The sequence below is a fragment of the Nylanderia fulva genome, unplaced genomic scaffold (assembly GCF_048542155.1).
Source record: "Nylanderia fulva isolate GAGA-0341 unplaced genomic scaffold, ASM4854215v1 Scaffold596, whole genome shotgun sequence".
Classification (NCBI taxonomy): domain Eukaryota; kingdom Metazoa; phylum Arthropoda; class Insecta; order Hymenoptera; family Formicidae; genus Nylanderia; species Nylanderia fulva.
In genome coordinates this window covers 1-62,090 of record NW_028190694.1, presented here as the reverse complement: position 1 = coordinate 62,090, position 62,090 = coordinate 1, and the positions used below count along the sequence as shown (strand labels likewise).

At 32.4% G+C, this 62,090-nt stretch overlaps 4 protein-coding genes, 1 long non-coding RNA gene and 1 pseudogene across 5 annotated transcripts; 2 read left to right on the top strand and 4 right to left on the bottom strand.

Annotated features, from left to right (window-relative positions):
- Positions 1-3,444: 3,444 nt before the first annotated feature.
- On the bottom strand, positions 3,445-4,812 carry LOC146720872 (uncharacterized; the record flags this gene model as incomplete). Its single annotated transcript, XM_085487678.1, has 3 exons — positions 4,215-4,812; positions 3,881-4,104; positions 3,445-3,603 (listed from the first exon to the last, which is right to left on the bottom strand). Coding segments are annotated over exons 1-3 (981 nt in total), but the record flags the coding sequence as incomplete, so codon positions are not given.
- Positions 4,701-7,253, bottom strand: LOC114930052 (uncharacterized). The gene is made up of 3 exons (XM_085487680.1): positions 5,984-7,253; positions 5,107-5,305; positions 4,701-4,829 (listed from the first exon to the last, which is right to left on the bottom strand). The coding sequence occupies exons 1-2, from the start codon at positions 7,233-7,235 to the stop codon at positions 5,283-5,285; spliced, it is 1,275 nt and encodes a 424-aa protein (XP_085343806.1). The 5' UTR covers positions 7,236-7,253; the 3' UTR covers positions 4,701-4,829; positions 5,107-5,282.
- Positions 7,254-7,258: 5 nt separating this feature from the next.
- On the bottom strand, positions 7,259-8,999 carry LOC114943607 (uncharacterized). The gene is made up of 3 exons (XR_014925886.1): positions 8,724-8,999; positions 8,117-8,249; positions 7,259-8,011 (listed from the first exon to the last, which is right to left on the bottom strand). It is a non-coding gene; the product is annotated as an uncharacterized LOC114943607 (long non-coding RNA).
- A 28,895-nt stretch (positions 9,000-37,894) lies between these two features.
- LOC146720871 (uncharacterized) lies at positions 37,895-38,850 on the top strand (annotated as a pseudogene).
- Positions 38,851-46,114: 7,264 nt separating this feature from the next.
- Positions 46,115-47,227, bottom strand: LOC146720870 (uncharacterized). The gene has a single exon (XM_085487679.1). The coding sequence runs from the start codon at positions 47,225-47,227 to the stop codon at positions 46,115-46,117; it is 1,113 nt and encodes a 370-aa protein (XP_085343805.1).
- Positions 47,228-48,421: 1,194 nt separating this feature from the next.
- LOC114930923 (uncharacterized) lies at positions 48,422-50,232 on the top strand. The gene is given in 3 exon segments (XM_029302779.2): positions 48,422-48,554; positions 48,854-49,774; positions 49,777-50,232. Coding segments are annotated over 2 exon segments (1,359 nt in total). The 5' UTR covers positions 48,422-48,554; positions 48,854-48,856; the 3' UTR covers positions 50,218-50,232.
- The last annotated feature ends 11,858 nt before the right edge of the window (positions 50,233-62,090 follow it).

Below are 62,090 nucleotides of genomic sequence, written 5' to 3'. Positions count from 1 at the left end.
AATTTAAATTCATTCTGTTGCAATTGAAATAAATGTTCAATGTATCGTTAAAAGTTATTACAATTATACAAACATTTACATATATGATTAAATAAAATATATATGTATACTATAATATAATTATATATTTTATATATATGTACATATATACCATATATTTCAATTATTTTGAACTGTATTGCATAAATTGTTACTTATACAAAGTTATGTGATAAGAATCGAAAATACATATATTTGTGATATTTGAATTACTACAAAGCTGCTCTATATATCTGTACTTTAAAAAGTAAGTGATATCCTAAAAAAATCATAAAAATGAAAAGGTCAGGCCATGTTCAAAAGAAGGTACTCAAAAATTTAAACGATCTAATAATAAATTATCACGAAAAGTAACTGATATGTTATTCAAGGTGCCAGTTCAAAGTGAACATACGTAAAGTGTATATTATCTAAATTTAGTAATAATATATTACCATGAAAAGTAACTGTGATATTTTATTCAAGGTGCAAGTTCACATTGAATATACATACATATAAGTAAAACTGATTACAATTTGATTCTAGAAAATAAGTGCGATATGTTATTCTTAGTGCACAAAATATAATAGTCGTTTATAGAGATTTGATTTGAAATTCATACTAGCCCGTACAATGAAAAATAATTGCTCGTAATTCCAGAGTACCAATTTGTTAATGACTCAGAAAAATAGCATGGCGGCCTGCTCTCAAAAAACTTTCGATGGGTAGAATAAATAATTGAAATAAGAATTGTGAAAATTGTATAAATTAAAAACCTCCAATCTTTCTTTAGTAAAATTTCGAATTTTTGTATCAACTTCCGATTTGTGTTATACCGTATTTTCAGGGAGTAAGTTATTGATCAGAAAACTTTGCCTTGTTGCTCGAAACGGGTGTATATTAAGTAAAATTTATAAATGTACAGTTCTCAGGTCAACTACAATAAAGCTATACGCTTAAAAAGTTTACTGATTATTTGTCGTAATATACAATAAAAAATTACATATTAATTATTCAAGATACCAGTGAGAAATAAATATCATTAAAATATACAAAAAAAATTTATCAATTTGACTCTGAAAAGTAAGTGACATGGTTCTCAAAGTGCAAGGTTTCATTTGATTTACAATTTTCTTCAGAAACACAGAAGAAAAAGGTATTTGTATATAGTTTTGTATATTCACTTCTTTGTGTGTGTAGAGCTTTTAAAAATACGTTGAATCCTTATTCTAATCTAATCTTCTTCTAATGTAATACTTTTCGTATTTCAAATGTTGTAGTAATTATTCTGTAAGAGCTTTGACATTATTTCTAAATGGACATCGAGAAACATCATAGTTTTTTGAGAGCAGGCCGCCATGTTATTTTTCTGAGTCATTAACAAATTGGTACTCTGGAATTACGAGCAATTATTTTTCATTGTACGGGCTAGTATGAATTTCAAATCAAATCTCTATAAACGACTATTATATTTTGTGCACTAAGAATAACATATCGCACTTATTTTCTAGAATCAAATTGTAATCAGTTTTACTTATATGTATGTATATTCAATGTGAACTTGCACCTTGAATAAAATATCACAGTTACTTTTCATGGTAATATATTATTACTAAATTTAGATAATATACACTTTACGTATGTTCACTTTGAACTGGCACCTTGAATAACATATCAGTTACTTTTCGTGATAATTTATTATTAGATCGTTTAAATTTTTGAGTACCTTCTTTTGAACATGGCCTGACCTTTTCATTTTTATGATTTTTTTAGGATATATATATATAATCCTGATGACGTCAGCGGACGCGGACAGAGAAGAAGAAGAAGAAGAAGACGACGTTTCTTAATTTTTCATGAAAAACGTCACTTTTTGACCGCTTGTATCTCCAGAACGGCTTGACCGATTTTATTTTTTCTTGGCTCAAATTACTCGTGGCGATGCCGCCTTTCAGGTTATATTACGTGCAATTCAAAATTTTTTATATTTTAGTAGTTCTACACCCCCAAAAAATGGACTTTGATGGTGCAGGATAAGGAGACTTGTAGTGTCTTTTAAGGTCTTTTAGGGTTTGAACATGGCCGGAGACACTACCGCGTCTCCTGATATATGTTACACATATATATGTAACATATATATATATATATATATATATATATTTCTATAGCAACTCGCTAGGGAAGTGGGATGAATTAATGTATATGTATATGTATATGTACATATATTGATTGATTGAAGAAGAAAAGTTAATGCATTAGGATAATTATATAATTTAATATTGACTAAAAAAAAGAAAGTTGTCTAGCTTATATTATTTATCAAAAATAAATGTAGTCTTACTAAAATTTAAATAACTTATATAGATAGTAAAAAATAATCATGTATATGTTATATGTATAAGAAGTTTATTGTTCATAAACTTTTCAACTTTATCATTTTCAAAACTTGTTTTATTTTTTATACTTGTTCCATTTCTTATAAATATATTTTTACATAAAATAATATATAATACTAGACTTATAATATGTAATATTTATAAGAATAAATGCTAATATTTTATATTAAAATAAAAATAAAATTGCATATACCATAATTGCACATGAGTATAAAATGAACGAATAAAGTTTTAATAAGACAAAATTAATAATCAAATATTTCTTACTTTTACTTTTACTCTTTTATCGAATAACATACAATATATATTATATATGTATATTCGATATATATTTTCTTTAAAAATAACTTTATATTATTATATATATATATAATAGCATAAAAATAAAATTGCATATGAATAAATTTAAACAAAATAAATTTCTTTTATACTTAATGTACTCTGGTAATTTTTAGTAATTTTTGGTAATTATGAAAGAAAAAACCTAATTTGTTGATTTCGAAAATCTTTCTTTTCTTCCTCCTTCTCTGTCTCCACTTTCTGCAAGGAATTTTGATATTTTTTGCAAAATTTCATTTCTGGATACATTTGATATTTTTTTCGACACAACCTCTAGAAACAAAAAAATTTATAAACGAGCTTATTATTTTAAATTAGTAATAAACAATATGTATAATTTTATTAGTCCAAGATTAGTTTTTAAATCGTTATTAAATTTATTATAATTTATGAAATTATACTAAAGTTATGCTTTAATACTAAATATTAAAAATAAAAGAAATATTCTAAAATTTAATTTTACAATATCAATGCAAGTAATATATTTAAAACAAATATTTAAAATATTTAAAACAGTTTGATATATGTATAATTATATATTTAAACAAAAATTAAAGAAGTGTGTATAATATATATATATATATATATATATATTGTATTGCCTTTTTTATAACATTTGACAAACTTCTTAAATGTTATTAGTTATTTTAGATATTTTTAAAAATATTTTTACTAACAAAATATAACTTACCAAATACTGCAGCAGCAACCTTAGTTGCAGAAAAATCACTTTTTTTTGTTTTCCGGAACCACTGAAATGCATGGAAACAGTCTTCTTCAAAAGTAATTTCATTACTGATGGCACTAATGCCTTTACAGTTTCTCCTGAACCAAGGTTGAGATATTTTATCTAAAAGTTAAAACAGTTGCTTATATATAACAAACATATTTATTCAATTCGCTAAATTATTTCAATTATAAATTCTCCCAGGTAAATTGTATTATATAGCTCAATTTTTTGTTTTTAAATATTACATTTTTAAAATAACAAGTTTTTTTGTGCTTATTTCTTTCTTTAACGCTAAATGTAATGTAATATAAAAATCTTGTATAATGTAAAACATGCTATTTTCCAAAAACATTGTGAAATTAATGAAAAAGATATTTTTTATTTTTTATATTCTTACCAAAGATATAAAGTTTTCTTCAGAATTTTTCAAACCTTGATCAATTTCATCAAAGGACTCCATGGAACAAATCGGAAGAAGGTGACTAAATGTGTTTATGACACTATTATCATTGTGTGTCAATAGAGTATCTAATTTTACTTTTATTTCTTGTTGTCCCTTTTTCAATGCAACTGTTTTAAATCTAACTTCTTCCATTAATTTAAAAATTTTTGTTAAAATGCCTGAAAATCGATTAAAAATTATATAAAAGTTATATTTGTATTAATAAAATTAACTAAATTATAAGTACCATTTTTTCTTAAATTAAAATATGGCAGTAATAGAATTTTACCTTCTTTAATTTGTTGAATGTTTTTTGATTTTTCTACTTCGCTTCTTTGGATGGTTGTATTACTTGTATTGGATAATACAGGATCAGCTTGAGAATCTCTTTGTAAATTTAACTCATTATCAGGAAAAGATGGAACATTAGGACGTTTATCTGAATTTACTGTACACTGATTTCCTGAAGCTAGATCATCTTCTTCATTGGAAGAACTATTTAGATTTTGATATGAAATCTTCTTTGACTTTTCTGCTTTATCTCTTTGGATGCTTTTATTTTTATTGGATTTAGGACCTTTCTCTGAATTTATTTTATACTGATTTTTTGAAGCTAAAGCATCATCTTCATCAGAAGAATTGCTCTGATGTGAAACGGTTTTTGACTTTTCTGCTTCTTCACCTCTTTTGATTCTTGTCTTTTTATTGGTTGTAGGACTTTCCTCTGAATTTACTTTGTACTGCTTTTCTGAAGAATCATTTTTTTTATCAGACAAATTGTGATGTTTATGTTGGGATTTCTTCTGTCGTGTATTTGTTGTATCAGAAGTAGAGTCATCACTACTACTTAACTGAGACGTATCTTGTGCTCTTTCCGCTTTTTTCATGGCTTCAGTTAAATTATCTATAAAGAGGAATGTATATAGACAAAAAAAGTAGACAAAAAATTTGAAAAATCTAATTAATATTTTTTTATCATAATTTTCTATGAAAATTTGCATATTTTTATATATCAACACATTCTTATAATAAAATATTTTATTTTTAAATTATTTCATTTCAATATTATATTAGTTTGATAACTTTTATTCATTTATCTTGTATTATAACATATAAGTATGTATAATAAAACAGCTTAATAGAAAATTGACTATGACAATGAAAATATAAAAAATCAATACCTGCATGTCCTAAAACTCTTATATGTACAGAAGTCCAATCATCATTGGGCTGAGTATTATTTTTCAAATATTTCTTTAGAATGGCAGGAGATATAGTATTGGGCCATAATGTAGTTTTTTTATCAAATGATATCCAAGAAGAAGGAATAATTTCAACGGTATTTTCATCATTAAATTCAACTATGGAATATTTTTGCATCTGCATACAGAGATGTTTACATATATATTTTGATAATTATTTTCTTGCTTTGTTTTTCAGACCAATTGTCTTATTATTATATTCAAGATTCATCAAATGTATCAAATTCTAACAGAAATAATTCTATAAACGTTTTAAAATGTTTGTATATATGTATATATTGTATGTATATATACACACACACACACACACACATATATATATATATATATATATATATATATATATATAATGTGTGTGTGTGTGTATATATATATATATATATATATATATATATATACATTAATATAAAAATTTTATATGAAAAGAGACATAAATATTATCTTAATTAAATTTATACAGTAATTGTGTGTAAAAGAGGATATCCAATATGTGAAATGTTATCTTTAAATACAATGCATTTAGCTTCTATTTCTGATAATTTAATTACTTTAAATGTGTTTTCCAATTTATACATTCTATATATTTTTAACTTTTGAGATTCACAAGGATAACTAAAGTAATTGCAATATTTTGTAAATTGCTTACAAATTAAATCGACACTGTGTATTTCTTGTGCATTTTTAAGAATAATATTATAAATTTGCACAACTTTTCCATTTTTTAACAACGCATAACGATCAGCTTTACGATAAGTGACAAAGTAATATTTATGAATAATTATCTCTTTATACTGACTTATAGAGTTTTCTGTGTCAGCAATAAGTGGTCCACATTCATGTTTATGTTTCAACTCCCAATTAGAAGTATATTTTACAGAAATGGAAGCACTTTCAGAAAGTCGTCGTGATAACTGTGATAAAGGCTTTTTTCCACCCCGAAGACATCTTTTTATTTTCCCAAGTAAATTTTCAAAGTCAAATGCACTTATATCATCTAAAGGCTTCTTAAAATTTCTAACATCATCTGTAAGATGAATCAAATTATGGATATTGTAAATTTTAGAATTTGGCCCGTAAAATTCATCAAAAGTTCTAACAAATTCTATTAGTAAAGCTTGTGAATAATCACATAATTGAATTGCTAAATTTGGGTGTGAAAGGATAAATGCGGCTGTATGAAGAATCTTAAAATGTTCTATATGCTTATTTGAAATAATTCCGTTTAAAACAAAAAATCCAGTGTACAAAAGAAACTGACGTAATTCAGTCGCCTTCCATTTTTTAACTTTACTTATACTTTGTGGTTTTCTTGCAAAATCTGTTGGAATGTATTTGTGTAATAATGTTAATCTTTCGGATAAGAGACTGACTTTTCTTGCATCTAATTTGCAAAAATAATTATTTCCCTGTATCATTTGAAAAAGCATTCTTCTCATAACTCCTAAATAGAGTAGATGCATTGGATCCAGTATAAATTTAGTAACCATAGAAAAATTAATTTCCGCTAAAGGAGAAATACCATTATGGTGTTCTATCTGTGTTTGTAGCAAGAAATTCTGATCTGTTCTTTTTTCAGCATCAATTTTATTAAATAATGTTGCACCAAATGGATGTGATCCTTTTTGAATACACCTTTCGCAACCATAGAAACCATTATGTCCTTTAATTACTTTAAGATACGCTCTAGCAGGTGCATCACAAATAAAGCCTGAAATTGTAACTGAATATTGTTTTTCATCGATAATTATACCAACATCACAAAGATTTTCATATTCTTGTATAAAATCTTTTAAATATTCGTGTACATCTGGAGGTTTAGATTGCCCACAATATACACCAACGATAAAAGGATCAAGTTTATTATACACTGATTGATCTATCTTGCAAAGTATTGGCCAAAATTGAATTGATGAAGAATTAGCTAATGGCAATCCATCAATATTCACAAATAAATTTATTTCTTTTAGTGATTTTAATAAGGGTTCTTTTAAAAACAAATTTTTTAAATTATTGGCAATGCCAAAATAACAATATTTTCCATCAAACATATCAAAAACGGAACTACTTCTTGGTGTTTTTAATAAAGTTCTAGCATCTGAAAATGCAATAAGATTATGTTTTTGTAATGTACGTAAAAGGGAATTTAAAGCTGAGTGAGAGATTTTGTATTCAAGAGCCCACTGGGCAAGATTACTTGTTAGATCAGATTTAATACTTTCTATAGAATTTATTAACACATTAAAATTATTGTGAATAGAAAATTCTGTAATATTATTGTCATTAGAATTTTCTTCATCAAAATCTTCAAATAAATGATATTCGATAGAAGAACATACGCTGTCAGTTTCATTATTAATATTACAATTAGAATTTATATTTTTATCTTCATTTGTTAACGAATCATAAGAAAATTCATAATTATTAAATTGCTGACAATACTCAGATAAGTCAGAATTAACAGATTCTTTAGAATATTCTGAATTGCTCAATACTTCAATACTATTTGTTTCAATATCCTCTTTTTCAATTGTCGTAAGATGCTTTTTAACTCGTTCATTTATTGTTTTCCATTTAGTACGTCTCTTTGAAGACATTGCAATTAAATTCTATGTATGCGTGGTTAAAAAATATATTTATATTTTATATATGTATATGATTTCATTAAATCTATATGTCTAAAAATATGAATTTATTTTTATATATACTTTTTATATATCTATATATAATCTCTGTATGTATGCAATGGAATGGATATAAAAATAAATACAAAAATATTTTTAGAGGATAGGATTGAAATAGATATCAAGGAAAACAGCACATTAATCTGCAAAATATGATTTGAAAAATGAGCTATTGAGTGTATAGTGCAAGAGGGAGAAAATAATAAATCCTATAACAAGGAGTAAAAAAGATTAAAAAAGATTTTTACCTTGGCTGTAAGATAACTTCTTTTCTACTTTTTCGTACGCAAATGTGAAAATTTGATGTTAAAACTCAAAGTAGCCTTTTTCGTAATTATCTTTTGCTTCGTCGTATACGAACGAACAACTGCTGAGATTTTGCTGGAAAATAAAGACCTTGTAAAATAATAGTTATAAACAATTTTACAATCTAAAGAAATTCTTTAAAAATAGTTACATGTAGCTATTTTAATAAAAAAACTAACCTTTCGTTCTTCGTGCACGTGTTCCTTTTCTTTTTTTTATTCTTATAAAAAATATTCAAGACTGCATGTTCATATACTAATTGAACAAATAAATGCTTTGCTAGCATACAAATTTTAATTCGAACGAAAAATGTAACGATAATAACGTGTACAAATACGTCTACTTCTGTTTAAGACAGCAGTGAACATACCACGCACTGGTATCAGGTTAAGTAACTTATGGCGGCATGAAGCACATGGCACAAAGCAACAATTTTATAATCTAAAGAAGTTGTACATACATTTATATTTATATTAAGATATGAATAAAGTACAAAAGAAATTCTTTAAAAATAGTTAGATGTAGCTATTTTAATAAAAAAATACTAACCTTTGTCGTTCTTCATGCACGTGTTCTTTTTCTTCTTTTTATTCTTGTAAAGAATATTCAAGAATGTTCATACACTAGTTGAACAAATAAATGCTTTGCCAGCATACAAATTTTAATCCAAACAAAAAATGTAACGATAATAATGTGCACAATACGTCTACTTTTGTTTAAGAACAGCGATGAATACACCACGTTGCACTGGTATCAGGTTAAGCAACTTATGGCGGCACGAAGCACGAGGTGTTTTCAACTTTGGGCCGCGCCGGCACTCAAGAATACGTGTGATCGCGTACATGTGCTGCGCAGAACGTTTTGCGCAGCACATGTACGCGATCACACGTATGTGTGAGTGCCGGCAGCGGCCCAAAGTTGGAAACACAGCCGGCACGAGGCACGAATCTCTCTCTTTCTCTTTCTCTCTCTCTCTCTCTCTCTCTCTCTCTCTCTCTCTTTCTTTCTAGCGCCCTCACTCGCTCTGCAAAACCGTCTAGTATTACTCGAACATGGTCTCTTACTTTTATGTCCGATTCATATTAACAAGCCGAATCTCGAATTGAATAGCGAATCTTTTGATGTTTTGCCGAAATTCGAAACATTTCGATGTCTAACAAATCAAATCGAGCGTTGACAATGACTTGGCCATTGACTGCTGACGGGCCATGTATAATGTACAACTTGTTTAAGCGTGTAATTTGTAATTTGCATACGTAGATAAAAAACCTTTAAATTTACTGCCAATATCATTACACATCAGATCGATTTACTGATTTTATAAAAATGTAACGGCGTGGCCGTTACTAACGCCTCGCGGGCCGATCACCCGCCCGCCACTTGAGGCTATGGCGCCTAAGGCGCCCCTAAACGCAAAAACATAAGCGATACACGGGTCACCCTACCCCAGGGGCGCCCCACTACAACCTCCAGAGGCGCCCCACTACGACGCCGGCGTTACCCCCACCACAGCCTCGATGTAGAGTGGGGGAACCGCCGGCAGGGTATATAAGCCGGCTCGACGGATGAGCCGGCACCAGTCCTGTTCCGGACCTCCTAGCCAGGCAACGGGCTTCTCGTTGTTACGCCGGGTTTCTCGGTTTCTGGCCTCCTACCTTTAGTATCGGGCAACGGGTTTCTCGTTGTTACGCCGGGTTTCCCGGTTTCCGGTCTCTTCCTGCTACACGCCAAGGCGACGGGTTTCTCGTTGTTACGCCGGGTTTCCCGGTTTCCGGTCTCCTCCTGTTACACGCCGGGCGACGGGCTTCTCGTCGTTACGCCGGGTTTCCCGGTTTCCGGTCTCTTCCTGCTACACGCCGGGCAACGGGTTTCTAGTTGTTACGCCGGGTTTCCCGGTTTCCGGTCTCTTCCTGCTACACGCCAAGCAACGGGTTTCTCGTTGTTACGCCGGGTTTCCCCGTTTCCGGTCTCCTCCTGTTACACGCCGGGCGACGGGCTTCTCGGTTTCCGGACACCGATATAGGCTATATGCCTCAGTACGTTCGATCTCCAGATTTCGCATACCGGGTGACCTGTAAGTCCTTTCCGGACACCGCTACAGGCTATACGCCTCCGTACACCGTATCTCTAAGTTATACCGGGTAATTTGTAAGTCTTTTCCGGACACCGCTACAGGCTATACGCCTCCGTATTTTGTTTATACCGGGTAGTCAATAAGTTTCTCTATTCAGGCTTTATGCCATCGAACATTTTGTTTGCTTGTTTCTTTTTGAATAAACCAAAGCATTGTTAATAAGGAATAAGCGAGTCTGAATCTCCCCCTTCCTCCCGAATCCTGGAACCGGCAAGCCGATCCGCGGCGTCGGGAAAGGTAAACCGTTACAAAAAGCATAGATTTTCCAAAAATTATATGATCCATTTAAAAGAAAAAATATCACACAGTATATTATATAAAAAATTATAAGATAAAAAAAATTTAAATATAATAAACATATAATATTAAAATTTACTAATGAATTTAACATGTTTCATAAACATTTACTTATAATAATCTAATAATATTAATACCTCGCAAGATATATATATATATATATATATATTGTACATATCACATGAGCACTGCAATATTGATAGCATATTTGGACTTACGCATTAAACAATATTATAGTATTATCATATAAATACTGCAATGTTAGCAGCATATTTAGATTAACTTATCAAACAATATTGATATTATCATAAATTTGTAGTATTGGCAGCATATTTGGATTTACTTATCAACCAATATTGATACCATTATAAATTTGTAACATTGGCAGCATATTTGGATTTACTTATCAACCAATATGGATATTATCATGAATTTATAATATTGGCAGTATATTTGGATTTACTTATCAACCAATATTGGTACCATCATGGGCACTGCAATATTGGCAGCATATTTAAATTTATTTATCAATCAATATTGGTACCATCACGGGCACTACAATATTGGCAGCATATTTGAATTTATTTATCAACCAATATTAGAATCATCATAGATATTGTAGTATTGGCAGCATATTGGATTTAATTATTAACCAATATTGGTGTCATCATGGGCATTGCAATATTGGCAGTGCGATTACATTTATTTTATAACCAATATTAGTTGTGCATTGGGAAATATTGGCCAAGTTATTCCAATATTGGCCAATATGACTAATGTTTTTAAAAAAAAAAAAAAAAAAAAAAAAAAAAAAAAAAAAAAAAAAAAAAAAAAAAAAAAAAAAAAAAAAAAAAAAAAAAAAAAAAAAAAAAAAAAAAAAAAAAAAAAAAAAAAAAAAAAAAAAAAAAAAAAAAAAAAAAAAAAAAAAAAAAAAAAAAAAAAAAAAAAAAAAAAAAAAAAAAAAAAAAAAAAAAAAAAAAAAAAAAAAAAAAAAAAAAAAAAAAAAAAAAAAAAAAAAAAAAAAAAAAAAAAAAAAAAAAAAAAAAAAAAAAAAAAAAAAAAAAAAAAAAAAAAAAATTTTTTCAGTAGTTTTTAAAATTTTTTAAAAATTTTTGAGTCGTGAACCGTTTCCCCCGACAAAGTATTGCGGGGGGGTTAACTAGGTTAATAAAAGGATTTTTTTTCATATTGGATGTTTGAAAAAAATTTGGTATTTTTCCTGAGAATTTTGGGGTTTTTCTTCCAAAATTAGTATAAGATTTTATCCCCCTTACATCAGTTTTTTTAAAAAAAAATTTGGGACCTCTACATCTTTTTTGGGTTATATCGATTTAGTATGTTCGTTAGAAGGTGATGACATAAACATAACTCGATATAATTTGATTATTTTGAAATTAAGTTAAATCTCTCCGAATCATAATTTATTCTCACATCTAAAAGACGAAATGCTGTAACTCCGAGTAAGTCTTTAAATTGTAATTCATGTCTTTGTTCAATTAGCGTGGCTGATGTAACAATATCGGTTTTTTTTAGGATATCACAATTGTATTTTTGATAAGGACCACAACCGTATGGTCGAAACGTTAAAATAAACATATATTAACAACTCTAAATTAAAGCCAGTGTTGTCAGTTCAAATTTATAACCATAGTTTTTCATTCCTGGCGAACGAAATTAATTTTCATCGTTATTAATTATATATTTATTAGTTATGAACTCTAAGAATTTTTAGAGAATTAATAGAGATGTGTGCTATTTTATATGTATAGTAGGTCCCAAATAAAAGTAAGATTTATATTATCTTAATAAGTACAACTTAGGTCTCCTTTCCCGATTCAGCGATTTTCGGATCTATATTTTTTTCTTGCATTATTTTTATTTAACACGCTTTTTACTAGTTAGACTCAGTAAATAATAATTATTAGTAACAAATGGGCAAAAAGTACGTACACGATCTTGGTGTAAAGTTGTAATAATGTAATAACAGCAATCAATTGTCAAACGTTTTGGTTATTATTTAACCATCTTCAGTAACAAACTAAAATACAATAACTGATATTAACAAATAATCGGATAAATAAGAATAAATTAATATATCTTTAGAATAGCAGTGATATCAATCAAAAAACAACGATCTATGTCAACATATTAAACGCAATTAAAGTCACTCGGTGAAAACAATTATATTTCGAGGCACCGACAAAACTAGAAGAGAGAGGAGTCAACAGGGAGAGGGAAACAAAAAAAGAAAAGGGAGGAGAAAAGCGGGCAAACTTAAAGGGTGGATAAGGAATTGATAATTGTGGAGTAGGCGTCAGAGAAAAGTTTAGTGTCACTTTTTTTATTTAGGCTATTCTTTTGTCTTTTAATGTGCAGGATCTCAGAAATCAGTCTTTTTTTGTAGTGATGTTTAATATCCAAAATTTGTATACCGTCCTAATCAAATTCATGACTTTTCATGCGGTATGCAGATATTACAAGATATGCTGCATTTCTAAGAATATCAGACCGATGTTTTTTGACACTAGTTTTAAGTTTCCTCTTCGTTTGGCCTACATAAGTAGCATTACAATTCCCGCAGGAGATTTTATAAACGACATTACGCGCATTAGTATGTTTCAACCTGTCTGTGTGTTTTTATGATGTTATTGAGATAGGCCTTCGAAAATGTAGTTTTGTATCCGAAACTTTTTGTTATTAAATTAAATTTATTTTCCACTGAGTAAGCATAAAGAAACACGAAATAAGGTTTTTGTGAATCTTTGTTATTACCAGATAACTCCTCATTATTATTATTGTCAGATAAATAGAATAAATAAAAAAGTCTGTCCTTAATTGTCTAAAAAATAAAATCCAAAGAAAAGCAGTTATTCAATAAAATGTGTATAATTTTTTTCAAATATTTTTGATAAAAACGAGGATGGGATAGTTTGATAACTTTATCTACTAAACTAATTATGGTACCTTTTTTGTGTTAAAGGATTCTGAAAGTAGAAATTCAAATATCTCCCAAAATAGAAAGATTGGAACCAAACTATAAATTGGTTTCACTTGATGCGGTCTCTTTGTTCACTAATAAACCAATAGATTTGGCTATTTCTAGTTTAACAAAAAGATGGGAGTACATAAAAGACAACACCCGCATCACTCAAGATGAGTTTATGAGAGGTATACAGTATATGTTATCTTCCCTATTCTGGGAGATATTTGAATTTCTATCCACTTTTCTCCTCTTTTTTTTCTTTTTTCTTTTCCCTCTCTCTGTTGAGTCCCCTTTCTTCTACTTTTGTCGGTGCCTCAAAATATAATTGTTTTCACCGAGTTTAATTCCGTTTAATATGTCGACATAGATCGTTGTTTTTTAACTGATATCACTGCTGTTCTAAAGGTAAATTAATTTAATCTTATTTATCCGATTATTTATTAATATCAATTATTGTATTGTAGTTTGTCACTGAAGATGATTAAATAATAACCAAAACATTTGACAATTGATTGCTGTTATTACTTTAAACAAAAAATTACTCATTGCAAACCCATGTAGAATCCTATAAAAAATTAATCATTGCAAACCTATGTAGAATTCTATGAAAAATTAATCATTGCAAACCCATGTAGAATTGTATGAAAAATTATCCATTGTAAATCCATGTAGAATCTTACTAAAAATGTAATGATATAAAAAAAATTGCGCCAAGTTAAAGTAGAAACTTCTACCAGTGAAAAATTGCAAACATATATAGAGTCGTATAATAAACCACTAAATTAATATAATAGTAAATTAATATAAAATTTAAAAAAAATAACATTTTAGTTAAAAAAACTTAGCGCGTTGTTATAAATAATATTCTAATAATATTAAAATTAAATTATTTGCTACTTTAAAATTTATTGCAGTTAAAGTATATTTTGTAATTAAATTAAGTTGTAATTTAACTAAGTATGTAACTTTAAGGTGCATTGTAATTTTGAAACTCAGCAGCGCGCCCAGTTTTTTTAACTAAAATTTTATTTTTTTTAAATTTTATATTAATTTACTATTATACTATTAATTTACTAGTTTATTATACGACTCTATATATGTTTGCAATTTTTCACTGGTAGAAGTTTCTACTTTAACTTGGCGCAATTTTTTTTTATATCATTACTTTTGTAGTAAGATTCTACATGGATTTACAATGAATAATTTTTACTTACATTTACAACGAAACTAAACTTTCGTTGGAAACAAAGCGTGCGCAAGGCACGTATTATTCTCGGTGTACCAACCAAGATTTTAAAAATTGAAATAATCTCTTACTTGATATTTAATTTCAAAAACATCCTAACCCCCCTGCGGAAATAATTAAATAAATGTAAGAGAAAAATATAGATCCGAAAGTTGCTGAATCGGGAATCGAACCCGAGATCTTTCTCTTGCCAGGCGACTGCTCTTCTATCTGAGCTATTCAGACCTTTCGATTCTATACCTTTCTCTGCTTACATATACCTATAACGCCTATTCGCCGGCGTGTGTATAAACAAACTAAGGTTCAATAACGGCTCTGTAATATAAATATAAATCTAAATCATAAAGAAACCGTAAAGAGCCATACGCGGATGTTTTCTACGTACATTTATAACGAAACTAAATTTTCGTTGGAAACAAAGCGTGCGCAAGACACGTATTATTCTCGGTGTACCAACCAAGACTTTAAAAATTGAAATAATTTCTTACTTAAGATTTAATTTAAAAAACACCCTAACCCCCCTGCGGAAATAATTGAATAAATGTAAGAGAAAAATATAGATCCGAAAGTCGCTGAATCGGGAATCGAACCCGAGATCTTTCGCTTGCCGGGCGACTCTCGGGAATTTTTTTACTTAAAAAATAAAAATCCTGGATAATTTTCTCAAGATACAAATATTTAAACATGGCAATTTTGTTTCATTTGCTATGCAAGTTTCTTATATTGCAATTTTGTAAGTGTTGTTGCAAAAAAGTGTATAATAAATATTTAAATAATAACTACGCCTTCCTGCGTTTAAATTTTATAAAAATAGTAGAGTAAATGGCAATATGAACCTGGCATAGTATTAGGTTGTTTGGAAAGTTTGTTTCAATATAAATTTAAACGCAATATTTTACACAATGCGGAACTTTATTTAAATAAATATGTACCGTTTTGTTTAACCACCTTGGTTCATCTTTCGGGAAGTTGCATGATGCCTTTCTTCCAAAATGAAGATTTCTTACTGGCAAAAAATTGATCGATCTGGTTTTTAAGGATTTTGAATGACTTGAATCTTTTGTCCCGAAGAAAATTTTTTAAAGAAAGAAATAGATAATAATCAGATAAGGCAAAATCGGAAGAATATGGAGGATGAGGAAGGACGTTCCATTTTAAGTCTAATAGTTTTTTACGGATAGACATCGCGACGTGAGGTCTGGCGTTATCGTGATGGAAGACAACTCCACGCCTGTTGGCTAGTTCAAGGCGCTTTTGTGCGATGGCAGTCTTCAATTTGTCCAACTAAAGGTTGTACTTCGTTGCGTTGATGGTTTCGTTCGGCTGAAGAAGCTCATAATATAGCACGCTCTTAAAATCTTACCAGATACTCAGAAGAACTTTTTTGGATGAAGCCTCGGCTCGGCCACTGTTTGCGTAGGTGCGCTCTTAATTCCTCACAATCTCTTGCGGCTAACATTATTGTATAGGATCCAACTTTCATCGCCTGTTACAATTCTCTTTAAAAACGGTTCTTTTTGGTGCCGTTGAAGCAACATATCGCAGATGTTCACACGTTCCATCAATTGCCGTTCATTCAGTTCGTGTGGCAATCACTCATCCAGTCGAGTTGAGAATTCTAGCTTTTTCAGGTGGTCATGTACGGTAGAAATGGACTTGTGCAGAGTGTCGGCGAGTTCTCTAACAGTCACTCAAGGGTTTTTATGCATAAAATCCTTAAGAAGCGTTTCGTCAACCTCCTGAGATCGACCAGAGCGAGTTTCATCTTCCATGTTAAAATTGCCAAATTCGAATCTTCGATGCCACTTGCAAATTGTCTGATGAGTGACGCAGGCATATCCATATACAGAGAACATCTCTTTTAGAGTCTGTGAAGCCAAGAAACCGCGCTTAAAGCAATACAGCATCACATGGCGAAAATGGACTTTCTGGTTCTTCATTTTTAAATTTATTTCTGCAAAAATCTGCAAAGTTTATTTGGCGCGCGCGCGGATTTATATATCCAGTAAAGTAAGCTGATAAGCAGAAAATCTGTAGCGCTCTCGCATTTACTGATTACATAGAAATGCGGAGCACGTAAAATTTGAAACAAACTTTCCGAACAACCTAATACATTAGGTGCAAAAAATTTTTATAAAAATGACAATTACTTATCTAAAGTTAACGTCGCGAAATTTATTATTCATACAAGTAGACAAATGTTTCACACATAATCTCAATAATCGCGGATATTTCGGACCCCTCTTAGGGCCATCTTCAGTATTAATAAAATCTAAATTATCTTGCAGAAAAACTAAAAATTAGAAAATAGAAAATAAAGGTTTATATCAACGCCGAGACGAATTTTCCATTAAAAAATCCATAACGAATCCGCCGACCCGATAGAGTAATTAAAATCAAATCTCTAATTGTCGTCATCATAGCGTTCAAATGATATTAAATCCCTCCAAGGTTGATAAGCCAAGAGCAGAAAGACACGGGACACTATAATGAGAAACTCGTAGAATCGTATCATAAAATTTAAGAAATATAAGCAATAAATTATAACTGTAGTTACTCAAGAAATCAAAATACATAACTAATTTCTATTATTCACAGTCGGACACCGAAAACAAAGCTATACACAGCTTATAATGTACATAGTCAAGTAATTGTAATTAAATCACAAAGAATTCTTCTTTAAAAATTATTCAACAAAATTATAAATGTAAATATATCAAAATTTTTTAATCTTTGAAAAACAATTGTTTAAATCAACGAGATTCTCATTTAATTTGTCTGTGTCCGTCTGTAAATTAAGACCATTTTTTGTCTCATAATGTAGGTCATTTCAGAAATGAGTTTTTTTCCATAGATAGATTCCATATCTTGTTCTAGTCAAACTGATGATCAAAATCAAGTCTATGTTCAGTAATAACAAAGTAAGTCCTATTCTTTTAGTTTATATAATTCTTATATTCAGCAATTCTTGTATGTAACTGTCATCCTGTTTGCCCAACATAAAAGGCGTTACAATTCAAGCAGTTAATTTTATAAACTACGTTACAGCAATTTGTTTTGGGGATGTTATCCTTATGGACCTTCAAAAATTCATTTATTTTATTTATACTAAAATATGAAATTCTCAAATTAAGATCTTTCATTATGTTTTTAAAACTATCCAAAACTAACGGTATACAGGGTGTTCCGCAAAAACCTTTCGTCCTTAAAATGACGAATTTGTGACGCAATTCTGAGACCATTTTTTCTTTTACTATTTTTTTATTTAAAGCGTAGTTTTTGAGTTATAAACAAAAATAGTTAGGTTACGCGTCAAGTACAGAAGGCAGGCAGGAGCAATTATCAATAGCTCAATAGCTCTTGTGGTCGCGCAGTCTCCGCTTATAACCAAATGCTTATAGCCTCCCTAAGATCCACAAACCTGAGTGCCTTTTCCTAATAATTATCTTATCGGTTAATAGTTTTTTATATTATTTGACTTCTTATTTACAAATTATGTATAAAAGCTTTTTGAATTCTGATAGTTATGTTTCTAATAGTTTCGAATTAGTTAAGAGTCTTTCTAATAAATACATTGCTGATGGTTTTAAGTTTATTTCGTTGGATGTGATCTCGCTGTTTACTAATATTTCGATTGACATAGTTCTAGCGTTGCAAATAGATGAGGATATATTAAAAATAACTGCAAAAGAGTGATGGCAAATTTCGACCATTTTTGGGATCTCAAATTTAAACCTTTTTTCATTGCAAATAGTACTATTAGATAAAATATTAATCCCAGTAAAATTTCAAGATGAGCAAAGGCATGGTTCCGGAGATACAAGGGAGTGCATGTGATGATTTCTAGTCAGAGATGAGAAATTATCACTTTCACTTCTTCATATCTCCGGAACCGTGCCTATGCTCATCTTGAAATTTCTCTGGGTTTAATGTCTCATTATACTAGTACTATTTGACATTAAAAAAAAGTTTAAAATTTGAAATCTCAAAATTCGACTTTATAAAATGGGCGAAATAACAGGTCTTTTTGCCATCACTCTTTCCGAGACGGAATTTTGTCAGATTTGTTTTAAATTCCACCTTCTTTGTGTTTAACAAAATAATTTATCAACAGACATTTGGTATACCTATGGGCTCTCCCCTCTCTCCGATTATCATAAACATTGTTTTACAAGATATTGAAAGAGCTGCATTACAAACTTTGAAATTCACACTGGTACACATAGGAGTATTTGAATCGAAAAGTCGGTCAAAATTATTTTTGTTAAAAATTATTCTAATAAATTTTAGATGAGAAGATAAATTAATTTATACAATATAAAAAAAATTTTGCTTTTTTTAGAAAGAATAAAAGGCGTATTTTACCTGAAAATATATTTATAATACAATTTATATGAATTATATCTCATTTACACATATATAACTTATACTATAATAATATTATTGTTTTAATCTGCCGATGCTGTCCATAATTCTTCATTTGAAGATTCTTTATCTGAAAGTTCTTATGAAGACTTCTTTTTTTCAGCTTTATTCTTAGTTATATATTCATTTGTCATTTTCATGAGTGACTCAGGAATAAGCATCTCTAATGTTTTTTTTTTTTTTTAATGTTATGGTTTTTTATAGGTATTGGTCTTATAGATGTTAGAAGAGGATCAGAGTTTAATAAAAGTCAGTTCAGAATATACATATTGCAATTCTTCGTAGAAAATTTCTAGCATAATTTAGACAATATAAACAAAAATATAAATTTAAAGTATAAGACAGGCGATAAGAGCCGATCGCGGAAGACAGTGCGTTATCTCAACGAAACTAAATTTTTTCGTTGGAATTAAATATCTGTGCACAAGGCACCAAATTTTACTTGGTCACTGCCAAGATTTTTTAAAATATGAAATAATCTCATATTTAAAAAATCTTGGCCGTGACCAAGTAAAATTTGGTGCCTTGTGCACAGATATTTAATTCCAACGAAAAAATTTAGTTTTGTTAGGATAACGCACTGTCTTCCGCGAGCGGCTCTTATCGCCTGTCTTATACTTTAAATTTATATTTATATGACAGAGCCTTGTTAAACTCTTAAATAAACAAAAATGTTTGTTCTTTGCTTCTACCGCCTCTTCTGATAATTACCCAATTGATAACAGAGCATTTTCTATAATAGCAGGTCCATGTATTAAAATTTTATATAGTGTGGGAGTCATAGGATGCCATGAATATAACTGTATATAAACAACTAAGAATAAATTACGGTTCTGTAATATTAAATATAAATCTAAATCACTAGAAAGGCGTAAAGAGCCATACGCGGTTGTTACTGCGCACATTTCCAACGAAACAAAGTTTTCATTGGAAAATAAACCATGCATAAGGCACGTGTTATTCTCGGTATACTACTAAGATTTTTAAAGTTTGAAATAATCTCATACTTGATATTTAATTTTAAAAACCTCTTAACCCCCCTACGGAAATAAATAAATAAATGCGAGAGAAAAATGTATATAAAGTTTTGCTGTATCCATGGCATAATCACGGAATTTATTAGTATCAATTTTATATCCACTGAATATTGTTTTTAAAATAATCTTTAATCGAAAAATTAATTAAAAATTAATACCCATAATTTCAGCGGTAAGTTCCGGATTGCTGAAAAACCTCCGACTGGTATTACCATTATTAATATTTTCAAATTCAGGTTTAGGTACATCAACAATAAGGCCAAGTTTGTTTCTGAACTCTTCTTGAATAATTTCTTTTATTAACTGTATTTTTATCATCTTTTGATCTACGTTGCTATTTCTTAACAGAAAGTTTGTATGCTAAGTGAAGTACACATTCAAATAATCGAATTCTTGCATGTAAAATTGATAAGCCAAATTGCAACGCATTTTTATTAATATTTTTGATTTGGTCAAATTATTAAAATCTTTTGATGTAGCTCCGTCGAGATGTAGCATTTCATCGTTAATTTTGTATTAGTCGCCGAGTTACAGACTTTTGCATCAACCATAGTGAAAGTCAATCTATGTTTTACTTCTACGCATCTATTTCCGTTAATCCTTGTTTTATTAAGTAAGTTGAATTTTGTCTGGATGTATTTTATTTCGCTCTTTGCTATGTCCGTGGACTCTTCTATAAAGGTTATTTTCCTTTATAAAGCTTATTCTTATTGATTGACAATATAGAGGACAAGATGGAGTAGGATTTTGCCAAATAATTTTTTTATTTATATCACAAATTAATCGTAAGGGTACTAAAGAGCCTTGAACTATATTAGCGTCTGAGTCTGTATTATTTTGAAATTTTTGTTTAAATTGTGTTTGTTGCGATCCGTCACATTCTCACTTCGATATTAATTCTAATAAACTGCATTCATTTTTACTCGAAGCTTCTATTACTTCTTGCAAATAAATTAGTAATCTTGCGGCAGTATGATCCAATAAATCTTGCAAATTTACTTTAGCCAAAGTACTCATCATAATATATGACTCATAACAGTCTTTTTTAGTTTTTCGCACTAAACTGTAACATGGGAACAGTTTTCTGTCACTCGTAGTAATGATTTCGTACGGTATTCTGGATAAACCTGCTTTTTCAAATATAGAAAGAGTTTTAAATGGGGATAAATTTTTCCTTTTTTCTCTTTTAGATTGTCTAACAATAAGTAGGCTTTTTTATATTTTTGTGCTTTTTCAGGAAATAAAGTAATTTCTTAGAGAAAGAAGCTTTTAAAGCATTAATTTTTCCAAATGCTCGCAGTCTCATTTGACAATGAGTGGCATATGTTAATTCTTCTGTGTCTATATTTTCTCGGATACTTTGTGTCTTGCTTCTTTTATTTCGTAAGCTCAACTCTTCAAAAGATTTATTTAGCTGCCCTAGTCTGGTAGTTATTGGAATGGGTAATTCAAAAGTGCCTTAAAACCAATTTTCATTATTTTTTCTAAATAATTTATTCTTCCTATGTGCATCCGACCATCTACGTTTAAATTTAAACTTTAAGTACAATACCTTAAGCTTCAATTTTTTTATTTTACTATCAGAATAGAAATATCTGCTAAATATATAATCTTCTAGATAATCTAACTTTTTTCTATCTTTTCCTTTTTGGTTTTGCATAATATCATATAACTGTTTTCTAGACATTACTCTCATACCGGATGACCCTAATAATAAAAAAGAAATTTGTAAGATATTGCCTAAATATTGTTCGTAAAAATTCGCAGCTAATTTTTTTTGTAAAAAAGCTAGAATCTTTGAACTTTTTTAATATGTAAAAAGTGCTATCCAATAATACTCAGAAGAATAACAAAATCACTTGAAAAATATAAAAAAAACTAAAAAATTGAGTTTTATTATTATTAACGAAAACAAAATATAATACATACCTGCCACAGAAGAATCCATAGTATAAAACTTAACATAATAAATTATTATATTACAGAGATATTTATATTACAGAGCCTTGTTAAAACTCTTATATTGATACACGCTGGCTTAAAAATGCGTTTGTTTACCAACATTAATATATATAACAGAGAAAAGTATAGAATCGAAAGGATCTGAATAGCTCAGCTGGAAGAGCAGTCGCCCGGCAAGCGAAAGGTCTCGGGTTCGATTCCCGATTCAGCGATTTTCGGATCTATATTTTTCTCTTGCATTCATTTATTTATTTTCCGTGGGGGGGTTAAAGGGGGTATTGAAATTAAATCTCAAATATGAGATTATTTCATATTTTAAAATCTTGGCCGTGTCCAAGTAAAATTTGGTGCCTTGTGCACCGGTATTTAATTCTAACGGAAAATTATTTTAGTTTCGTTAGGATAACGCATTGTCATCCGCGATTTGGCTCTTGTTGCCCGTCTTATACGTTAAATTTATATAATAAATTATGTTAATGCGGATTATTTCCAATGATGATTTTAAAGGTGGAAAACTCTTGGCATTCCATCGTTTGAAAGCGTGGAATTGTCTTAGTTTCCCTTAATTATTATACGTTTCTATATGAAATGACACACTTTTTTTAAATGACTATTGTTAGAAAAAATTTTTTTGAATGTTACAATGAAAATTGCTTACTTTTGAATCTGCTAAATCGATGACTTTATAAACGTTTACGCCACAGATCAGTTACTTATCACTTTACATGCCATTATGAAGAATGGTTATACATTTGGTACTTATATCACAGGTTGTTTACAAAGGCATTATTTTTTACATGACATTCTTATTTTGTTTATTTCTTTTCTATGTTAGCTAATTTTTCAAGTACATCCAAATAAGACTTGCTGAGTAACTCTGTATCTTTTTTTAAATTTATACCGTTTTCTTGTTCTATTATATGAAACATTTCAGAAATCAATCTTTTTTGGTAATTTATTTCATGATCTAAAATTTTAACTTTATTTCAATCAAATGTATGCTGCTCATTTATCGAAGAGACAAACATTTCTGAAATCTTGTTTATATACGAAACTATAATTCTTTTTTTGTTTCTTCTTTTTTTTTCCCCCCGAGTTATTAATTTGTGTTGGTTTATGTTTATATTTGTCTAACATAATTCCATTGGAAATGAGATGCTTAATTCGGTGATTAATGCTGCTGAATATCATGTCAAGAGGATAACCGTTACTTGAGATTATATTGACCACTAATTCAAGATTCTGGCTATAAAATTGTGGGTGTGATAGAAGCAAACACCTGTCTGTTAAATTGTATATTATATATTATATTGTATATTATATACTATAAATATACTCTCAAGTAACGGTTATCCTCTTGACATGATATTCAGCAGCATTAATCACCGAATTAAGCATCTCATTTCCAATGGAATTATGTTAGACAGATATAAGCATAAACCAACACAAATTAATAACTCGGGGGGGGAAAAAAAAGAAACAAAAAAAGAATTATAGTTTCGTATATAAACAAGATTTCAGAAATGTTTGTCTCTTCGATAAATGAGCAGCATACATTTGATTGGAATAAAGTTAAAATTTTAGATCATGAAATAAATTACCAAAAAAGACTGATTTCTGAAATGCTTCATATAATAGAACAAGAAAACGGTATAAATTTAAAAAAAGATACAGAGTTACTCAGTGAGTCTTATTTGGATGTACTTGAAAAATTAGCTAACATAGAAAAGAAATAAACAAAATAAGAATGTCATGTAAAAAATAATGCCTTTGTAAACAACCTGTGATATAAGTACCAAATGTATAACCGTTCTTCATAATGGCATGTAAAGTGATAAGTAACTGATCTGTGGCGTGAACGTTTATATAGTCATCGATTTAGCAGATTCAAAAGTAAGCAATTTTCATTGTAACATTCAAAAAAATTTTTTCTAACAATAGTCATTTAAAAAAAGTGTGTCATTTCATATAGAAACGTATAATAATTAAGGGAAACTAAGACAATTCCACGCTTTCAAACGATGGAATGCCAAGAGTTTTCCACCTTTAAAATCATCATTGGAAATAATCCGCATTAACATCTGGAAATGATCCAAGAACAATATAGAGATGTATTCAGTCTCAAAATCATACACGCTACACATCATCAAAAATTGTAATCGTTCGCATCACCCAAATTATTTTATATATGATTATAATGAACAGTAAGAATTGCAATCGTTAGCATTGTCAAAATGTTTTTTAATTTTATAATTGACTAATAGTATATGACTCCACTGAAGAAGACTGCGTACAGTCGAAACGTTTGTGATTTAATGTATTATTATGTGATGATTTTAAAATAAAAAATTATAATATTCATTAACATCCGAATAATTTTATGCTTTTTAGTTGGCCTGTACTGACATTAATTTTTACAATTTTATAAAACTTAACATTTAATAACAAAATTATAAACAATTACTTTAAATTGTGATGTAAGATAAGAGATACGTGCATTATTCGTAACCACGGTTACACGCTAATTTTCCGTCGACAGCGCCGCCACGCGAAAGTTCAGATGGAATAAAAGAGTATGTTTCCTTGTCTTTGTATATCTATCTCCCTTCCGCAAATAACTCATTTGATACGCCTAAATGTAATTTTTTTAGGTGTGTGAATTAATATTTAATTGATAAACGTTTGGGTTTGTAATAATAACATCGTGTTTATCTGATTCAAAAATGTCAAAATTAAATCAAAACAGCATTATATGCGACAAGTTCTCATTTTCTGTTTTTATTTGAAGAAAATAGCTGCTGAAACTCATTGAATGTTCGTAGAAGCTTATGGTGAAAGTGTTCCCACCGATAAATCAAGCAGAGAATAGTTTCGACATTTTAAAAGTGATAATTTCAGTGTCGATGACAAATCTCGTCTAGGTCAGCCGAAGAAATTCGAGGACGAGAGCCAAAAGGGTGTAGTGTATCATGAGCTATTAAAACAGAGCCAAACCATCACTGCCGAACTTTACTATAACAACAATTAATCCGTTTAAACAACGCATTGAAGTATAAGCGGCCGGAATATGCAAAAAGATATGACAAAGTATTCTTCCAGCACGTTAACGCTCGGCCATATGTTGAAAAGATTGTGAAGGCCATCTTGGAAGCACTTGGCTGAGACATTTTGCCTTATCTGCTATATTCACTAGACATTGCTCCATCCAATTATCACTTGTCCAGATCGATGGCACACGGGCTTTCGGATCAGCACTTCAATAATTTATGAAGAAATAAAAAAATGGCTTAACAGATGGAGCCAAAGGATGCTTCGAAGTACAAGTCGTTTTTCCGTCACGGAATACAACAACTGCTAGACAGATAGGAAAAAATAATAGCAAGCGATGGCCAATACTTTGATTAGTGTACTTTTTCTGTCTTTTTACACTAGTCTTTTTTGGAAGAAAAAAAATTCACACACCTAATATTAGCGGCGTTTTATTCTAGATATGTAGATGATTACACCTTGATAATTCCAGAAACGGAGATATCACATACATTAGGGACTTTTAACTTTATTCATCCGAGGCTACAATTTACCATAGAAATTTCAGATGACAAGTTGAATTTTCTCAACGTCACAATGGTTTTATTAAACAATCATGTTATTTTTTAATTGGTATCACAAACCAACATTTCGTTATTTAAACTTCTATTCGTAACATTCGATGTGTCAAAAAAAGAGTTCATTTATGGCATTGTATAGAGATTTTTTTTGCATTTATCTTTTGCATCCTCTATTTCATAGAAAAAATTTAGAATTTAGTATAAGAGTTTTATTTAATAATAGTTACCCGTTGGAATTTATTTTCCGAACAATTCTAGATTGAAATTTTTAATAAATAAAAATAATGCTAATGTGGACAGTCAGCTCGTTTCTAGTGATAATCGGATTATACCATTATTTTTTTACGATTCCTTATATACCGCTAGTTTTGGTTAGTTTTAAAAACATAATAAAAGATCTTAATTTGAGAATTTCATATTTTAGTAAAAATAAAATTTAGTAAAAATAAAATGAATAAATTTATTAAGGTCAACAAAAATAACATCTCCAAAACAAATTGTTGTAATGTAGGTTATAAAATTGCTGCTTGAATTGTAACGCCCTTTATGTGGAGTAAACAGGATGACCAGTTACATACAAAAATTGAACATAGTAATCATATTAACTAAAAGAATAGGACTCACTCTGTTATTACTAAACATAGGTTTGATTCTGATCATCAGTTTGACTAGAACAACAGCTCACTTTTAGATGTGGAACCTATCTATGGAAAAACTTATTCTGAAATAACATATTATGAGACAAAAAATGGTCTTAATTTACAGACGGACACAGATAAATTAAATAAGAATCTCATTGATTTAATCAACCGTTTCTCAAAGATTAAAAAATTTTGATATATTTATACTTATAACTCTATTTGTATCAATTTGTGTTTAACCTTTTAAAAAAATTATTTTTAAATTTATCAATAATACTTGCAACATATTTTCCCTCGGAAATAGAAAAGACGCGCAAATTCGTGTCACCTTGTGCTATGCACGCTCCTCACTCTCGATATCTAAGGTTTGAACGCCAGGTACGGTCAGGCCGCACCACTCGGAAGAAATCACGAAATTCTCGTAATACACGACGGCTCAATCTCGGTAACTCAGTATCTGTATCTTGGTAGAGATGGCGTGGTTCTTTTTCTAAAGAGTACTTAAATTTTAAGTTCCGGACAGAGAGAGAGAAGAGAGACAGAGAGAGAGAGAGAGAGAAGGGGAGAAAGAGAGAGAGAAAGAGAGAGAGAGAGAGAGAGAGAGAGCGAGAGAGAGAGAGAGAGAGAGAGGAAACAGGAATATGATTAACACTTTCAGACATAAGATATAAGAGTAAAATATATACATATTTCCAAGAAGTGTGTACAAGGTCTTGGTAGAATAGGATCGAGGAGCTAGTCCGGAGATTGTTGTTCTTTCCAACGTAATTTCACGATTTTACAGTAGTGTCGGTACTAGCTCGGTACTTTTGATATTCTATTTTCTCCATATATACTCTATAACTTCTTACAGCGTACTCAATATCATTACTTAATAAAGACTCGATATTACAATGTGTGACAAACGAATTTCACGCGTACAAACGGACTGTCGGTTCGTCGGCGCCCCTCGGAGAGGCTAGGAAGGCGAAAAGAATACGTAGTTACGCGGATTTCCGACGCAGGTCCCGTGCTTCGTAATTGCAATTATCTCAGTATTACTATTAGTCATTTTGAGCTCATAGACTCGGTACGCAATATCTCCTCGAATACACGGGTCCCGGTCGGGTCCGCGCTTACCGGAATGTCGAAGTGGTGGCCTTATAATTCTATGGACGTGGTCCGATGTTCCTCGTGTCGGGATTACCGTCTAGCCGAACAGTGAGCGGCGTTGGGCCGGCGTTACGCCGGTAGCCTCGCGCGGTGGCGCTGTGGTCGCAACACGCGCCGCTCCGAGTCAGCAATCGATCCTGATATCGATGTCCTCCTCGCCGCCTTTCACGGGCTCCTAAATGCTGCAGGATCTCGAACTCGCCTTCGGGAATTCATCCGCAGAAGGTCTCTTAGGCGGCCCCGTGTCTATCCCGGATGGTCCTTGTTTTCCTTTTCGGCGGACCATTATGTTGCAAGGACCGTCTCAGGATGATCAAGCCCGAGCGATCCCACTGTCCTCTCGGGATGGTGCCGCGGGCCCCTCGGGAATGGTCATCTCTGTCTTGAGATGCAGGCGCCTGTTCTCTTCCTTCAATACTGCAGATGGTCGGTTATCCGATGCTGCAAGGAATATAAAAGCAGTAACAGCCCTTACGCGACTCGGTACAATAAATTTTTCTAATTCGACTTACGTAGCCGCGTGTGTCTCGGCTCCGTGCGCACCGCCTCGACCACGCCGCTCCATCCTCTTCCTCTACTCTTCTCGGGACCTCTTCTTCCTAAAACAATTCCTTTTCAAGACCACGCACCTCGACCTCCGCCAAACAAATTGATAATGGCGAGTCGATGACAAAGTCGTCGCTTGTCCGAGAAAATATTAAAATCGGAGCGCTCTCCGCTCCTTCCCAGCCGGGCGCATCAGCCCTTGTAACAGGCGTAAAATGCCACGTCCACTGTTTCTATTTTAGTCTGTTCAAATTTGAACATCTCAAGTTCGCCTTCCGTTTGAAAAGGTTGTATAATTTTTTAAACAAAAATTCTTTGTGATGTAGTTACAATTACTTGACCATATCCATTATAAGCTGTGTATATTTTTTGTTTTCGGTGTCCGATTATGAGTAATAAAAATTAGTTATTTACTTTGACTTCTTGAGTAACTACAATTATAATTTATTGCTTAATTTCTTAAATTTTATGATACGACTCTAATGAGTTTCTCATTATGGTGGCCTGTGTTTTTCTGCTCCTGGCTTATCAATCTTGAAGGAATTTAATATTGTGTGGGCGTTATGATGACGATAATTAGAGATTTGATTTTAATTACTCTATCGGATTGGCGGATTTGTTATGGATTTTTTAATGGAAAATTTGTCTGGGCGTAGATATAAATCTTTATTTTTTATCTTCTAATTTTTGTTTATATGGGATGATTTAGACTTTATTAACGCTGAAGATGGCCCTAAGAGGGATTTGAAATGTCCGCTATTATTGTTGAGATTATGTGTGAAACATTTGTCTACTTGTATGAATAATAAATTTCGCGATGTCAACTTTAGATAAGTGTGTCTTTAGATAAGATTGTCATTTTTATTAAGATTTTTTGCACCTGACGTACGGTGCTAGGCTCCTATTGCCATTTACTCTATTTTTTTATGTTGAGAGCTATTTATAACAATTTATTTTAATTTAAATTTTATTATATAGGATTTGTGCACACTGTATATTTTATTTCAAAAACTGTTGTATTTTTTACAGCTCCGTTAAGTCGTGAATGGCCATTAATATCTTCACCATTTCCATTAATGATGATAATTTTTGGATATTTGTATTTTATTCTTTATATTGGACCCCACTACATGATAGGTCGATTGCCATATAAATTGAAAACCTTGATATTGCTTTATAACTTTATACAAATTTTAGCAAACTTATGGATGGTACAAGAACATATATCTTTTGGCTGGTTTTCAAAATATGGCGTATTGTGTTCAGAGCCATTTCCGCATTCTCCCAATACGCTTAAAGTATATTTTTATTATATGTAATATTATAATTAGTTATAGATTATATATTGTCTGTTTGAAAAATAAGTTGTAAATAATTTTTAAATATAAATAGACAATGTGAAAGCGAGTAGAGTAAATATGATAATATGAAATATCAGATTATGAGTGGCCTTATATTCTACTCAAGAAATTGTCAGCTGTTTAAAAAAGAAATTCTAAGATCAAACTTTTGGTTCATTAGAGCCTTCATATTATTTCTACTTACACATTAAATGTTTGCAAATTACAAATATATAAATTTTAAAAGTTGTAATAATTTCAGTTTCGAAGAGAGAAAATTAAGACAGCGTTAGAAAAGTATTATATTAATATAATTATATTATCGATAATTATTGAGCAGATCATTATTACACAAATTAGTACACAATTAAATAATTTTTTTTATTTAATATTATACTAACTTAAAATTCTTTCATTTCCGTTTTTAATTCAGATATTTTTGTGATAATTACTGTGAGATATTTCCTGTTGTTCGTTATTATTCACATTTTATATATATATTGTCTATGTATGTAACAAAATATTGTCTATGTATATATATATATATATATATATATATATATATATATATATATATACATATATATTACATACAGGGTGTCCGGTAACTAACGGACCAATGATTAAGAGCGGATTCTCTGGCCAATTTGGAGACGATTTTTTCTTAGCAAAAATGTTGAGAAGTCAATTATTTTCGAGTTATAAGCGATTGAAAAAAATAGGTTTTTTAAAACTAAACGTTTTGGAGTTAAAAGTCTAACAATTACATTCTTCAGTTAATTTCAGGTAGAGTTTACTATAATAAAATTTTAATTTGAGGCTTAGTTATAAAGATACATAATGACAAATATTGGAAAGTTGTAAAACATGATGACCTTTTTCGACATTTTCGCTGAGGAAAAATCGTTCCCAAAATGGCCAAAGAATCCATTTGTAATCGTTGGTCCGTTAGTTACCGGACACCCTGTATATATTCAATGGCGGAAAAAATTTGTCTCTCACACTTTCATCCGTACTTGAAAAAGGTCCAGATTTATCAGAAGCACATAAGTACAAGTAATGCATTTATTATATACATACATTTATGAAGTGGTAAAACTTCTCGCATTGATATATATATATATATATAAGTAATGCATTGATTACATACATACATTTATGAAGTGGTAAAATTTCTCGCATTGATTTCTGAATGCAACACATCGAATTTCACCACTTTCATCGATTAGATTCATGGAAAATAGTTTGCCCTCTCCTCGAAAATTACACCATGTCCTGATTGAAAATTTACTTGCCACACGAGCCTTGATCATCCACCTAGATTAGCATTTATTTTCCTCTAATATCATTTGTATTTAAAAATATATTTTATACAGCGTTGATTTTGCTCACCTACTGTAATAAGGCCTTAATGCTGCAATTGGTATAGCTGATATACCAACATAGATAAGATCATAACTTAAAAATTCCCTTCTGACTGCATGATTTGGATCGTTTATTCACTGTACTACAAATAAAATAGATTTTTTATTCATTTATGATAAATTCACATTAAATATGCATCCAAAATTGATTCTAAATAATTGATAGTGGTGGTATTAAGTACAATCTTATAAGTTATTAAGTATAATCTTATAAGTTCAAATTTGTTCACATGGTTTCAAACTCCTTACTAACTAATTTAAAAAAAAGTACATTATTTCTTATAAGTATTATTCAAATCTTAGAAAGTGTAACTCAAGTACATATTGAACTTGATCTCATATCTAATAATTGACGAAAAAAGTAACAATATTACTAATCTCAGAAATAAATATTTTTATCGGCTCTCAATATAAATAATATAAGTATGCTGTCGTCTAAGCTGGGCAATAGAGCCAAGGAAACGAAACGAAAAATTAATTAAACGGAACTGTATCTCAATTTGAGATCCCAAAGTTCCACATATAAATTAATTTCGAAACTTACATATGGAGAAATAAACGAGAAAAATATAGGTCCGAAAAGTCGCTGAAGCGGGAATCGAACCCGCGTCTTTCACTTTCCGGGCGACTGCTCTTACCAACTAAGCTATTCAGACCCTTTCGATCCTATATTTTTCATTTGCCTTTTTAGTAGATGTTAGTAAATACCGCCGTGATTAGCCCAAGGCGTGAATAAACTCAGAAATAAATATTTTTATTGGTAAGAGCAGTCGCCCGGAAAGTGAAAGACGCGGGTTCGATTCCCGCTTCAGCGACTTTTCGGACCTATATTTTTCTCGCTTATTTCTCCATATGTAAGTTTCGAAATTAATTTATATGTGGAACTTTGGGATCTCAAATTGAGATACAGTTCCGTTTAATTAATTTTTCGTTTCGTTTCCTTGGCTCTATTGCCCAGCTTAGACGACAGCATACTTATATTAATATTACTAATCTATTACTATTACTAATCTCATAAGATGTAGCTGTAGATGTATTAGGTGTAGTTACATATTCAAGCTGTAATTTGTTGTCATTGTTAATTGGGTTACCTATTCTATAACCAACTTTGTCACCAGGAGCTACCACTTCAACATCTAATATCAGCGTCACACATCTAGATTAAATAAAATAAAATATGCTCCACTCTTGAATTGTTTACTTGAATTTAATTGAATTAAGTTTCTTTATATATGTGTGTAATTTAATGTGTATATTTAATAAATAAATATATTGTATATTGTATTAGGAGTACAAATAAGTTTCCGCCGTTTTTTATAAAAAATTGAATATTTATTGTAACAGAACGGTAGTTTAAGTTTATTCAAAGTATTGTCCATCACTAGCAACCACTTTTTCCCATCTCTCAGGCAACATTCGGATTCCACATCTGAAGAACTCCTTATCTTTTGAGGCTATCCATGTATCAACCCAATTTTTGGTATCTTCATATGTTGTGAACCGCTGCTCCGACATAGCATGTGCCATTGACTGGAACAGATGATAGTCGGATGGCGCTATGTCTGGTGAATACAGCGGGTGGGGTAACACTTCCCAATCAAGTGTTTTCAAATAGTTTTTCACCGGAACCGCTACATACGGACGAGCATTATCATGGAATAGAATTCGTATGGAAACCAATTTTCTTGTTTATGAATCATTCCTAATGATCTTAAACAATGTGAAACTGCTTGCTGAGTGACTTCTAATGTGAGAGCAAGTTCCTTTTGTGTTTGAGACGAATCTTCCTCCAATAATTCTTCCAATTCTGCATCTTCGTAAATTTTAGGCCTTCCACTGCGGTCTTTGTCTTCTACATCAAAATCACCGTTTTTAAACTTTTGAAACCACTCACGACACGTTCTCTCACTCAAAGCAGCTTCATTATATGCTTCTACGAGCAATCGATGCGCCTCAGCTGCAGATTTTTTTAAATTAAAGAAATAAATTAAAAGTTCCCGCAAATGACGTTTATTTGGCTCAAATTTAAACATTTTCAGCTCAAGAAAATTATATTTTACTAACACGGAGTCACTAATATAGTAGGATTATGTTATTTTAGAACGAACAGACTAATTTTTAAGCCGGTTATCATCTGCAAATTCTAACGAAAACCGCGCGCCGCGACACCTTCCTTAAAACGGCGGAAACTTATTTGTACTCCTAATATAATATATATGTGTAATTTAAAATACCTTTCCTTTCCATTACTGTTAACTGATGTTAAGGTATAATTTAATATTTTGCAGACTGTATATAAAGTCAAAGTATTACTTGTTATCAAGTTATTTAACTGAGTAATCAGTATTGTTAACGAGTTCAATCTCTGCCCATCAAATAGAAGTATTCTATATCATTCATCCATATTGGTGGAACTTGATATTTTTCTGTAATCCTAAAAAAATTGCATATATATTTTATAATTTTATTCCACACAAATCGAGCTATAGAATTATAAATATTTTTTGGCATCTATGTCCATAAAAAATATTTTTAAGGTAATGCAGTTTTTCTGCAGCAAAATTTTCTGAACATTTTCAATCCATGTTACTTTTACAAGAATAAAAATAAAAAATAAAAATTAAGAGTTTAACTAGGCTCTGTAATATATAAATATAAATTTAACATATATAAGATAGGCAATAAGAGCCAAATCGCGGATGACAGTGCGTTATTCTAAACGAAACTAAATTTTTTCGTTAGAATTAAATACCTGTGCACAAGGCACCAAATTTTTACTTGGACACGGCCAAGATATAAAATTGGAATAATCTCTACAAGAGATTTTTAATTCCATGTATCCCCTATTCCCCCTAAAGAAATAAAGTGCGAGAGAAAAATATAGATCCGAAAGTCGCAGAATCGGGAATCGAACCCGAGACCTTTCGCTTGCCGGGCGACTGCTCTTCCAACTGAGCTATTCAGATCCTTTCGATTCTATACTTTTCTCTGTTATATATATTAATGTTGGTAAATAAACGCCTTTAAGCCAGCGTGTATAAATTAAGAGTTTAACTAGGCTCTGTAATATATAAATATAAATTTAACATATATAAGATAGGCAATAAGAGCCAAATCGCGGATGACAGTGCGTTATTCTAAACGAAACTAAATTTTTTCGTTAGAATTAAATACCTGTGCACAAGGCACCAAATTTTTACTTGGACACGGCCAAGATATAAAATTGGAATAATCTCTACAAGAGATTTTTAATTCCATGTATCCCCTATTCCCCCTAAAGAAATAAAGTGCGAGAGAAAAATATAGATCCGAAAGTCGCAGAATCGGGAATCGAACCCGAGACCTTTTGCTTGCCGGGCGACTGCTCTTCCAACTGAGCTATTCAGATCCTTTCGATTCTATACTTTTCTCTGTTATATATATTAATGTTGGTAAATAAACGCCTTTAAGCCAGCGTGTATAAATTAAGAGTTTAACTAGGCTCTGTAATATATAAATATAAATTTAACATATATAAGATAGGCAATAAGAGCCAAATCGCGGATGACAGTGCGTTATTCTAAACGAAACTAAATTTTTTCGTTAGAATTAAATACCTGTGCACAAGGCACCAAATTTTTACTTGGACACGGCCAAGATATAAAATTGGAATAATCTCTACAAGAGATTTTTAATTCCATGTATCCCCTATTCCCCCTAAAGAAATAAAGTGCGAGAGAAAATTTTATATCTTGGCCGTGTCCAAGTAAAAATTTGGTGCCTTGTGCACAGGTATTTAATTCTAACGAAAAAATTTAGTTTCGTTTAGAATAACGCACTGTCATCCGCGATTTGGCTCTTATTGCCTATCTTATATATGTTAAATTTATATTTATATATTACAGAGCCTAGTTAAACTCTTAATTTATACACGCTGGCTTAAAGGCGTTTATTTACCAACATTAATATATATAACAGAGAAAAGTATAGAATCGAAAGGATCTGAATAGCTCAGTTGGAAGAGCAGTCGCCCGGCAAGCGAAAGGTCTCGGGTTCGATTCCCGATTCTGCGACTTTCGGATCTATATTTTTCTCTCGCACTTTATTTCTTTAGGGGGAATAGGGGATACATGGAATTAAAAATCTCTTGTAGAGATTATTCCAATTTTATATCTTGGCCGTGTCCAAGTAAAAATTTGGTGCCTTGTGCACAGGTATTTAATTCTAACGAAAAAATTTAGTTTCGTTTAGAATAACGCACTGTCATCCGCGATTTGGCTCTTATTGCCTATCTTATATATGTTAAATTTATATTTATATATTACAGAGCCTAGTTAAACTCTTAATTTATACACGCTGGCTTAAAGGCGTTTATTTACCAACATTAATATATATAACAGAGAAAAGTATAGAATCGAAAGGATCTGAATAGCTCAGTTGGAAGAGCAGTCGCCCGGCAAGCGAAAGGTCTCGGGTTCGATTCCCGATTCTGCGACTTTCGGATCTATATTTTTCTCTCGCACTTTATTTCTTTAGGGGGAATAGGGGATACATGGAATTAAAAATCTCTTGTAGAGATTATTCCAATTTTATATCTTGGCCGTGTCCAAGTAAAAATTTGGTGCCTTGTGCACAGGTATTTAATTCTAACGAAAAAATTTAGTTTCGTTTAGAATAACGCACTGTCATCCGCGATTTGGCTCTTATTGCCTATCTTATATATGTTAAATTTATATTTAAAAAATAAAAAACCTAAAAACTGTCTTTATATATATATATATATATATAAAATTATTATATATACGTACCAATATTTGAAGTACCGGTTTCTTAATATCTACACCATTCATAATTTTCTGAAATAATTAATATTTTCTTAAGTAATACATAAAATAAAATAAAACTTAAAAAAAAACACAATTAATTAGACTCGAATTGTGTTGCAACGCAATAATTCAAGGAAACATGCCAACTAAACGAACGAATATAATAAAAAAAAATTAATACAATACACCCAGCTAGCCAAGAGTGATAAAATCACGTTTCGTTAAAGCTTTGCGGCAAAGTTTGCTTTAAGTTTAACAACAATTTTCTGGCAAACATTTGCCTTGCTTCGTCTTGTCTAAATATTTCGAACAAATTAACGGCAAAACTTTTCGTTATATGATGCTTGCCAGCAAAAACTCAGCTTAATGCGGACACACCTTGTCGCAATTTTGCTACAAAGGCCTGCTCGAGTTTACCGCAATCTTTGTGCAAAGTTTGTATCATTTTGCTAGCTGGGACAATAACGATATAAGCTTTTGATAAAAAATTACATCTAATGCTCCTTTCGTTAAATTATACATGTCTGCAGATTATTACGAATTATTGTTAATACAAACAAAAATCTTGACAGATTCCTTGTTAAATAAAAAAAAGTACTCGATTTTTACAACGATTAAATATGTTTTATTGTCCGACATCTTTGTTTTTGCTGGATTTTGTCTGCAACGAACTATCAACCTCATCATAATAGGCCTGTTCTTTTTGGCTAAACTCGTTGCACTAGTTCATGTACTAGTTCAGGAGTAGTGCAAACTGGGACAGCATAAAAGGCCTGTTCTTTTTGGCTGAACTCGTTGCACTAGTTCATGTACTAGTTCAGGAGTTAGTGCAGACTGGGACAGCATAAGTTTTCCTCGGTGCAAGAATATTGTACTAACGAAAAGAATGCGATAGTACAGTATTCAATATGGCGCACTTCAGACACGGTAGAATGTTAGCTGACTTAGAACTTCTGGAGTCTTCAGATGAAACTGATTTTTATTTATTACCACCATTATCACCATTACCACCAATTCTGGATAAACGTGATGATGGTAATATATAATTTATAATTTATTACAATGTGAAAATCTTAAAAAAAATAATGTCACGTAATCTAACCTCTCAATTCTATTTTATACTTAGATAATAATGAATTACAAATATTACATCCAGTTCTTGGAATGATTCAACGAATAGAACACGTAAGAATAAATAACTATGTGGAAAACGTTGTTCGAGATTATGATAACATCGATTTTATTATGCATTTCCGTTTATCAAGACAAGTGGCATACCATTTGATAGATCAATTCCGTGTATCTGAGATATTTACTTTCTTACAAGGTACGTATATATTTAAAATTAATTTTTTTTTAGTCCAGTATTAATCTGTTTAAAAAATAAAAATATTATAATGTATTACTTTTACAGATGCAGGACGTTTAAAAATAACTGCAGAAAAACATATTTTATGTTACTTATGGTTTGTAGGTCATGAAAGTGCAGGTTACCGCGATGTAGCTGACCGATTTGGAATAACTATTAGTGTTTTATATAATATTATTACTAGAGTAACTGGCTTCATCTTGTCTTTAGCACCCAATATTATTAAATATCCAACTGCTGATGAGAAAGAAGAAACAGCTTTTTATTATCGTAATGAGAAAGAGTTTCCTGGTGTAATTGGTATTTCATTATTTCAATTAATATTTACAGTTCTGTTGATATTTCTATTAATTTTATATTATTTTGTTTAAGGGTCGACAAGCGACATGGTGGAGACGCCTATCGGTCGGCCGGGAATTACGGAGTCGTCCATCCCAGATATTAGCCAAAATACTTAATGAATCTTATTTTTCTAAATATTTCTAGAAATTTTTTATTTAACGCGAACAGGACTGAACATGAAAAATCATGATTTTTTACGTAAAATACGTCTTTCCCACTTTTATTTTTTTAATTTTTGCGGAAGAGAGAAAACGCAATTATAAGCGAGTCGACAAGCCGTTCTTTCGCATTTTATTCGAGTTCGAGTGTGCAGAAATACAAGTTCAAGGTACGAAGAAAAGAATTCCTTGCAGTTTTGCCATTTTACCGGGTTGTCCTGACTATTCGTGAAGTTTTACAAGTGAAAACAATGGTTACGCGTAAGGAAGTGACCGGTTTTGCGAAATCCGATCGCAAACGCGATATTCGCAAGATAACCAACAACAATGGCATCGACATCGATAACGCCAGAAGTCACGAACAACGTTACTTATTGTTATCGACGACGTACGGACTTAATTCTTCTCACACTAAGAAGATACATGTTGAATTGCAGTCGAAGAACGATGGCGGCTTCACGCCGATTGTTAAATTAACGGGCAATTACGCCGAAGAAATTTATTTAGACGTCAACACGTGGCATCAGTTTCCAATCAATATGGAACATATGAATCTATACTTGAATGAGAATCTAAAGATTAAACCAGATCCTATTATTATCGAGGATATTTCGATCATCTTCACTACTGCTTACGGAGCGAGGGCTGTACTGGTGGCATACAAGGAAAACAAGGATCGTGTAACGAAAGATAAAGCGAAAGAAGAAGAAGAAGAAGAATCTCAATCGCCGTCGAAGAAACGAAAGACTTACGCAGTTGCAATAGAGTGATGCAGAAAACTACTTTTCTCGGCTTGGAACATATTAGAAAATGCGTGGATGCACATTTGACGCAGCTAGTTTCCATAGTCGATACTGTTGATGCAACTGCGAGATATTTAATTAACGAAATAAAATTAAAACTTCCCTCGTCTTACATCGATCGTAAAATTATAAAACTTACTATCAGAGGCAATTATCAGGAAATTGAACGTAATGTACAAACGCAAATAAATAACTTAACTTTTTAATTAATATCTTATAAGCTCGTTAAGTTGGCCTTTTATTGTATCACATATTTTAATTGTATACGAGCCAAAGTTTAATTTATAATATATATAAATAACTTAACATTTTTAGATGTTTACTTTAACATTGTATTTGTAGAATTACTTACGCTTCGATTTAATGAAATTCTCCGTATTATTTTGCTAAAACGCAAATCTTAATTTTTTATTAAAAAAATATCGCTAATAAATGAAACTGTTTCTATCTTAAACTTGAATATTTTCTTTTATTCTCCTCCTCCTCCTCCTTCTATAATATTGTTTCCTCGAGTTTTACTGCGAGAGTAGAACATTGCACTGTAGTTCGATCCTCGAGCGTTAAAAAACGAGCTTATTATTTCTGTCACAAGCGAATAGCATAGGGAAAAGCACCGCGTACATAAGCTCATCAGCAGCGGTGCTCGGAAAAACGCTGGTGCAAGCTCACCCCCGCGGAAACGCTTACTCGCGTCACCCCGCGGCAACGTATCGGCTAAAATTCGCCGCGGTATTTGCTCGTACGCGCGTAAGAAAACACTGGCGCGAGCACGCGGCCGTCGCGGATGGGGCCTCGGAGCGTAAAGATAAGCTTATATTCTCCCCCCCCTCTCGCCAAACCTTCTCTTTAATATTTTTAAAAAGTCACGCGACACTTGCGTACATTTTTAAACACATTTACACTCACACACACACACACACACACGCGCGCGCGCGCATTTGCTCATGCATTTACACTCTCACACATGCACTCTCACGCGTGCGTAATAATTACTAAATTTCACGCAGCAATTTTTTCATTTATGAACTCGTAAATATAACCTAAATTAATCATTTCGCGAAATAGACGCGCGCTGGAAACATCCGTGGACGTCGATCGTCTGCGGACCTACGGGATGCGGAAAAACGATTTTCGTAAAAACTTTTCTTCGCCACTTATCCGACATGTCCGATGTTCGATTTGAGAGAATTTTATTTTATTACGCCGAATGGCAAGATGCGTATCAACGTCTTCAATGCGACATGAGTAAAAATAAAGAAGAAGTTACAAACGATATACATAGGAACGGATACGGTAATACTCTGTTAAAATCGAAGAAAAATATAATCAAATTTCGCAAGGGGTTGCCGCGACCGGAAGATTATTCGAGCGATCCGCTATCTCCAAAATTAGTTATAATCGACGACCTTATGAGAGAATCGTCATCGTGCGACACTATCGTAGATATATTTACTAAAGGAAGCCACCATAAGAATCTCAGTGTTATAGTACTCATCTCGCAAAATCTCTTTCATCAAGGCTGAGGCCAGCGGGATATATCTCTCAACGCTAATTATATAGTAATTTTCAAAAATCCGCGCGATCGCGCTCAAATTCGCCATCTCGCGCGTCAAGTATACTCCGACGATCCGAAATTTCTGGAAGAAGCTTACTACGATGCTACCTCACGACCTCACGGGTATTTATTGCTCGATCTGAAACAATCGACTCCAGACGAATATCGATTTCGCACGTGTATTTTTCCCAACAATACGACACATTACGTCTACATTCCTCGTAGATCGATAAATAGAGCAGTAACGGAAGACATATAAAAGAGCTGCATTTACACGTGAGACTTGTCAGTTGCGCAATTTTATCGTAATGGTAACACACGAAGAAAAGGACAACAAAGAGAGACGTCGACGTCGTCGAAAAAATTCGGTCGCAATAAAGATCGCCAGGCGGTCTATCGGCGAGAGAAACGCCTGCTTTTTGAAAACTCTTTGTTATATGAAAAAAAAATCAAAGGACGTCATTTTTACGTACTGCCGATAATAATCTCGTAAAGTGTATTCAAGAGTGTGTTTATAATACGCTCGAGGGAAACGTACCGCTCGAGAATCATGAAAAGTCACGTTTAGCCAAGCATAAATCTATCCTACAACGCGGGGGATTTTTATCCTATTTTATTGCTCCGTTGTTAAGCGCTATATTAACCAGGGTTATCGGTGAATAAAAAATATATAGCGCTATAAATATCGATTTCTCTCTGGGTTAGACAAAAGTTATAAAAATATTTGACACGTTTGTTCGTCATACGGAAAAATGGAGAGAGCGAAAAAAATGGTACTGATTTCTACGGAAAATCTCGAAAGAATGCGGCAAATGCAACAACGTCAAATACAGCCGGAAATAACGGAAACATTGTTAAATAATTCGCCAAAGAAAAAAAATACAACGAATGAGAAAAATGATAATAATAATAATTTCAGCGTACGAACTCCTGGAACCCCCTTATCGCGACTTGACGCGGAAATGTGGCGTATTCTTAACCTCACGACTCTTCGCGATGAAGGCGAAAGATAAAAATTATATAAAGAAGTACTTCAGCGCTATCTTCATTTTGTCCGAGAAGCGAAAAAGCGCTTGCGCGACGATACGCGCAATAACTCCGATGACGTTACTAATGTCGACGACGACGACGACAATCAGGATAAAGATATCGAGTTGCGCACAGATGACGACTTTATGGAAATACAAACTTATGATAATACTTCGATCGGTAGTAGCGGAGCTGTTAGCGAGAGTAGTTTCGGGAAGAAACGTGCACCATCCGCGGAAAAAATCAAAGAAATATTCAGCAGTGTACCGCGAACGTATCGTTCTAAAGCAAACGCACTATTGAAATATTTGCTAAAAATTCCGCCATCGAGGATTAGCTGGAATAAACACGGACTCGTGACTATAGACGGTGTCGTTGTAGAAGGATCGAAAATTGGCGATCTTATAAACGACGCAATTCGCGAGAGAAAGACGGTAAAAGCAGTCGGAAGAATTCAGTTTGCTCAATTGCTGAATGACATAGGTGCGCCATCCGGTCTTATAGGAAATCGTGATTTGATTACTATGCACTTGCGTAGATCTTCGCGTATTAAAAAGTCACTACTGCGCGGAAGCTCCACTCCGAAAACTCCGCTCGCGCGTTCAAGATCGTTGAGACGAAAGTTAGACGAGACCGAAGGAGACTCACAATCGGTGTATTTATCCGTCACTGACGACAGCGACAATAATAAAACATTAAGTGACGGGGAGAATTCTTCGCTTGTAAAAAAGAAGAGTTTATTTTATTGGCGCAAATTATGATAATGGAACTCGAAAAATTATATTATGTCACGTCCGAGTGATCTTTCCTCCTCTATTACTCTAGGTCTAGAAAGAAAGGGTTAGCTCTCTATTTATTTAGGGCAATCTGCATGCACCGACTATACCCTGGGTGCACCGAGAGCTGGAACTGACTTTTCGGATCTGGGGAATTTTAGGAATAGGGAATGTTTCGTAGGAATATATAATATCGTCCAGAAAAATTAATATTAATTCAAAATTGTATTTCCTAGTTAGGATATAAGATATGAAATTAAAGTAAGTTATTAATAAAATAAAATAATAGTCTGTTATCAAGGATTTGAACATTTAGAATAATCGGTAAATAATCGCGAGTTGAGATTATTAAAGATTTAGATACTTCGAATAGTCGTCGATTTCAAGGGGAGGTTCTATCGGTCCTGAGCTTATTAATTCTGGTAAAGAGACAGTAGGAAAATTATAGTCCTTGAAAGGTGGAAAATCTTGATAGGAATTCTTAGACGATTCTATTAATTCGTTGATTATATTATCAATCTCCTCAAGGGGGATTGGTGATAAAGGTTTTATTTTATATTGAGAATTGTCAATTGATTCGGAACCTTGGGGTAAATCAGGAGAGATCACCTCTTGAGACTCAGGTAATTGTTTATCACCTTTAAAAAAAGGTAAAAAAAGGCGACCAGTTAAGGGCACGCCATTAACAAAAATTATCCATTGCAAACCCATGTAGAATCGTACCCATTGCAAACCTATGTAGAATCCTATGAAAAATTAAACATTGCAAACTCATGTAGAATCCTATGAAAAATTAACCATTGCAAACCCATGTAGAATTGTATTAAAAATTATCCATTGCAAACTTATGTAGAATCCTACATTGCAAACCCATGTACAATAGAATTGTATGAAAAATTATCGATTATAAATCCATGTACAATCGTAACAAAAGTAATGAAATAAAAAAAAAATTGCGCCAAGTGAAAGTAGAAACTTGTACCAGTGGAAAATTAAAGTTGCAGACATATATAGAGTCGTATAATGAATCAGTAAAAATTTAGTCAGTAAATTTGCAAATGTAGAATCGTACCATAAAAAAACTTATCTTTTAAAAAAAAAGATAAACAAGATGCCAAGTCCATGCGCCATGTGAAAAAGAAATAAAAAAATTTTAGTTAAAAAAACTGGGCGCGCTGCTAAGTTTCAAAATTACAATGCATCTTAAAGTAACATTAATTAATTTAAACACAAAACATATTTTAACTGTAATGAGTTTAAAAGTAACAATTTAATTTTAATATTGTTAGAATATTATTTAGCAGCGCTAAAAAAAAATTAGTCTGTATTCAATAATTTTATTCATTTGATAAATACATGTATGTCTTTATTTTGATATGTTTAATATAATTAGAAATTCATTATTAATTAGATATGTAAACTATAAATTCATATATAATATTTGAAAATATATGTGAATATTTAAATTTTTATCTTCTCCTTCCTCTCCTTCAATCTCTTTAATATCAATAGGTGTATGTGTGTACACGCGCGCACATTTGTACGTATTTATTTAATTATTGGATAGTTGAGAGTACTTAATTGATAAAAAATTATGACAATAATAATCCTTGTTTTTTTTTTTTATTATTTACTCAGATTTTTTTGTCTATCTTATAAGATAAACACTTTAGAGATTGAATATTTCAAGTAAACTAATTGTAAGTAAATTTCACATTAATGCATATAGATGTTTAATCATGAATGTACTAAATAAGTACACAAGACGAACAGTGAGTGAGTGAGTGAGAATGAGAGTGTGTGTGAGAGAGAAAGAGAGAGAGAGAGAGAGAGAGAGAGAGAGAGAGAGAGAGTTAGCCAACATAACCCCGCACGCTGCCGATATGGCGGAGCGCCACTATCGCCATCTGTTGTAAAACGTGCGAGATGGGCAAAATGACCACTACATGCATCTTGCATGTGTTGTGTACGTGTGATATATGTGTGCGCATGTGTTGTATACGTGTGAATACGTGTAACACGATACTACTATGTATGCGTGGTCGATGATGATAATGATGATAATGATGACGGGGACGTTTCTTAATAGAAATTTTTCATATTTCGACTTTGCATTTATATATCTCTGCTTACAAATCACGTAGAGCAGAAATAAAGACACTTTTATTATATAATTCGAACTCAATCTATCGATTAAGTCTAGTATAAACTCGATTGCTTCAGCCATTATTGAGGATTCGAAATATTATAAAGACTCAAATGTCCGACTCGCGTTAAGATACACGGTGTCTCCGCTACGCCCTTAACTGGTCGCGAGACACTACCGTGTCTCTTGATCTCCGGATAATCTCTCTTGAGAACTTGAGAAAGTAGTCGCGATTGATCTGTATTTCCTAATTATTGAAGGGCGTGTACGCTTCTTTTTACGTAGGTTGCGTTTCCGGCTGTCCATTTACAAGGATATGTTCATCCTTATAATATTAATTAATTAGTTATTAGGAAATTATAAATTAGATCGAGGATTAAAAAGGATTAATTCTTACTTGATTTCGCACGGAGATGAAGATCTGCTCTGTTGCTCCTGGTGACTATGCCTGGGCTGTAGTTCTCCTGGGGACCTCGGTCTCAGGATGGAGTTAGAAGAACAGACGTGCACTGATTTTATATTAATTTTAATTCTTTATTTCTGTATTTATGAACAATTTCTAAGTCTGTGACTTATAATCGTACAATTTAGAGTTTACGAATTTAAACTATCAGATGAGTTAGCTATAATGATAATTAACATAAGAATTCGCAGAAAAAATCTAAGTACTAAGTGACACGAAAACTAGATTAACCGTAATCGGCTAAATGTAGAATTTAGAATTTAGAAAATAGTAATACGAAATGATCTATTCTAGAAATTGACAAGAAATGAAGTGAGTGCAGGACGCCAAATCCGCGGTTTATATACCCTTAGGAGGACCAGGCGTGCTTAGATTTTGACATGTTTATGGTTCCGTAGGAATTTGGTTTGTGTCATCGAAAAGGGGGCGAAGAGTGGTCCATCAGCTAAGATGGTTCGTTGGCGCAGTATAATTACGATTCTTAATAAACGAATGGGAATTTTTACAATAGTTTCCGAATTGCTTATTTATAAATCGTTAATATTTATCATTAATAATTTATACTAAATGGTTAAATTGCGTGCCCTAGAAGCCATTACAAAATGTGGAGATTGTAATTTCTTGAATATTCATTATATTAAAAATTGAGAGGTTTTTATTGTTAAAATAAAAGAACGTGCAACGTTATTCTGTAAAGGATTCAAGGGCTAGCTTTTAATAGTTTGAGTTGTAGCTTATAATGATAAAGATAATATTTTGCTTCCTAAATCTTTGGTTTGGCGTAGGGCGTTGGTTTCTTTCCTAAAGCTCAGGAATGCGGCAGGGGGTCATACGAGGTCAGGTTACAAGCCATCGTGTCGTCAAGTCGATCTCTACGAATACTTATGTCTAGCAGTACATTTATTATTCCTTGTTTGATCCTTTTACGCATATTGATTAGTCAATTATGGCATCCTTCAATTATAATATATGATATTTATAGTTAATTATGGCATACTTCATCAATAGTATTTGGTATTTATAGTTAATAAAATAAATCAAAAGTTATTTATGGATCCATAATTCATTAATACAATATTTAAAGGGTTACATATTCAAATGTGTACTCGGATAATTCTTAGTCGCACTTACAGAATCGTGTTTCGTTTCAGTATGAATTCTGAAAGAATTAGTGTTTCTCTTTTAGTTATCATATAAATTTGATGTGATTAGGATTCTGTAAATCTGACTAAAAAGGGTTGTTTCGGAATTAATAATACATCGCGTTGTATTGTAATTTACTTTAGGAGGAAGTGAGTTAACATTTTAGTCCTTATATCTTGTGCTTGATTATATTAATATTTATCTTGCTTATTATTTATAGTTTGGCGTTATTGTAATAAGTGTTTGATAAGTATTCCTGTAAAGGAATACTTATCTGGTTAGTTCCGCTAGTTACATGCCGTCTCTGGGGTGCCTAGATGGTGCCTGATTGGTCGCGTGGTTAGATAGAGATGTTTGGTTCCTAGGTAGAGGACCCCAGATCTGGCGATTTTATCTATTAATACTAAAATAGTCAGATTAGAGCGATTAGTAAAGTATAATGATTGTTAATAATCTTATTTCTACGAGAATATGAATAGCGCGCAATAGTTATATTAAAAAATAAAAATTTTAAAATAGACAGGACGTCACACCTTCCCCCTTATTTGAGAACAAATTACGATGTTTTCGTAGTAATTTGTTCTAGATCGTTAAAACAATCTCTTATACGCTGATAATAATTTGGGGTGTCTTTCGGCGTTTCAGCTTTGATATTGGATGAGGCATTTGAAAACCCGTTGGTTGCTGTTTTTTTGTCTGGCGAGGCTGAAGAATCTGCAGGGGCGGATGCTGACGATGCATTATCTTCTATTCCGTTGTTCTTGTCATTCTTATCAACAGGTCCTCGTGCAAGGTGGAGCAGTAGGTTGGTAAGGGAGCTCCACATAGCTCCGAGCAAATGCATGCTCCATCCATAAGCGGAGTGAAGAGCGTATCCGTGGATGGCGGTGTCAATAAAAATTTTTATGACTCGAATGACTACTAGTATGCCAAATATTCCGGCAGTAGCGGATCCGAAAGAGATAAATCCTTTCCATACTCGGGAAGCTACGCTTTCTGCTATTTTGTTGAGAGAAACTTCGTCCAATAAATTATACATGGAGACTACGTCGCTGTCAATAGGGTGGCCTGAAATTCCTCTGGCTACTGTATTAAGAAGAGCCGGTCTTTCTGCGGGAAACATAATATGGTCTCTTAATTTTTCTATATCTTTTTGAGAATATATTCCGCTGATAGCAAGAGGTCCAGGTGTCAGGTAGTCCCAAGAGAGTACTGTCATAGGTTTGAGATGTTGCGGAGGAGTTTGCCTTACTTGCAGTTCAGGTGCAAATTGAACCCAGGTGTCTTCGATACGGTACATGGTTGGTAATTCGTAGCTGCACTCTCTTTGATTGCCGAATTTGGTAACTATTCGCAATTTGGGCGTGAGGAACAAGGAGGAGTTGCGAACAGTGATGGGTAATTCCGTGTAACATTCCGTTGTTTTCCTCACCGTGACGTCTACGGGTATACATTTGATTACGTGAGTGACTTCTCCGGTGGTGACTGCCATGTACCCTGGTCCTTTCATTAGGCGGTATGCGAATTCGTCAGGTTGCAGGGTTGCGAAAGACAATGCGTTAGTCATAACCTGTCTTTCTAACTCACATTTTTGTTGCATTACGTTGTGATATAATGACGTCATTTGTTGTCGGATGTGTTTTTCTACGTATATGAATTTGGAGTTCATATATGCAAAGATATCTAACAAGGAAAGGGTCGGAAGTGTCCCCCTTCGATTTTAATGAGCTTTGAATATGTTGTAGTCTAGATCAAAATAGAAGACACGTATTTTTTTATAAGTGCTAATTTGGCCGTTAAGGGGGTGAAACACCTTCTTGAAAAAAATCGATTTTTTCATTTCTCAGCAAATACCGTCGAAGCGATAAGAGATATAAAGAAAAGTTTCAAATAAAAGTTTTATGGTTTTTAATGTACTTCAAAATCATGTAATCAGATTTGTCGAAAATGTCATATTTTTCGAAATCCCCCACCCTCCCTTTCAATGTTTGAAAATTTTTTAATTTGTCTCATAACAAAACTTATAGCTCATTTAACGACAATTTCAATCATATATAATAAAGTTGTATTCCGAAGACGCATTTTTCAGAAATAAATTAAAAATATCCCTATACACTACTATACGCCCGCTTTATCCGCCTCATGACGCTCGTTATTTACAGCGACAGTTATTTTTCTTCGCAAACTCACAGAGGCAACCATAAATTAGTAATAAATAATTTATGAGAATATATTTTTATAAATTATAGAAATTATATTTAGAAATATAATTTATAATTATATAATATATATAATTATAATATATATATTATGTGACAATAAATATACATATAATTTATATGGAAAAGAAATGTTTTTAATGCATGAAAAATAAAACTAGTCGGACAAGGAAAATTATTGATCAGATGCCGAAGTTAATAGATTCAATTCTATGAATAAACAGATTCGCATTCGCGAAATGAGTTGGTGCAATATATTATTTTATTAACAACTGCGTGCAGTGGAACACATATTACTATTAAAGCGTCTATCGAATATACGCGAGCGCGATAGTAAATATATTTATATATATAATAAAATAATTAAAAGGATTATAACTTATAAAGCGAGCGAAAAAATGCGTCGGGATAAGGTCAGTTGCCCGAAGTGCTGATACAGCCAGTATGACACGGCCAAGTCATCAAATAGAGAAAGAAATCACTCTCGAAATAGCGCTGAATTGCAATAAAATGCGAGGAAGGAAGTCTTTGGACTTCTTTTGCTTGCATTTTGATCACGCCACTTTAAAAATAACTGATGATTTTATTCCACTGCGTCATGCCACCGCGCGATTCCCCTCCGATAATCGTTCAGAACCGGAGGCGTCAAAAATCACCGCCTAGAAGCGGCGGACAGTCACAAATCAGTTATCAAATAATTAACAAGTGCTCGAGTTAATTAACAAGACTAGCCGTTATCCTGAAAAAACAATTGTGCCCCACGCACACAACAATACAGTATGTATGTACTTTTTCGATTTTTAAAACTTTTATAGTTTTTTGCTTTTACTTACACTTTATTCAAAATTGCGGTTTATCTGTTTTGTTTTAATGTATTTAAATTATAATTAATATTTTATTACTTTATTTAAGTTATTATAAATTATGTGATAAAACAGTGTTCTATTTTTCATGAAACTCAGAAAACATAACAAATTATTAATACGCATTAAATAATAAAATATTTTTGTTGCTAATAAGTATTTTTTTGCTAATATTTATAAAACAAATATACATAATGTTAATAATTTTTTTAGATAATGTTTAATCCAAGAAATGTAGCAGTACTGCTATACACTGCACTGTATATGACTGGGGAATTCCCAGAAAGTCCTGTTACAACAGATGAAAATGAAACAAAAGACATGATGGAAAATACACTTCGATCAATGTATGAAGAAGCGTTTGAAGTTTATGAAGAATCATCATTAGATTTTCAAAACGAATTTGATATACCTGAAGTAGAACCTGTAATTGATGAAGAAAGAGAAGGTGACACATATTTTGTAAAAGAAATTGAATGTGTTGCGGATTCTGTACCAATAGAATATAAAAGAAATGCAGTAGAGTTTTGGAGAAGTGGAACAAAAAAGTCAAGAACTCTTGCAACTATAAGAAATAGATTTCGGAAAGTCACGTCATTACGTCAATTAAGAAGATGGGAGCAGCAAGTAAATCAAGGTGGCAGCAGATTTGATAAACTGAAAGAAATTTCAACATATACGTTAAATAAATTCCATGAAGGTATTGAAAAGGGAATAATTATTCATGACATTGATATTGCTCGATGGGCTATTCGCGCACAGAAGGAAGTAAATCTACTTGGGTTTACAGCATCATTATCATGGGTAAAAAGGTTTAAGCTTGCACATAATATCGTATCTAGAAAAATTACAAAATTTATAACAAAAAAACATTTAGCGTCAGACAAAGATTTAGAAGCACGAAGCAAGTCATTTATCGAAAATGTTAAATCTTTTATTATACAATATGGAATTGAAAATGTATATATTTCGGACCAAAGTGGATTTCAATTAGAATTTCATTCCGGTCGTTCACTATCACCTATTGGTATTAAAAAAGTAGAGCGCATAGTACAATCCATATCAGCAACTACACATAGTTATACTATACAACCTATTGTTTCAGCTGATGGTAGATTATTATCGCCTCTGTTTATATTGTTTTAAAAGAACCTACTGGAACATTTGGTCCAATAGTAAAAGAAACAATGTTTAAAGATAATAATATCTTTGTCATGGCATCAAAATCTGGAAAATTAACATCGCATCATTTCGAGATTTGGATAAAAGAAGTGTTTTTTCCAAATGTTGGACCAAAATCAGTGTTATTATTAGATTCTTGGACTGGTCATTGTCCTGATATAATTCAAAGAAACAAACCAGATTTTATAGACAATATTAATTTGTTAACTATACCAGCTGGAGCAACGGGAAAAATACAACCTTTAGATGTATTCGGTTTTCGTTTATGGAAAAATTTCGTTAGACATTTTTCAGATACCATCATGCTTTTAGATCTTGACGTCAAGCTTCATTCAAGAAACAATATTTTAAAATTACAATTGTTCAAAACGCATCAGAAAATATTATCCGCATAATAGAATATTATATTCGGACAGAATATTTTAGAAGATTCTAGACCAATCGATATTTTCAGCAAATCGTTTTTGTATGTTTTTCGAGGAGAAAACACAGCGACATAAATCAATCTGTTTCGGAAAAAACCGCTCAAAACATCAACAATTAACGGTACCACAACCGTTCCGCCGAATAATTATTTTTCAGTGAGCATGCGCGGCTTATCACGGGCGCCTCTTTTCACCAATAATTATCGCGATCGCCCGCTCGCGCATGCTTTCTGCCAGCCGTCGTCCCGTTAATTTTGACAGCGACCAATTACGCGTAATGCGCTCAGGTCACCTCGCGCAACGTTTGAAATCCGCAAAACTATTGGCGCTTCACGCGAAGGTGGGCTCCATCCTAAAAATTATAAAAGAAGAGCTCACACCCGGCTTAGCAGCCTTATCGCTTTTCCGCCGTGAACCGCATAACGCAAACCGCATACTTGATAAACCGCTAAAAATTCGTTGACGACCGCCGCTTATTCCGCACTTTGATTTTGATTACGATTTCAATGTAAAATAATTAACATTTGTATGAAGTTTGTTAAAGTGTATTTGTTATTAAGTGTGTTAGAGAATTAAATTCTTTTGATAAAAAAAGTGACTCATCCTTTGTGCCGCGCGACCCTTTCTTACGCAGCGCGTTCGCGAACAACAATCATTAACACATAATCAATTTTCATCACCAAGGTTTAAAAATTTATTCAAATATGCATGGTATAAAAGTGGTTATTTAGAAAAGAAACCAGAAGAATTTGATACACCAGTAGATTTTTGTTTCAAAACTAATTTAAAACCAACATGTGATATTTGCGGTGAAATTGCTGTAATTTCTTGCGCATGGTGTAAAAAATCCCTTTGTATAAATCATTTCTTTCATGATCATCATCTTTGTAACCGATATCAACTATGAATATTTTTTATTCTTGTATGCAATAATTATGTACGGTATTTTATGTAATATTTCCATATACCATACATATATATAATGACTTAATAATGTAAGACAATGTGTATTACAGTTACTTTATACTTTAAGAAATTAAATATTATAAAACAGAATATTTTGATTAGTAAAATACTCTATTTCTTTCAAGTATGTAATGTATGTTGTATATGAGCAAGGATGTTATCTGCAAAAATGTATAAATTAAAATATAGTAACATATAAATATGTTTTATTTATAAAACTTTTAACAAAAAAATGTATATTTGCATAAAAACGTTCTTTATCATTTAAAATTTGTTTACTTTATTATAAAAAACGACTATTTTTCTTAAAATTCAAGTTTATTCATAGAATTGGATCTATTAACCTCGACATCTGATCAATAATTTTCCTTGTCCGACTAGTTTTATTTTTCATGCATTAAAAACATTTCTTTTCCATATAAATTATATGTATATTTATTGTCACATAATATATATATTATAATTATATATATTATATAATTATAAATTATATTTATAAATATAATTTCTATAATTTATAAAAATATATTCTCATAAATTATTTAATGCTAATTTATGGTTGCCTCTGTGAGTTTGCGAAGAAAAATAACTGTCGCTGTGAATAACGAGCGTCATGAGGCGGATAAAGCGGGCGTATAGTAGTGTATAGGGATATTTTTAATTTATTTCTGAAAAATGCGACTTCGGAATACAACTTTATTATATATGATTGAATTTGTCGTTAAATGAGCTATAAGTTTTGTTATGAGACAAATTTAAAAATTTTCAAACATTGAAAGGGAGGGGGGGGGGATTTCGAAAAATATGACATTTTCGACAAATCTGATTACATGATTTTGAAGTACATTAAAAACCATAAAACTTTTATTTGAAACTTTTCTTTATATCTCTTATCGCTTCGACGGTATTTGCTGAGAAATGAAAAAATCGATTTTTTTCAAGAAGGTGTTTCACTCCCTTAACGGCCAAATTAGCACTTATAAAAAAATACGTGTCTTCTATTTTGATCTAGACTACAACATATTCAAAGCTCATTAAAATCGGAGGGGGAAACTTCCGACCCTTTCCTTGTAAGTTATCTACAGGAATAATTCCTCTTACAGCGAAGATATCTCCCTTTCTGGTCTCGAGGATAAAGAGTTTAGGATGTTCTGTTTGCAGTAAGGTGTATCCGCAGAGAGGCTGTTCCTTTGTTTTGGTCAGTGCGAAGGTGATTTCTTGAGTTGTTAGGCTGTAGATGGTCGGAGACGGGTGATTTATAGCGTCGTCTGTAATTTTGGTTGCATGACCTTCGTAGAGGACATCATATTTGTGAAAATTACAGGCGGATGTTGGTGCAGATTTCCAATAAGTGTATCCATCGTCTACGTCGAGACAGAATCCTTCTTTTAGGGTGTAGACGGCTTCCGATTTGAGTATTATTTTTCCGCAATTTAGTTGTACAGGTACATGTGACGATTTCAAGGAGACCTTGACGACGGCTTGGACCACAACATTGTTTTAAGGGTCGGAATATTGAATGCCCTTACAAGTTCCGTCGTTGCTGATTTGTCTAGCCAGGGTGAGACTATGGAAGGTAGTCTGATTAATCCTTAGACCTTGGATAACGTTGCCAGATCCTAGAGAAAATGTGCCACCGTGAAATAGCCTTAAACATACTGTATAGCCGGTTTCATGGATATAATCTGCTCTTTCGTTGTGAACTGCAAATATGTGAGAATGCATTCCACAATGAAAAATAGTCCTCGAGATTTCCACCTTGCATTGGATAACTTCAGCATGATTATAGTCCGAGAGTTGCAGTAGTTGAATATACACGTTGCTTGAATTGGGTTTTCGTACGTTGAGATTGCATTCTCCAACATCGAGCAGTGACACCGACGTAATATTTAGGTGTTGCCCGCCACAATCGAATCCGATAAGAGCGAAAGCTGGGCTTGCAAGTAATGCGAGTATCGCGGTGTGGATTAACATATCTGCAAATTTAAATACATTTTCGTTTTGTACAGAGTTTTGTCTTTTTCTCTTAAATACATATATATATATATATATATATATATATATATAAAACAAAGTGATAAATATAAGGCCAACTTATCGAGCTGAATATTCGAGATGTTCAGTCAACTACCATTTATTACATGTATAAATTATAAAACTACAGTCATTATATTAAAACTAACGCAAATTACAATCATTCTATAAACGTTTCAACCGCACGCGGTCTTCTTCAGTATAATTATTGAAATATAAATTCTTACAATTCACATAATATCGAAATTTAATTATAGTTATTCAGAATCAAGAGTTTTTGAGCAATTAACGCGTGTTTCAATCCGTCCTGTCCAACAATGTTCGCCTCGATATGATCCCTGATTTTGTTCAGATCTCGGATAGTTTCATCGTTAATATGCGAGAAATTAACCCGTTCCGTAGGCGCTGCGATTAATAAAAAATTACCGATCAACGTATGTCCAAATTATAATATGTATCCCCTACAATTGGTAGTATGCTTACCTATCATCGTTCTTCTTGACAATTTTGCTACTTATTAACAGTTATTAAGGATGACACATAACAAACCAACAATACAGAAAGACAGCTCATTTCAAACTCTACTTGATCGGAGAGCGTGCGTGTTTATATATGATCTAATATCTATGTTTTACTCGTTAATGTCCTATTTGTCCTATTATTATTTCTTGTTCGCTAATATATCCAAAATATCAAAATACGACTCGCTAAGTAACTCAGTATCTTTGTTTAAATTTAGTCCATTTTTTTGTTCCTTGATATGTAGCATCTCAGAAATGAGTCTTTTATAATAATTATTTTCGTTGTCCATGATCTTAACATTGTCCCAATTAAAAGTATGATGTTCATTTATTATGTGTTCAGAAATTACTGAATGTTTCGTTGAGTCCAACCTAATATTATTTTTATGTTCTTTTATTCGCGTCTGCAATTGCCTCTTTGTTTGGCCTACATAAGATGCATTACAATTATTGCAACTGATCTTATAAACCACATTCGAATTGCATGGATGTTTAGTTTTATCTTTCTGCGCTTTAATAATATTATCCAGTTTGTTGAGACATCTATACCCTACCATACAATTTTTATTTTTTACCGAGGAAACAATCATTTCTGAGATCCCATCTATATACGAAATGACAAAGAATTTTTTATTGACCGAGTCATTTCTTATACTTTTTGTTCTTTCTATGTTGGCCTGTCTCTCTATAATGCTCCCCTTAGATATGATGTGTTCTATCCGATGATTAATTTTGTTAAAAATTAGATCAAGAGGGTAACCATTGCTTCTGAGTATATTAATAATTAACTCCAAATTTTTATTAAAAAATAGTGGATGTGATAGCAATAGACATCTGTCTACAAGGTTATATATTATTCCAATTTTGTGGCATAATGGGTGGTTTGAATAAAAAGATAACGTCCTTCCTGAGAAGGTTTCTTTTTGATACCAGTCTATATATATTTTGTTATTAATAATTTTAAGTGATAAATCTAAGAAATTCAAGCTATGGTTAACCTCTTGTTCGACCGTGAATTTAAGTCTTTCATGATAGTTGTTAAAATTATTCACAATCTGAGTCATATTGGTCATAGAGGTGGCCACTATTATGTCATCCACATAACGAAAATAAAACAAACATTCCAAATTCAACGTTTTGAGAACTGTATCCTCAAGATCTTGCATAACCAGGTCTGCAATAATTGGTGATAACGGTGACCCCATAGGGGTCCCAAACGTCTGTTTATAAATTATGTCATCAAATGTAAAATATGTAGAAGTCAATATGAATTTTATACCCCCCAAAAATTCGTTTTTCGGTATTTTAGTATTTATTCCAATGTGATCCCATCTATCGTTAATACCGTCAATCGCAAGATCCAGAGGAACGTTCGTAAACAAAGACACCACATCCAAGGAAAACATCCTATCATTCTCATCAATCTTTTTACCAGACAATATGCTGTACAAATCAAAACTATTATTAATATGACTTTTCGCTTTGGGTAGGCTAGTTCGTAAGGTGTTTTGTAAAAACGAAGCCAGCGAGTATAGAGCTGTATCCACCGATGAAACTATGATTCTAACTGGATAGTTTTCCTTATGGATTTTAGGTAATCCATACGCTTTTGGAAGAAGAGAATCACTACAACGTAATTTATAATATTCGTTTTTTGAAATATAATCTTCCTTAAGCCATCTCTTCAACAAATCATTCAAATCGTTCTCTATTTTTTTGCACGGATTTTTTTTAACAATAATGTAAGTGTTGACATCTTTTAAAACGTTTTCCATTTTGTTAATATAATGAGATCTTTCCATTGCCACCGTAGCATTACCCTTGTCCGCGCGTGTGAATAGAACATTCGGATTGTCTTTACAAAATTTTATTAAATCTCTGTGTGCACCAAGTAATTTTTGTTGACTTACGTCATTTTTATCCTTCGTGTTCAGAAGTTGTGCAAATTTTGGAACCGCGATATTTCTGATCGTTGTGAGATTATTAATATTATTTCGTTTGCTATTACTCTCTATGTCCTTGATGAATTCATGTATCGCTGTTTTTTTACTAATATTCGGAAGACAGAATTTATCACCCATTTGCAACAGATTAGAAACGTTAGGCGGAATGTCTGTGTTGGAAAGATTAACAAACCATTTTTTATTAGTATTTTCCAAAGGGTTAATTGTATCATTGAGAAATTTATTGGCTTCTATGTGTATATTGATCTCCTTGGCATCATTAGTGATTGCCCTGAGAGAATTTTGTGATATTTTCGTCGGTTGTGAAGTTTCAAAATGTAAAGAACAATGTATATCTATAGGTTTGATGCTGTTGATATACTTATAGTGTTGTTTTCTCTTAAGCCAATTGAATTTCTTTTCGTGTGCAGTAACCAATCTGTTGTGGCAATTTTTAAAAGCAATGTATATATATATATATATATATATACACATATATGTGTGCGTGCATTATTAATTGTCGAAATCATTGACATACAGGGAGATATACGCATATACATACACGTACGCATGCATTCTTACAAACGTATACATATACATAAGCGCGCATACACACACACACACATGCATACACATACGTACATACATACGCATATATATACGATCCGCAGCTGAAAATAATAAAAATTTGATAGATTAGATTTTCCTGTAATTAATAATTTTCATTAATGTGAAGTGAAATGGAGGGAATTCTCATGGCTGTCGTTTTCGGTGGTAGGGTCGTTAGTGTAAGGGTGGGGTAAGTAGAAGGAATTCTCATGGTTGTCGTTTTCGGAGATTGGGTCACCAGAGTGGGGGTGGGGTAAGGTCCGTCCTACTGCATAGCGCATGATGCAGTCGTAGTCATTATAGTTTGAACCAGTGCAGTGTTAGCAGCCTTGTCGTTTTAAAGAGAAGAGAAAAGAAAAATAACATGTGGTGCTACAAGAAAGAAGCAGAAGTATTGAAGGTGTTCTACTATCCGCCAGTTGGGGATAGTGAGAAGACCAGAACAATAACAGTGAAGGTCCATGTACCGTACAAGGTGAGAGTGAGAAAAAAAAATTTTATTATTATTACTATTTTTTCCATATTAATATTTTTATTAATTGATCACTTGGTATTTATAGGGAGGCTCGGTGACACGGGTGGATAATTTCATGAGTCTCCCGTACAAGCTGAGGACGATGGAAGAGCGCAAGAGACGGAGGGAAGAGAGCGCGAAAAGGTGGGAGGCCTGGGAGAAGTGCTCCTTCCACCTTACGGAGTTCTTTGAGCCCGAGCCCCAAGATACCGTTCGGGAGATGGAAGGGCTCTGGAGTTTCGTTACAAGTACCGGAGAGACCTCGTGGAAGTTGGGTCTCATCTTCTCGGAAACCATCCTCGAGATGCGGATGCCGGTTGATGTAAGTAATAATTTTCTATAACAGAGGATTGGATATATATATGTTTATAAATTATAAATTTTGTTTATTCCAGGCGAAGTCACTCTCGGACGTGAACATCACGGGGTTCGTGAACATGAGGAGGAAGCGCGAGGCCCGGCAGATCAAGATTTCGGAAAGGAGGGAGCTCGAGGCCTTGTGGAGTAGTGAGGACGAGGACATCTTCAGCCTGGGGTGGCTGTTCGAACAGAGCCCCTGGATGAAGAAGCACCAGGCTCTTTGGGTCAAGCTGGCCGATAATATCGTCAGGTGAGAAAAAGTTTTATTTTTTATTTTTTTTATTTTTCTATTTTATCCAGTTAATAATTGTTTTTATTCATTTGTTCGAGGTCAGACAAAGGAGGCCCGTCGCCTAGTAGATAGTCCGGCTCATCGTCGGGACCTTCGTTTGCTCGAGCGTAGGGCGGGTAATCCTCCGCCCCATCGGCCGGCAGGCTGGCCGGTGACCGGCGTAGTCTTGCCATTATGTCATCTTTGTGGGAAGGCGAGGTGTGAGGATATGAGGTAAGTTTTCCTTGTTCATATTTATTGTGCATTCGTCTGTTACTGTAAATAAATTCGGATGCATTTGTGTTATTTCAGATATGGCGGAAATCGGGGTTAGGCGAGACCTTGGCTCCAAGAGGAGGCAACGCGCGTTCCACATGGGGTGGCGGGATTGGAGGCCGACACCATAAAACCATCCCGAAGGAAGCCCTCCTTAAAGATGGGAAGAAAGAGAGGAAAAAGGAAAAAGAAAAATAAAAGAGGAGGAGAGAGATAAAAGGCTGTACTTTGAATAAAAGAAATATTATATCGTTTACCTTCAATGAGTACCCTTTTATCCTAAATCCTTTTCCTTATATTATTTTAATTAGAGTTTTCCCTCCCCCTTTTTTATTGCCTATAAGTAAAAGAGTAAAAAAAAAAAAAAAAAAAATCAATTGATATAAAGTTTCGCTCGTATATTCACAGAAAAAGAATCTTTGATTTAAGTATACTTTTATTCTTGAACGCTATTTGATTGATTTACGCATGGAATGCTCTTTATAATCAAAAATTTTCATTCGCCTTAATAATAAATAAGTTTGTGTGAAGTATATTTCATCCTTAAGATATATTCTTGTTTTAAAAAAATCGCATATGGTAAAACAAACTCAATCACATTTTAACTAAGAATTATTATGTATACTTGAAAGTATTGCTTATATCCGATGCTCACTTGCACTTGCAATATTTATAAGAAAATTTCGGCTATTAACCGAGAATATTTTGCACTCAGTTTTAGGGATAAATTGTCTTTTTTCCGAAATTATTTATTTTTGGCGCTATTATAAGAACAAAATAGATTTAGACAACATCTATGACGAAATTGTAAAGGTAGTATAACATTTTATATACTCAATTTTCCAACGATCTATCATAACGATAAGATACAGTTACTTTCTTTCAAAAGTTCTTTAAAAGTTATTTCGAATGTTTTTTTTTTTTATATATATATAAAGAAAAGGTCCGATAATTATTTTGTTTAATAATTTGACAACAGTGTCAACTAACTGCATTTTTATCAAGAAAGCATGTATAAAAAATTAATTCTTGCGTTTAACGTCAAAATGTTTATTGATTTTAATTAATTGTGCTATTCTAGTTTTTCATTTGACAAGGACCAAAGCAGATGGTCGAAACATTGTGGAAATAAAAATGGAAATTTTCTTAGCTGGTTTAAGTCGAATTAAATATATCGTTCCTATTTTCTCTTTGGTTATTTCTTAAATATAATTATCATCTAATAATATAACCTTGGTTTTCACACCTTAACTAAACGTATAGTAAGCTAAGTTATCTGATAATTTATACACGTACAAGGGGAAATGTTTTATCTATATGTCTATATGGTTAATAATACTTTAAACGCTAAAGAAGGCACTGACAACCTAGGGTTATTTGTAATTAGTAACGTAAAGAGGTGAGGAGTTAGGAGGAAGAAAATCGCAGTCAAAAGGAGGTAAAAGGTTTAGACAATGGGGGTAGTTTTTTTTATACACGAAAAGGGATCTTGTGCATACGTGACTCGGGCTATTGTCTGAGCCTATGCAGAGTTTTACGTTGGAATTCCGATGTCACTTGACTCTTTTTCTTTTTTCTTTCTCCCTTCGAACCTTACGACGCGCACGTGTGTATGTTACGATGTTCTTTCGGCTTGTAGTATTTCGTAGTATTAGGAGTAGAGAAAAGACATATTTTAGTTTTACGATGACAGTTTTAGAGTAAAGCGTGCCAAAAAAAAATCTTATCCACAGAGTTTTAATGATAATGATATATAATTATATATATATTTAATATTTTCGAAGGCATTATTAGGAGGATAGTTAATTGTTAGTAATATTACAAAAATTAACTGTGAATTTTTAAGGGAAAAAGTGAAACAAGACATGATAACTTGAGGCCTCCCGTGGTTTAGAAGCTCGTAATATTTAGTCGTAACCGAAATGCTTCTGGGTATCGGGGGAGATCTACGATTTACACGTGGGAAGAGTTTCCTTTCCTTCGTAAATTTCTAAAATATATGTATGTATAGGTATGTGCGTGGGAATCCACGGTTGGTTATATGGTATCTATAAATATATATTTTACGATCTAGTTGTCGAGTTTGATTTGTTTATATTAAAATTAGTTATGTTAATCATTAATAATTATCGATTACAAGAGGGTTGTTATGAGGAATAATGTTAAGAGAAAGATTGTACTTATATTTTATGGTTATTGCTAGTTTAGCTAGCGAAGCCATATAGGTACCCTGACTAATAGTAATAATAAGAGTACATCAATAGTAAAAATGTCCTTAATTGCAAAACGATTTGTTTATCTTAAGTAATTATATAATATGTATATAAGAAATTCATCAGAATTTATAACATAAGCGTAGTATAGATGTTAGATTTCTAAATCAGAGTGTATGTTTCATAATTCGATTATCCATGTACGTGAAATATTTGATATTTATAGAGTAGTTAGATTAATTTTAACAAAAATTAATGAGAATCGCGCGTTAGCAGAGGTACATGCTGGGGTACAGATATTGGTTTGTGGGGGGAGGGGGAAGAGAGGGAGAGAAAGAGAAGGACAGGGGAAGAGGGAGGAAAGATGGCGATGCATAACGAAGGCGTATGTGTCACGCTGGGGAGTCGAAAAGATGGCGGATGTGAGGCGTGGTAAGGCGTGCTTACACGGAGAGGGAGAAGATGAGCGGGCATTGAGTGGGGTTTTGGAGATGTATATTCAAATAACGAAACAAAAGAGTTAATTCATGCATTTTCAGGTTTTCATAATGGTTATTATTTTGTTTTTACATGATATGTAGAGATGTTACGCAAGAAGAAAAAACCAACTCCGTAAACTAAACAGAATTTACCGTAAATCAGTAACGGAACAATATTCTCAATTACTCGGTATTCTCAATTACTGGTAGAGTACCAGGCCGACCCTGAGTACGAAAAACTTTTCGACTAAAAATAACGCAAACATTAACAACAACGACGAGTTTCTGCCGTAGAAACCAGTGCCGATAACTTTCCTGCCACGACGCATGCCGCCATTGAATATGACCCGAAGGACGACCCCCGCCGTACTAGTTACCTTCAAAAACGAGCCGACGCAATTAAGGAAATATTGTTAAAGGTAAGTGAAGTCCGTATTAATTTAAGAAATCACGCATCTTAAATAAAATTAGAGACGCCACCGCCACGTGGAAAGGAATATTCTGGAAAATCTCCGACGCATTTTTCCTTTTCCCGAGCGTCCACTACGGAAATCATAAAAAAAGGATTGGTCATAAAAATAGGGTCGACCAGCACGTGCGCTGCAGCCCAGCACCTTCTAATACGGAAAACGCAAGAAAATACAATATTCTAAATTTTTTTAAATTTAAAGAAATAACGGTGCGATTTTTCACGACATAATAATTATTAATAAATAATAACTAACTTTAGGGTTCTCTCGATAGTCACCAACCGGGTTACCGAATTACTACCTTGCACGGGACCCTAAAATACTAACAGCTGCCAAAACTTGTCCTACAAACGCCTGAACACTGTTACTATCAAACGAGGAAGTGCCATTGGCTAATTATAAACTAATTTTGCCAACATTTACCGACATTTACCGACGTCTTACCGACGATCTTTACCGACATTTACCGACGTTTTACCAACGTCTTACCGACGCTCTTTATCGACATTTACCGGCGTTTCACCTATGTTCTTTATCGACAACCTCTGGCCTCGTCAACGGTCTACGTGTGAATTGCGTATTACCTTTTGTAACTCTACTAACGTAGCAGGTGTCGATGTGCCCGTTTCCGCCTAGAGAGGTATAACCCCCTCCCTCCTCCAGAGGTTACCTTCATAGCGCCGTTTCCACCCTTATTCTACTGCCAAGTGTCGGATATATTCACTACGAAACTAAAGCTGTTCTTTGCCTTTCGTGTTTCGCCGCCTTACCTAGAATATCGAAGTTGCTCTGGGCGAGGATTCGAAAACATAGTTTAATCATAGGCGGAATACCCGTCGGGATAGATTGTGAGACTTGCAACAATCGCCTCACTCTCACGCGAGCCGGTGACTTATGCGAACTTTGCCAATTCACAATGATAACTTATTAAATATTACAAGGCCATGTGTAACGAGCAAATAAAAAATTATTATAAATCTTGGAAAAACTTTAATTGAAAAAAAAACCAATTACAAATGTTTTGAACTGTATTCAATCTTCTTCAGTGCGCAAAAAACATTATAATAAATAAATAAACATAAATAAAAATTCTAATAAAAAGTCACAATACAATGTCAAAATAAATTAAATAATTATGTCAAAATTAAAAGGTGAAATACGCTAACAATAAATTTAAATTATTAAAA

What these genes read in the sequence shown, in the direction of transcription:
- LOC146720870 (XM_085487679.1), bottom strand. Translation starts at nt 47,227, where the DNA reads ATGAACTCCAAATTCATATACGTAGAAAAACACATCCGACAACAAATG.
- LOC114930052 (XM_085487680.1), bottom strand. Translation starts at nt 7,235, where the DNA reads ATGTTTGATGGAAAATATTGTTATTTTGGCATTGCCAATAATTTAAAA. An exon ending in TGACACAGAAAACTCTATAA is followed by an intron (nt 5,306 to 5,983) that starts GTCAGTATAAAG and finishes CTCTGTATGCAG; the next exon opens with ATGCAAAAATATTCCATAGT.